General features: G+C 39.1%; 2 protein-coding genes across 2 annotated transcripts in view; one reads left to right on the forward strand and one right to left on the reverse strand.

Annotated features, from left to right (window-relative positions):
- Nucleotides 1-457: 457 nt before the first annotated feature.
- APPBP2 (amyloid beta precursor protein binding protein 2) lies at nt 458-53373 on the forward strand. The gene is made up of 13 exons (XM_039255991.1): nt 458-881; nt 21490-21578; nt 23999-24150; nt 26643-26766; nt 33125-33293; nt 38350-38439; nt 40655-40722; nt 40803-40908; nt 41649-41773; nt 44091-44176; nt 46435-46625; nt 47639-47804; nt 48842-53373. Exons 1-13 carry the CDS (start codon nt 744-746, stop codon nt 49093-49095), a joined length of 1758 nt encoding a protein of 585 aa, XP_039111922.1. The 5' UTR covers nt 458-743; the 3' UTR covers nt 49096-53373.
- Nucleotides 53374-63065: 9692 nt separating this feature from the next.
- CUNH17orf64 (chromosome unknown C17orf64 homolog) overlaps nt 63066-72089 on the reverse strand; it is a 12192-nt gene continuing 3168 nt past the window's right edge. The window contains exons 5-7 of the mRNA XM_039255990.1: nt 71740-71839; nt 67128-67323; nt 63066-63331 (exon numbers count right to left, since the gene is read on the reverse strand). Of these exons, the coding sequence (XP_039111921.1) occupies nt 63255-63331; nt 67128-67323; nt 71740-71839 (373 nt within the window). The 3' untranslated portion in view covers nt 63066-63254. The remainder of the gene's footprint in view (nt 63332-67127; nt 67324-71739; nt 71840-72089) is intronic.

Genomic DNA, 72089 nt, shown 5'->3' on the forward strand with positions numbered 1-72089 from the left:
TCTGGTAAAAAGTTCAAAAATGCAAGTAGTTAGTTATACAGTGACCTATGCCGACTCTTAGTTCCTGGACCAAAGGTTCGTAACTTGGCTTAAGGACCCGAGTCTAAGGAAGGGTGTTGAGACCCATGTAAATTCCCTGAGTGCATAATTCTCAACGTACTGATATTGTGCATTTTTGTGCAGGATCCAAACTTCTCCTGAGCCGCGATACGGTCCATGCGTAAGAACTCCCGAGGCAGGACTGACGCGCCCGCAACTGGGAACGCTACAGAGTTGCTTGTCCTGGTGTGAAAAGTCCACCCCCACCCACCCAATTCTGGCCGCTTCGGAAAGGACATTCTCTGCAAAAAGAATCACCGCTCTTTCTTCCCAAGTTTTCCGCCTGCCGCATTCCTTCCCTCCGGCGCGTCGGCGTGCGCTGACGTCATGACGCCGTACACGCAGCCCCGCCCCTGCAGAGCTCGGTGCTGGGACGGAACCCGGGTTTCTCTCAAACCCGGAATGTGAGGCCTGGGCTTGGCTCTCTATGCCCCCGTGCCCCGCTGTTTACCCAGGCCTGCGTGCGCCGCTGCTGCCCTACGGCTCGCCCCGGAGGAGCAGGGTGGCCGTGCGCTTCTGCCGTGTGCCCGCGTGGCTGCCGCCGCCCGTCCGAATCCTCCGGGGCCGCAGAGGAGTTCGCTACGGAGGGAGGCGGGGGCCTTCGGGAGGAGGAGGCGGAGGAGGCGGAGGAGGAGGGAAGGAAGATGGCGGCCGTGGAACTAGAGTGGATCCCAGAGACTCTGTATAACACCGCCATCTCCGCTGTCGTGGACAACTACATCCGCTCCCGCCGAGACATCCGCTCCTTGCCCGAGAACATCCAGTTCGATGTTTACTACAAGGTACGGGCCGTGGGCCTGCTCTCCTCTCCCCTGCCGCAACCCCTGGGGCCGCACCCCCTTCCACGTCTGCGAACCCCTGCAGTTAACCCCTCACCCCTCGTAGCAGGATCGCCTCCCCAGACGTCTGGAAACGGTCTCGGGATTGCCAGGATAGGAATAATCTGTTTCCATATCCTCGGTCTCTCAAGCTCTTGGGCCTTGATTGGTATCTCTTCCTAATGAAGCTCTCTCCGTTTTTTGGTGTTCCCCCCTACATTGTGCCCCCCCCCCCCACCTTGGGTAGGCCTTTTGCTTGGACTTCCTCTGTTGCTCCCCTGTCCCACTCAGTCCTTTACTTCTAGCCTGTGTCTTCGGACATTTTCTCCTTTTCTCCCTTTCTTACCCAGATTCAGTGTCAGCATCAGCTGAACTTTTTGCTCTGTTCTTACACCCCTTCTTGCTTTCTCTTGCCGCCCCTCTTGCCAAGCATCTTTTTTTCTGCTTCGTTTTCTTCGTTCCTAATTGAGTGGGAGTTGAGGAATTAGTAGAAGTAGTTGCGTGCTTTATTGGCATATTTTTAAAACTTTGGTTTTTGTTTATATTTAGGGTTGAATTGGGATTTCGTTTATATGTGAGTCTTGATAAACTATTTGAAAAGAAAGGGGAAAATCTTTCTTGAAAGAAAAAAATACTTTAGAAATTAAGTTACGTTCATGTATTTGAAAGTTGCAATCTTGCAGCATTCCTAAATAGCTCCCCCTCAGATATCTGAACAAAAAGTCTCCCAAGTCACTTTTCCAAGGAGTTTCAGGGGCAAGTGTCTTAGACGTGGACAGTTTTTGCAGTGTTTACAGAGGGAGGAGATACTTTGTTGTCTCGGAGCCACCCTTTTCTTCTCCCCCTACATTTGAATGTGAACAGTGGGTTTATTCTTCACTCCTCATTGCCTTGGATCTGCGTAGGTAACTCCTACTCTCCAGTAGCCACCCGTGCAAATGTGACCAGAAGTGGAGTAGGACTTATTTTTTAGATCTTAAATACTTTCTTTTAATTAGTAAGTTGGCATGAACACAGTGTAAGTTGATATTTAACAGATGTGTATGTTCTTATATATGTATGGGGTTTTATGGTAGTTGTTCTATTGGGAAGATGGCCTACTTTCTCCACCCCAGAGTATTTTTTCAGAAAGGCACTGAATTGCTACATTCTCTTAAATCCAGCTGCTTTACAACAGTTCTAACAATTAAAATGGTTCCTCCCCCATAAATATTTGAAGAGGATTTATTTTGGTTATTCATTTTATTATTTGGCCCCCAAGGTAGAGAAAAATTCATTCAAATCCCTTTGATACATTGATTTGCTTTGTGTGTATCTAAGGAAACTTTGTATATTTGAGATCCATTCCTCCCAAGGATGGGTGAGTTTAGATTTGTCTTTCTCAACCTGAGAAACTACAGCTTTGTGTATATGCTTATTCTGTCCATTTTATTAAATTTTATGTAATCTTTTACACTTCTTAGAGGAGAACATTGCAAGTCAAGGAAAGTACATTTAATAGTTGAATTCTCACAAAATACTTGGACATCTTTTAGTAACTTGTGCTTCTAATGGAAGCTTTTCATTTGAAGATTATTATTTGTATACACAGATGGTGCTTTTGCCACATTTCCTATTTCAAATAGTTTACAAAGTTTTAATGTTGTTTCCTTTTGGTATACTTTTACTTGTAAATACTTTTATGTATCTTGGAGTGTGGCATTATGCTAAAGTGAAGGAAGGTATTTAACATGTGCCTGGAACTGTGCTAAGTGCTTTTACACGTTGTGTTTAATCCTCATAGTTAAACTGTAGAGTAAGGTATAACCCTGTATTAAAGGTGAGAAAGTTAAGTAATTTAATCAGGGTCTAATATTTAGTATCTAGTTCCTACCTTCCTTGCCTTCCTGCTTGAAAAGATTTTGCATTTTGAGGTAATAGATTATTTTGATGAAAGATGTTTATAGAACTAATTCCCTGGACTTGAATCTTTGATAGAAATATAAGGAACTTTTCTTGATTTCAAACACCATTTTGGTGCATAAATATAAAAATACGTTTTAAGCATTTTAATGCAAATAAATATAAGATACTCACCCCTTGCCTAATTTGTGAGCATTTAAAAAGAATGCTTATAGTTTCCAATTATCCAATTTAGAGCCAGGGAGAAATTCATAATCAGATTCCTTCAGCAGTCCCAACTTCCATCAATAGGCATAGTCATAGACAAAATTATAGTATTTGTGGAACCAAAAAAAATACCCAGTACCACTTGATTGTTGTAGTCCAGTGTCCTGTGTTAATTTTTGTGAGTAGCTTCAGGCGAAGTCACAGTCGTAAAGTCACAGTCATAAAGTGTTAGGAGATGGGGTTATGGAATGAATGGAAGGTGAAGTAAGCATACTGACTGCTCCCTAAGTAAGGAAGGGAAAGGAGAAAGGTGTTGATAGGTAGAAAGGGCAAAGGGATTTTTTTTTAATTACTTATTTTTGAGAGAGAGAGAGAGAGACAATATGAGCAGGGAAGAGGCAGAGAGAGAGAGGGAGACAGTCTGAAGCAGGCTCCAGGCTCTGAGCTGTCAGCACAGAGCCCAGTGCCAGGCTCGAACTCATAAACCCTGAGATCATGAGCTGAAGTCGGAAGCCGAACTGACTGAGCCACCCAAGCGCCCTAGGGTTTTTGTTTTTTTTTTTTCAAGCGAGGACGACATTAGAATATATTGGCTGAATGGCAGAAACCAAAATGGAATGAGAGTTTAATTGTCTAAGTTAGGAGAGAAATGAATTATGGAGCGGAGTCTTGGAACTGGAGAATTAATTAATGAGTCTTGCCTCTTCCTTCACCATGTGTAAATTAAAGTGTTGGTCTTACATTGTAGTTGGGGAAAGAGTACTTGTGTCTCTAAGATCAAATGGAACAAGTTAGGGACTTAAAGTATCAGCATAGCTAAGTTTGCAAAGAATGGTTGTCCTGAATAAGGAGGTAAGATCATCTGCTGAGAGGGATGGGAGTGGTGGTTTCTATGTAGGGAAGTTAAACTGAAGTTAGAAATGCTGTTGATGTATACAGGAAGGGAAGTTTATTAAAAATTTGTTTTAAAAAGTGACAGGTGGAGGGATGCCTGGGTGGCTCAGTCGGTTAAGCTTCCGACTTCAGCTCAGGTCATGATCTTGCAGTTTGTGAGTTTTGAGCCCCACATCAGGCTCTGTGCTGACAGCTTGGAACCTGGAGCTGCTTTGGATTCTGCGGCGCTCTCTCTCTCTCTCTCTCTCTCTCTCTCTGTGTCTCTCTCTGCCCCTTCCCCACTCATGCTCTTGTGCACGCTCTCTCTCTCTCTCTCTCAAAAATAAAAATAAAAATTTTTAAGTGACAGATGGAGAAAATAATAAAATTTTTAAAAACTTTAAAAAATCACAGGTGGTACAGATGGTTCAATAAAAATCCATACGCTACAAAATAATGTCTTTGAATCTCAATAGCTTTCAACCAGGAGTGCTCAACCATTTAAGTATGGGAATGGAAAGATAAATAGAATGAATTGTAAAGTTGTGTACCAAGTGAAAGCAAACATAGAGTGAAGAGCTGGGTTTTTAAAGGATGAAGTTTATGATCTTTTTAACTGCTGACTGGTCTGTTTCGTGTCCTGTTCCAATTACAAAATTGGCCATAGAGTTAAGTATTAGCTAGGTGAGGTGTTTCAGTAATGTGTTCTATTTATTTATTTTTAAATTTTCTTTTGTTTTTTAATTTGAGAGAGAGAGAGAGCCTGTTTGCGAGTGGGGTTGAAGTGAGGGGGGAGGGGGAAAAGAGAGAGGGAATGAGAGAGGGAGAAAAAGAGAGAGAGAGAAAATCTTAAGCAAGCTCTACACTGAGCATGAAGTCCTGACATGGGGCTCAATCCCATGACCCTGGGATCATGACCTGAGCTGAAATTGAGAGTCTCATGCTCATCTGGCTGAGACACCCAGGCGCCTCAGTGTGTTCTACTTATTATTTTTAGTCTTTTTTTTTTTTTAAGCTTGTATATTTTTTAGAGAGAGAGAGCATGAGCAAGGGAGAGGCTGAGGAGGTGGGAACAGAGGATCTGAAGCAGTCTCTGTGCTGGTAGCAGAGAGCCTGATGCAGGGCTTGAACTCACCAAAGGCCAAGATCACAACCTGAGCCAAAGTCAGATGCCTAACCAACTGAGCCACCCAGGCGCCTCAATTTATTTTTAAAAAAAAAATTTTTTTTTTCTGGGAGAGAGAGAGAGCGTGATCAGGGGAGGGTCAGAAAGAGAGGGAAGTACAGAATCTGAAGCAGACTCCAGGCTCTGAGCTAGCTGCTAGCCCAGAGCCCAGTGCAGGGCTTGAACCCACAAACTGTGAGATGATGACCTGAGCCGAAGTCAGATGCTTAACCAACGGAGCCACCCAGGCGCCCCATCAATTTATTATTTTTAGTCTTTACCTCAATGATTTTGGCTTTGTCTCATGCTAAAAATCATACAAATTAATGCCTGACTTGGTATTAGGGTTAATTTTTTCTTTTTCTATTATATATTTTTGTTGTATAGCTATATAAAGCTCAACTAACATTCTTGATAATCTTTTAAAAATGTCTGGTAACAAACTGAAAAAATAAATTCTTGCAACGTATTTGACAGCCAAAGAGTTAATAATCTTTTCATATAATGAGCTCTTGGGATTAATAAATTGAGAGCTAAAATTTTATGGAGGAAGGGATTAAAGAACATAAATAGCCCATCATACCGTGTATCTCTGGATTGTAAGGTAATATGTTATAATGTAAACTCATCTCAGTTTAAGCTCTGAATTTATCTGATATATGAATCAGATACTCAAAACTTTACTGGTATGGGAAAGTGATTAAATATGAAGTTCATCTGGAGAATTCTCTTACATGAGAATAAAGGAGTCAAAGAAGTTTTGAAGATGCACAATACTTAGGAGAGATGTGTATTATAATATAGTCAAGTATATTAGAAAGCTACATATTTTATTTATTGATTTTTGAGAGAGAAAGAGAGAGTGTGTGTGCACCACAGCAGAGGGAGGGAGAGGGAGAGAATCGTAAGCAGACCCCACACCCAGCACAGAGCCTGATGTGGGACTTCATCTTGATCCTGAAATGACCTGAGCAGAAATCGAAAGTCAGATGCTTAACCAACTGACTCACCCAGACGCCCTAGGAAGCTACATATTTTAAAACTATGTAGCATTGGCACAGGAACAGCAGAGAGATCAGCTGATTTATAGAACATAGTAGACGTCTAAATAGAAGTGAAAGCACATTTCAGAATTTGTTAAATGATATTGGGCACCTGGGTGGCTCAGTTAGTTAAGCAGCTAACTTCAGCTCAGGTCAGGCAGTTTGTGGGTTTGAGCCCCACATCGGGCTCTGATGACAGCTTGGAGCCTGGAGCCTGCCTCAGATGTTGTACATCCCTCGCTCTCTGTCCCTCCCTCACTCTTGCTCTGTCTCTCTCTCTCTCAAAATTAAAATAAGCATTAAAAATTTTTTGTCATTGTTAAATAATAAAGAGACAGTGCTATATTTTAATTTTTTTAAGGTTTGTTTATTTTGAGAGAAAGAGAGAGATTGTAGGGGAGGGATAGAGACAGGAGAGAGAGAGAATCCCAATCAGGCTACTTACTGTCAAAACAAAGCCCAACTCAGGGCTTGCACTCACAAACCATGAGATGATAACCCGAGCCAAAATCAGGAGGTGGACATTTAACTGACTGAACTACCCAGGCATCCCAGAGACAGTGCTGTATTTTAACATGTTATTGTTTTTGAGAGAGAGCGCCTGTAGCAAGCAGGGAGAGGGCAGAGAGCAAGGGAGACACAGAATCTGAAGCAAGCTCCAGGCTCTGAGCTGCACTTAACCAACTGAGCCACGCAGGTGCCCCAAGGATGCTGTATTTTAATAGGGGAAAATAAAGTACCTTGGACAACTGGTATTTGGGGGAATATATTCACATTATATTTTAAAATGACTTCCAGATGTATTAAAGATTTAAATATGGCAAATGAAATCATACAAGTTTCAGAGTAAGTTATTGGGTCAATATCTTGTAGTGGGAAATGACTGAAATTTCTTCTTTAAAGAAATTATTAAGGTGCTTTACAAATTTAAAGAATGTCAAACATTATATGGCACCTGGGTGGCTCAGTTAAACATTTGATTCCTGATTTCAGCTCAGGTCATGATCTTAAGGTTCCTGGGTTTGAGCCCCAAGTGATTCTCTCTCTCCCCCTCTTTCTACCCCTCACCTCACTCGTGTGTGCATGTGCATTTGCTTGCTCTCTCGCTCTCTGAAAATAAACATTAAAAAATTAAAAATAAATTTAAAATGTCAAACATAAAAATAACGTAAAAGATGAAGTCCTCCATTACTCATTTTGCAAACACTGTTATGCCATCTTGTTGTGGGAAAGACTTTTCTAAGCATGAAACCAGTACCTAGAAAGGAAAAGAAGAAATCAATACTTTTAAGTACATAAAAAAAGTAGGGGGAAAAGGTAAGTACTTTTTAAAAAAAACTATGGAAATTACAACATTTGACAGATGGGTTGTATTTTCTTTTTTTTCCAATATTTATTTATTTTTGAGAGAGCAAGAGATAGGTTAATCAGGGTAGGGGCAGAGAGAGAAAGAGAGAGAGACAGAGAATCCCAAGAGCTGTCAGTGCAGGGCCTGACACAGGGCTCAAACCCACAAATCGTGAGATCATGACCTGAACCAAAATCAAGAGTTTGGATGCCTAACTGACTGAGCCACCCAGGTACCGTGCCCCCTCCTTTTGTTTGTTTGTTTTTAATGTTTATAAGGGTCATATTTTCTAATTCAGAAAGATGTAATACTAATCAGTATGTGAAGAATAACCAACTCATTTTCAGAAGACCTGTACAGCCAGCTCACAGAAGAGGAAGATATGAATGGCCAGTAAACATCATAAGATGCTCAACTGAAATGCAGAATCAAGCCAAAGCAATCATGAGGAAGAAGAAAGAAAATCTGGAGGACTCACACTACCAAGAATCAAGCCATAGCAATTAAGATTAATATGGCATTGGCACATGGTTGGACAAATAGATTAATGGAATACAATAGTCCAGAAACAGATACCTATAACATCACCTGATTTATGATAAAAGTAACACAGTGGTACAGTGGGGAAAGGAAAGTCAAATAAATGGTGCTGGTCAATTATATATCCATATAGGAAGGAAAATACCATGATTTTGCCTTACACCATATGCAGTGATCATTTTTGGATGGTTTGCTGACCTAAATGTAGAAAACAGTTTTTTAGGAAAACAGTTCTCACTATGTCAACAAAGATTTATTTATGAAATGACCCAAACATCAAGATAATTTCATAAATTGGACGTTAAGATTAAGAACATCTAGCCATTAAAATATACCATTAAGATAGGGAAGAGCCAAGCACAGGGTGGGAAAAGTGGGAGAATATACTTGCAGGACGCATGTCTAATCAAAGTCTCATCCTGCATCTAAAGAACTAATACTAAGGAAATGAAAAATACCCCTCCTTTTTTTTTTTTTAATGGTGAAAGAACTTGAATAGGTACCTAAAAAGAAAATATTCAAAAGACCAATCAAATGTTTGGAAAGCAATCATGATTGCATGAAAGGGGTTCAACTTCGTTTTGTCCTCAAGGAAATTGCTGTCTTAGTGTGCATTCTTCAGAATGACTACATGAAACAAAACAAAACAATGTTAGGCCATGGAGCAATCAGAACTCTCAAACATTGTTATTGGGAGTGTAAATTGATGATCTAATTTGGAAAACTAGCCTTGTCTGCTAAAACTGAGCATATACATACTCTGGAACACAGCAGTTCCACTTCAAAAAATGTACACTTAAGAACATTCAAAATGAACAAAGAAAAAAGAGACTTTTGAATATAGAAAACAAACTGATGATTACCAGAGGGGAGATGGGTGTGTGGTGGTAGTTAAAATAGGTGAAGGGAATCAAGAGTACATGCATTGTGATGAGCACTGAGTAATATATAGAATTGTTGAATCACCGTATTGTACACTGAAACTAATATAACACTGGATGTTAACTGGAATTTAAATTTTCTAAAGTCATACACACAAAAGAGTGGTCACAGCAGTACTAATCATAAAAACCAAAAAGTGGAAACTGTCTAAATGCCCATCAGTAGAATTAGTGAATACTGGAATAGTCACCTAATGGAATATTATGCAGTGAAAATTAACAAATTGCAACTGTTTGACACAGTATCACCTGGCTTACAAGTGATACTATAAGAAACCAATGACAAGAATATACACCAGAGGCTCCCAGACTTTTCTGCCTTCTCAGCACTTGGTTCATGGCATTCATAGGCCAAAAGAAATGCCTAACAGTTCTGTTGATTAAGTAGTAGATACGAAGAACTTAGAAATATTTATGTCCCAACAAGTTAAGAGCCATTAAAATAATGCACAAAAATTGGGAAAAAAATGGTATTTTTACTTCATTGGTAAATAACCACAATTAGTAATGGGATATATACTTTGAGCATTGTACAACTTCTCAAATCTTGGTATCAGATTGGACACCCACCACCCTCATTTTCTAGCCACTGAAAATGGCAGCTTATTAACAAAGATAAGACATTACTGAAAAGAATATAGCAGCCTAGTAGTTGGCATGGTGTAATACAGATACTGAATATTGTTTCTCTCAAATTTAAAATACCTTGCAGTCCCCAGGCACCCATTTATTTAACGTTCAAAAACAAGCAAATTTAATCAAAAGTGTTGAAAGTCAAGAGAGGATTTTTTTTTTCTTATCCTTGGAGGATATTGATTACACAAGGGCACAAAGGGATGTGCCTGGAATTCTGATAATACTCTGTGATCTAGATGTTGGTTTATATGAGTGTTCACTTTGTGAAAATCTGTTGAGTGTTACATTTAAATATGAGTTGTACACTCTATGTTATGCTTCAGTAGAAAGGTTTAAAAAAAAATAACATCCATCTTTACTTACCAGACTGTCGAAGTTTAAAGGTTGAAATCATTCATACCCTTTAACCACAGTACCATTTATAGAGTTTACTCCTACAGGATTGCTTGTGAGTGTGGAGAACATTCTGTTTAGGGATGTTCACTACAATATTGTTTATGATGGCAATAATTGGAAACAAATTGTATACTAATTAAACACGAGTAGAATATCATACTGCAGTTATAAAGAATGAGAATGCTGTATATGCTGAGGTAGGGATGCCAGAACGTATCAAGTGGGGAGAATAAAAAGCTGCTTACAAAGGTATGAATAACATAGTCCTGTTGGTGTGATTTTTTTTTTTAAATGCTTATTTATTTATTTTGAGAGGGGGAAGGGCAGAGAGAGAGGAGGAGAGAGAATCCCATGCAGGCTCTGTGCTTTCAGCGAAGAACCTGATGTGGGGCTTATCCCACAAACTGTGAACTCATGACCTGAGCTGAAACCAAGAGTCAAATACTTAACCAACTGTGTGTGTGTATTTTAAAGTAGGGGAATATATGTATCTGTGTCTATGGGCCTTGAAAAGAAGAATCTAGGGGTGCCTGGGTGGCTTGGTTAAGTGTCCGACTTTCGCTTAGGTCATGATCTCGCGGTTCGTGGGTTCGAGCCCCGCGTCGGGCTCTGGGCTGACTGCCAGCTCAGAGCCTGGAGCCTGTTTCAGTCTGTGACGCCCTCTCTCTCTGACCCTCCCCTGCTCATGCTGTCTCTCTCTCTCTCTCTCTCTTAGAAATAAATAAAACATTAAAAAAAATTTTTTAAAAAAAAGAAAAGAATCTAGAGGAACACAAAATTTTAATGGTGTTTATTCAAGGGATAGGATTGCAGTTGCTTTTTACTTTGCACATGTATCCTTTCTGTTTTATTTTAATACTTGGATTTTTATGACCATGTATTGTTTTGATACATAAAATAAGTAAAATTTAATTTTTTAAAGTTTTATTTATTTTGAGAGGGAGAGAGTATGTGTATACACAAGCAGGAACGGGCAGAGGGAGCAGGAGAATGGGGCTTGAACTCTCTTCCTCTCCCTTCCCCCCCAAAAAAGCAAAACAAAACAGGTCAGCATAACACTGATACCTAAACCTAAAGTAGCAACAAAAAGGAAATCTCTAGAAAACCTCACTTGTGAATCATTAGGCAGAATTTCTACATAAAATAATAAATATAAACCAGTATTGATTTAATAGAATTAAATAATCCACAACATTAATTAGTGCTAATCAACATAATATGATTAATTGAATTCACCATATTAATAGGACAGGGAAACTATCATCATAATATAAAAACCTAACATCTCTCCCTTTAAACTTTTTTTTTTTAATATTTTTTATTTATTTCTAGGAGAGAGAGAGACATCGTGAGCAGGGGAGGGTCAGAGAGAGAGGGAGTGACAGACTGAAACAGGCTCCAGGCTCCGAGCTGGCAGTCAGCACAGAGCCCGACGCGGGGCTCGAACCCACGAACCGCGAGATCATGACCTAAGCGAAAGTCGGACGCTTAACCGACTAAGCCACCCAGACGCCCCTCTCCCTTTAAACTTTTAATAAGAAATACAGATTGACATTATAAACATATTTAATCAAAAGGTAATAGGGGCACCTGAGTGGCTCAGTTGGTTAAGCCTCTGACTTCGGCTCAGGTCATGTATGGTTCATAGGTTCGAGCCCCACCTCGGGCTCTGTGCTGAGAGCTCAGAGCCTGGAGCCCTTTGAATTCTGTGTCTCCCTCTCCCTGCGCCTCCCCTGCTCATACTCTGTCTCTTTCAAAAATAAATAAGTATTTTTTTTTTAAAGGTGATACACACACACACACACACACACATATATATATATATATAAACAAGACTACTTAGTGGTGAAATACTTAAAGCATTCTGATTAAAATCAGGACTATAGTAAGATATCTTCTATTATCAGTATCATTGTTGTCATTGTTGTTTCTTTTGGCCACTGAAGCCAGACTGATTTTTTCTTCTTCTTCTTCTTCTTTTTATTTTATTTTATTTTATTTTATTTTATTTTATTTAAGTAATCTCTATACCCAATGTGGGGCTTGAACTTAAAACCCCAAGATCAAGATTTTGCATGCTCTGTGAACCAAGCCAGCCAGGCACTCCAGACTGATTTTTTTCTTAAATGAAATATAGTTGAGTATCATTCAGGTTTTTTGTTTTTATTTTTTTAGTTTATTTATTTTGAGAGAGAGTACGTGCACTCGAGCAGGGAAGGGGCACATGGAGGGTGAGAAAGAGAATACCAGGCAGGCTCCACACTGTCAGTGCAGAGCCTGACATGGGGCTTGGACCCACTGACTGCGTGATCATGACCTAAGCCGAAAGCAAGAGTTGGATGCTTAATGAACTAAGCCACTCAGACACCCCTAGATTTTTTTTTTTCTTAATATTAAGACTTTTCAGACTTCTTTCTGGAACTGTATACTGCATATTCAAAATTCCTCAGGTGCTAATTAGTGCAGTTAGAACAAAGAAATTTAAGGAGCGCCTGGGTGCTTAGTCCAGTTGAGCATCTGATTCTTGATTTCAGTTCAGGTCATGATCCCAGGATGGTGGAATTGAGTCCCATATTGGGCTCCACGCTGACAGCATGGAGCCTACATGGGATTCTCTCTCTCCCTCTCTCTGTCCCTCCTCTGCATGCATGTTCTCTCTCTTAAATATAAATTTTTAAAAATGTGAAATGGAAAAAGGTTTTAATTCACATAATGGAGTATTAAAGTTTATGAAACATACTCAAGGCACCTGCAAATCAGTATGAAAAAGAGGGCTGAAAAGAAATGTGCTTTATGTCATTATGATGACAATGATTTTCTCTAGATGGTAAAATTGAGTGAATGTTTTTCTTTTTTATAGATTATTTTCCATATTTTCTAATTTTTCTAAAAACATGTAATTCTTATGAAATCAGAGGAAACAAATTGTTTAAAGTTGGTTAAGCAAAATGAGTTTCCTAATAAAGTCAGAATGTATTTCTTAGAACTGTACTACTGTCTTTCTACTGCCTCATGGATAGACCTAATTTTCACCACAGATTGGTAATGAAGCTTTGAGAAGCTGAGAAACTTCTTACCCAAGTATAGACATCATGGACGTGTATTGAGTTACATATGGCTGGTTATCATTGTTATCATTGTTAGTTATTACTACTAACCAAATTTTTTAATCATTTATATCATGGTAGCCTCTTCCACTATTAACATAATCATGTAAGTTACACAATTGACCTATCAAGTGAAAGATAGAGTTAGAGAATCTGGATGCTAGACTTAATTTCATCCTCAATGACTGGGAAAAACCCTTTGTTTCTTGTTTAATGTGGATCTAATAGCATTTTCATATGTGGACAGCATATTTAAACTTTAGTAAAGGGTTGCCCTCTAATTTGAGTGTTAACTGTTTCTTGTGCTTTTTAATAATATGAGCATATTAACCTCTTGGCTTACTTGCTAATAAGCAAAGCATTTGCCCTGCAAGATAAGAATAATCATTTGTTGATCAGTTGTATTAAATAAAAAGAAAAGTATGGCATGTATGACATAGTACCAATGAGTTTAGAACAGCTGAGAAATTAAATGTTAATAAGAACCAAGACATTTAAGTGTTGACTTACCTTCAAAAGAAAGCACTTACCTTTTAGTTCTGTTAAGAATTTATAATCTGAGACCCCAGTGTAATCAGTTACAGGACTTACATAAGACCGAAGGAAATGAATATTAAGTTATATTACAATGTGATTTTTTTCAGAGCTACATTCAGATGAATTTTGAGATTAGAGAATTTTTAGAGTAAATATATCTTGTAAGTGAAAATAGTACATGTGTATTAAATAAAACAATATTGCTACTTTCATTTATTTTAGAGGTAAAGGATATGTTTGTTTAGAGATAAAGGACACATTCTTTTTTAAAAACCTTTCATTAAAAAATTTAAACACAAAAGTAGATAGAATAATGGACTTCTGTGTGTCCATTGTCCAGCTTTAGCAGTTACCAATTTTTGGCCAGTCTTGGTAAATCTATTCTAACCACATCCCCCTTTCCTTTAGTATTTGGAAGCAAATCTGGGCATCATATGATTTCATCTTTTAATGTTTTAGTAGCCATCTTACACTTAAAACCCCTAAAAATTTTAATAGTAATTTCTTACTGTTACTGAATATCCAGTTATTCGATTTTCAGTTTCAGATGTGAAATTTGTATGTATTTTTACAGTTTGCTTATGTGGGTCAGGATCCAGATAAATTCTACAAGCTGGCTGTTGGTTGATCTCTCTCTTAAGTCTTTTTTGATCTATAGGTTCCCTTTCTGTCTGTTTTCTTATCTTTGCAGTTTATAAGACAATTCTTGGGGCGCCTGGGTGGCTTAGTCGGTTAAGCCTCCGACTTTTCGCTTAGGTCATGATCTCACGGTTCATGGGTTCGAGCTGCCAGCTCAGAGCCTGGAGCCTATTTCAGAGTCTGTATCTCCCTCTCTCTCTCTGACCCTCCCCTGCTCACGCTGTCTCTCTCTCTCTCTCTCTCTCTCTCCTAGAAATAAATAAAAATATTTTTAAAAAAAAGACATAATTCTTTGTCTTATAGACACTACAGAGTTTTCCTGCAGCCTAGATTTCACTAATCATGATACAAAACATTTTCATCATCCCTCCTATAGGTTTTATAGTCTTTGTCTCTATGGGGACTTCATGGGTTTCACTCATTTCAGACCAGCTTTTAATAATACTAGGTTCTGAGTTGGGGGTCTGTAAATCATTTAGGTAATATGAATTGGGGTTGCATAGACCTATGATGTGTCTTAGGTTTGAGGTTTCAGTTTTTCACAGCAGACTTTTAAGGCTGTGGATGTTCTTGACTTTTTCATTCGTGGTTTAGGTAGGTCGTTCAGCTCCAAGTCCCTTTGCTTACAAGGATCTGCTGTCTGGACTCCTTCCTATCTGGTGTTTGTACTCTACTCACAACCATTCAGAGGTATAAACTATTCTGTTTTTCTTTCTTCCCAGCTGTTTTTGAGTTTTGACAGCTGTGAAGTTTTTGCTCTTGGTTTCAAACTCAGCTATTTATTCAAAAGTTATTTTCTAATACTTTATTCAGCAGTTCCTTTTGTTTGGAAAGGAGCTGGAAGGTTTTCATATGTGTTGCTGTTATCTGCCCCTATTGCCAGAAGCTTTACTCCTGTTCCTCTTCAAAACTTAGCTGAAATTCTTCTTAGAGTAGTTATTTCATTTGTGATGCTAAAACACTTTGCTTACCTCCGTTGTATAATCTATGAGCCTTATTTTTCTGCTCTGACAGATTCTAATTTTGGTTTCAGTTCAGAGAACAGCTCTTATTTTGTATTCCTGTGATGACCATAGTCACAGTGTCTTCCACAAATGTTCTGATATTTATTAATAAAAAATAAGTAGAATATTCGTAGCTGTAGTTTTCTTGCCTTTGATGTGAAAAATGACAAAGATAAAACAGGTTTGGTAAGCCATAAGTTTCATGTACTAAAAACGCCAGGGTACGTGGTAAAAGATCAGATCAGATGTTAAATGAAAGCAGCTATTTTTGTCTGTAAGTTTAAGCAACTATTACTTAGAATTTGTTCTTAACTTTTCCATTTAGGTGCTGGTAATTTATATTCTTCATCACTAGCGTACATTTGTGTATGAAGTTTGCATTGAAATTTGTTCTCAGAGTTTATTGCATGAGCACTATTCTATGCAGAGTACTATAGAGAAAGGACATAAGATTATGCCTGATCAGTATTTCTCTTTAAGGTGCTCACAATGTGGTTGGGAGACAAGAAGTAACTATGTATGAAGCTGGGGTTTTTCCCAAAATGTCAAATTCTTCAGATAAATTTGGGCAGTCTCAATAAATAATGATAGAATAACAATACTAAATACTTGATTCTCTAACTATAAACTTCAGAATAGAGACTGTGTCTTGAATTTTGTTTGTTTGTTTCTTCTGAGGTTGAGTTCCATCCAAAGTAGATCACTACCATTTGGATTATGGATTCAGAAAGCATTGAATGTATATCTATCTAATACTCAGCAGTGTGCTAGGTATTGGGGATGTAGTGGTAACAGTAGTTACCTCATAGAGTGTAGAATGTAATGGAGTGACAGGTTTAAACAAGGTTAGTGAATGTGCGCGTGCAAGGCTTAATGCTAATATGGAGGAAAAATACAGTGTGTCATGAGAAAGTATCACAGGGAACAGAATTTAGATTGGGAAGTAAAGAGCAGGTCTCTGTGAGAAAGTGACAAATTAGTTGAGACCATTAGAAAGAGTTACAGATTAACTAGGCAAAGAATCATGGTACTCCTGCTTCATGTGGAGACAATAGCATATGTGTGCAAAACTCATATGAGGTGAGATAGAACTAAAAGAAAGCTAATGTGGCAGGAATGTAGGAGACAGGGAGAAAGAATGGTAAAAAATGAGGTTTGAAAAATAGGCAGGAGTCAGATAACTTTTGGAGACTTGTAGGCCATATTAAAGATTTTGAATTATGTTCACATTCAGGCTGCCATTGAAAAGTTTTAAACAAGGAATGACATGAAATAATTAACATTTTAAAAAGATCATTCTGGGGGTGCCTGGGTGGCTCGTTGGTTAAGTGTCCGACTTCGGCCTAGGTCATGGTCTCGTGGTTCGTGGGTTCGAGCCCCGCGTCAGGCTCTGTGCTGACAGCTAGCTCAGAGCCTGGAGCCTGTTTCAGATTCTCTATCTCCCTCTCTGAACCTCCCCTGCTCATGCCATCTCTCCCTCCCTCCCTCCCTCTCTCTCTCTCAGAAATAAATAAAACATTTAAAAAAATAAAAGATCAGTCTGGCTGCTTTGTGGCCAGTTAATTAGAAGAGGACAAAAGTGATAATGGAGAAGCCAGTTCTACCTAACCTTTTCAGTAATCCAGATGAAAGATTTGAAATATAAACCCTGTCTCACAGATGTACAGCTTATTGAATATTGTCCAGCTTTTGAAAAAATATACACATATGTAATGGTAGATAAACAATTTAAAAACAAAAGTGGGCGTATATTACTCAAACTTTTCTAAAATTTGTTCATTTTATGTGTCATGGTAATTTTTCCTTGATAACAAATGCTTTCATTTCTGACAATTTTTGCTCTTTAATGACTCATAAAGAGGGGATAACAGTTTCAAACATGAGTGAGGTACATGAGTTTCATAGATTGTGTCTTTCATAGATTAACCATAGTTTGAACTCACTTTCTTTTATACTTTTTTCTAAACCTTTCCTAGTTTCTATTGTCGGGAATTAGCCTAGATTATTCTGTATGCTAATCTGATGTCAAAACTAAGCTGTTCAGTCTTAGCCTGTGGTGATTTTGAATTGGCTGGGAAAGCAGCCAGTTAAAAATCCCTCTGGTTAAGGAAGACTTTCATCCCCATCTTTATCTCCCAAAGAGTTTTCTGGGTTTGGGGGTGGCTTGCATTGCCCTTGAAGTAGTTTTTCCTTCAGTATGTTATAAGATTTTTACTTTAGTTTGTTCTAAAACATCACCAAGAATTTAATCCCTTTGTGTCTTTTTTTTTTTTTTTTAATGTTTTATTTATTTCCAGGAGAGAGAGAAAGAGACAGCGTGAGCAGGGGAGGGTCAGAGAGAGAGGGAGTCACAGACTCTGAAACAGGCTCCAGGCTCTGAGCTGGCAGTCAGCACAGAGCCCGACGCGGGGCTTGAAACCATGAACCGCGAGATCATGACCTAAGCAAAAGTCGGACGCTTAACTGACTAAGCCACCCAGGCGCCCCAATCGCTTTGTGTCTTAAAGATGTTAATTCTTATATATGTGTGTTACTAATATTTTACTCAGTTTTGTTGCATTTAAAATTTTTGTTTATAATATTTTATATTCATGGGCATTTTAGGGTTTTATGTAATCCCTAATCTCTTTATGATTTTTGCTTGTGATAATGTTTGAAAGGCACTGTTTACCAGGTAGCTTTTAATACTGCTGTGATTTGTTTAAGTCTGGAATTTATTTTTGCTGTATTTTATCAGGAGACTTCTAACTTTGTTTTTCCATTTTTTTCTTTTTTTTAAGTGTTTGTTTATTTTTGAGAGACAGCATGCATACAACCCCAGGGAGGGACAGAAAGGGGACAGAGGGATCTCACTAATCCCTGAGATCATGACCTGAGCCAAAGCCTGATGCTTAACCTGCTGAGCCACCCAGGTGCCCCTCCCCCCCTCCCTTTTTTTTTTTTTTTTAAAGTTTTGAGAGAGAGCACACACTCGTCTACCCACAGGAAGGGTGGAGAGAGAAAATCTTGAGCAGGCTCCACATGGGGCCTGTCCCTGGAACCTGAGATCATGACCTTATCTAGAGTCAGATGCCCAACATACTGAGCTGTCCAGGCACCCCTCTTTATGAACTCTTTGTTAGCTCCTTCTTCAGTGATCAAAAAATATTTTTCTTCATCATATGTTAATTTTGTATGCATACTAAGGTCTGCTTTTGAACTTTGCATTTTTTCCATAGATTTGTTTGTCTTCATACCTTTCCAGTATTATATTGTCTGTTTTTCTATCTCTTGGGAGGTAATTTACCTACTTCTAAGAATAAACTATTTTTCCTTATTTTCCTTAAAGAACCAAAAGCTAAAAGTGGTTGATAGAGTTCTTAAATAGCCTCATTATTCATTGGGTACAGAATATAATATGAAACACTTAATAATGAACTGAAATAAGTCAAATTAAAATACATTTTTTTAATGTTTGTTTATTTTTGAGAGAGAGAGACAGAGTACGAGTAGGGGAGGGGCAGAGAGAGGGAGACACAGAATCTGAAGCAGGCTCCAGGCTGTGAGCTGTTAGCACAGAGCTCATTGCAGGGTTCGAACTCATTAACTGTGAGATCATGAACCTTAACTGACTGAGCCACCCAGGCACCCTGGAAATAAGTCAGATTTATTATTTTTTTTAAATTTACATCCAAGTTAGCATACAATGCAACAATGATTTCAGGATTAGATTCCTTAATGCCCCTTACCCTTTTACCCCATCTCCCCCACTAAAATTACCCTTTTTATGTATACTTTTCCTTCTTCATAGATTATCTGCAAGAGGCAGTGTATTGTACGTTATTAAGAACGTGGATATAAGGACAGACTGCCTGGGACAAGATTTGTGCTTTACCATTTTTTAATTGTGTGATTTTGACCAGGTTATTTAACTTTATATGCTCAATTTCCTTATCTGTGAAAGAACATAATGAGTTACTTATGAAAAGCACTTAGAACAGTGCCTGGCACGTATTAGATCTTTTTAAGCACTAAATGCTATTTTTATTCTGGATCAATATCCACAAATCCTGTTCACAGAATGTCTAAGTTTGTACTTTTTCTATAAACCTGGTAAGGATAATTTGAAACAATAAGGTTATTACCCTCTTCCCAGAATTTAAATGGGAACCCATTTTTAGCTAGAAAAATTGAACAGCTGAGTAAAAGAGGGAGGGGCTTGTGTTAAAAAGGCCATGTTTACATTGTAACTAAGGAAGCAACTTTTCTGAATTTTAATTTCAAATCCTACTTAGTAAGAAAGGCATACAATGAGTTGTAGAACATACAAAGCTTAATTGTCTTTATTTGACTGGTGAATACAAAAAGACTGTATAACTTGTTTTCATTTCTCCTATCTTAAATTCTAAGCCTTAAGTTTGCTAATGATGAGTTATTTTGGTAAGAAGTGAAGATTTTTTTTGTACTGTGCCATTTTTGGAGTATGTATATATGTTTATTTTGATAAATACATTTATTTTTCTGCCCTAGGTAAAAACTGACCACATTGTTAAGCTCCCAAATAGGGAGTAGGTCATAAATTACCAACTTTATTTTCCAAGTTATTCTCTGTTGGTTAATAGTCAAAGTAAATATGACAGTGATTAATAATAGTGAATTTTACTGTGTACATTCCCAGAAGCAGAAAACATAATCATCTCTAATATTACCAAATCTTTCCTTATGAAAGTTTACTGTTAATATAAGTATTCAACCAGTGTTAACTTTATGTGAAAATAACATTTCTGCTTCCCCTTCCTAGGCATGTGGTGGTTCCTTAGGTAGTTGTTACAGATTTTTCACAGCAGTCCTTACTGATTTGCATTAATATACTTATATAATTTGATCTGGCTTCCATTGTGACTAGTGATTTATGCCCAAGAACTAGTTGACTGAGTTTGTAGTATATTTTCCCAGCACAAAGTAAACTGGCCCATTTGGCATATGAACTCTACATCTTGTCGTCTTTTTGAAACCCATATTCTATAAACTGAGCTAAAAGTTAAATGTAATATAAAGTAACTTAACAAAATAAAATTCCAGCCTTCTAAGGCACTGTATTTACATAGCATATATAAGTTCAAAGCATTTGGTGAAGCTGGAGTGGGAGAAAGAGGGACAGTAGTATTTGTCTCTTTTTAACCATTTAATACATGTGCATGTATTATTGGAACACAGTTAAAATTTTTTTTTGTTAAAAAATTTTTTTAAATGTTTAAAAAAATTTATTCTTAAGAGAAAGACAGAGCACTAGCAGGGAAGGGGCAGAGAGAGAGGGAGACACAGAATGTGAAGTAGGCTCCAGGCTCTGCGCTGTCAGCACAGAGCCGACTCAGGGCTTGAACTCAAGAGCCGTGAGATCATGACCTGAGCTGAAGTCAGATGCTTAACCAACTGAGTCACGCAGGAGTCCCCTAAAATGTTACTTTTAAAAGAAGTTCTAAAAAGTCTGGCAAAGTGAATAAGTGATTGTGACATGATTAGAAATCCTGCCATCTTGGATTATTTTATTATAAAAATGATTTATTTTTTTCATCCTGGATTATTTCATTATTATTTCTTAAATATTTTATTTTTAAGCAGTTTTTCTACCCAATATGGGGCCTGAACTCACAACTCTGAAATCAAAAGTTGCATGCTCTACTGACTGAGCCAGCCAGGCACCCCCTTCCCCCCCCCATTCCTGGATTACTTGAGACATGATCTGTTAATTTTAAAGTTTCTTTTTTTTTTTTTAATTTATTTCTAGGAGAGAGAGTGAGAGACAGCGCTAGCAGGGGAGGGTCAGAGAGAGAGAGGGAGTCACAGACCGAAACAGGCTCCAGGCTCTGAGCTGGCAGCACAGAGCCCCACGCGGGGCTCGAACCCACGAACTGCGAGATCATGACCTAAGCGAAAGTCGGACGCTTAACCGACTAAGCCACCCAGGCGCTAAAGTTTCTTGAATATAACTTAAGTATATAGTACTTTGTAGTATTTAACATGTATCAGATATTAATTTGTAAATGTTAATTTTTAACTTTATATACAACTATTAAAATGTATGAATTGTAGAAATTTGTTAATTTAGTATTGCTGTGGAATTGTACTGACTTTGAGTATTACCCATTAAATTCATTAAATATTAAGTCCATCAAATTATATCTAGAAGTATAATTAAAGTAAAAGTAAAATTAAATTAAAAATTTTAATTACCTTTTTCATTTTTCATTTCAGCTTTACCAACAGGGACGCTTATGTCAACTGGGCAGTGAATTTTGTGAATTGGAAGTTTTTGCTAAAGTATTGAGAGCTTTGGATAAAAGGTAAATTCCCTTTTTAAAAATTGTAGTGAACTATAAATAACCTAAATTGTATCATTGTAACTTTTTAAGTGTACAATTCAGTGACATTAAGTACCTACCCATTATTATTATTATTGTGAAACTATCAATAACACCTTGCTTTTTGTGTTCAAGAAAAGGAGTTTGAATTCGTCTTACCCATTGTGGCTGTTACATGTAATGGAGCCACATACAAGTGTAGACGACACAGCCTTTGATTATCTTTGCTATTCGCTTTGGTGTTCATGAAATTTGCTTTAAATACTATTTCTTTTTCCTAGCCCACACTTCCAGGAAAATGAGAATATAGTTTTATAAAATACTGCTAATTTCTAATATGAATATTGCCAAATTGTTTCATTTGTTTAATAAATTAATTAAGTATATACTTGTTCAATGCCCAGTATGTATCAGGTACTATTCAAGATGCTGATGCTGTGAATAAGTTCTACAACATCTCTTCCTCATGGCCTTTATATTTTAGAGAAGAATGATAAAATAATAAACAACAAATAAACAATAAATTACATAATTTCACTGTTACAGGTAACTTTGAAATGTGGCCTGTGTGCTTTAGAGAAACTTTTTAGTTAGTTGAATAATTAAAATTAATCTGTAAAATAAACGAGAACTTCATTTTGGTAAAAGAAGGCTATAGCAAAACTTTTGAAAAGCAATCTTTAAGAAAAGGTTAGCTTTCTAGGATTTGAATTTCTCTATACAATTCTAAATGTAGCCATTGTAAAGATTTAGCGGAATACCTCTCTTTCATCTCTCAGGTTATCATTCACCAAGTCAAAATCTCTTGGTAAGTGTTTAATATATTTGTGAAACTAAAAGCATGTAGTTTGACTTTTTTCCCCTTTATCCAAAGCAGTGATTCTGTTATTTACAATTTTGTTATTTAAAAGTTTTTTATTAAGATATAATTCACATACCACCACATTCACCATTTTAAATTGTATAATTAATTCAGTGTCTTTTAGTATATTCACAAGGTTTTGCAACCATCACCACCATCTAATTCTAGAACATTTTCATCACCCCAAAAAGAAATCCCGTATCCATTAACAATCACTTCCTGTTTCCTCTTACCCCCCAGCCTACCATTAATCAACTTTCTGTCTCTGAATTTACCTATTTTAGAAAAGAGAATCATATGATACATGGTCTTTTGTGACTGGCTTCTTTTACTTATAATGTTTTGAAGGTTTATTCATGTTGTTGCTTGTATCAGTACTTTCCTTTTATGGCTGAATAATTTTCTATTGTATGAATATACTATGTTTTATTTATCTGGTCATCTGTTGGTGAACATTTTGGCTGTTTGGTTATTATGATAATGCTGCTGTGAACGTTTATGGACAAGATTTTGTGTGGGCATATGTTTTCAATTGTATATATAATATGGGTGTATACATATGATAATCCTATGTTTGACTTTTTTAGTAACCTCTTAACTATTTTCCGTAGTAGGTATATAATTTTATGTTCCTACCATCAATGTGTGAGAGTTCCAATTTTTACATATTTTTGCCATCACTTTTTTAGAGTAATGATTACATCCTAGTGGGTGTGAAGTGGTATCTCACTGTGATTTTGGTTTGCATGTCCCTAATGACTAATGATGTTGAAGCATCTTTTCTTGTACTTCTTGGTCATTTGTATATTTTCTTTGGAGAAATCTCTATTCAAATCCATTTCCCATTTTTAAATTGGGTTATTGTTGAATTAGAAGATTATTTGGTTTTTTAAAGTTAGTTTTAAGGGCACCTGGCTCAGTTGGTTGAGCATCTGACTCTTGATTTCAGCTCAGGTCGTGATCTCAGGGTTGTGTGATCGAGTTCCCATCAGGCTCCATGCTGAGTATGGAGCCTGCTTAGAATTCTGTTTCTCTCCCCTGCTCCTGTTCTTTCTCTCTCTCAAATAATTTTTAAAAAAGAAAAAGTTACTATTATTCTTTATTGCCATTTGTTAACACACACAGGATCACTCTGTTATCTACTAAATAAAAATATTGAGCTAAATTGTGGATTATTATGGACTCCTAATTCATAAGGCAGAAAGTTTTTTTTTAATCTTATTCCATCTTGGAAAATAATGGTACTGTTATTTTTTAAAAAGCAAGCTAATGGACACCTGGGTGGCTCAGTCAGTTAAGTGTACAATTCTTGATTTTGGCTTAGGTCATGATTGCACAGTTCGCGAGTTCAAGCCTGCTTGGGATTCTTTCTCTGCCCCTCCCATGCTTGCTTGCACATACATGTGCACACCCATGTACATGCATTCTCTCTCTTTCTCCCTCAAATAAACTTTAAAAAAATATATAAAAGGCAAGCCAGCACTTTCCAAAACTGTAAAATATGTTAATCTTTATAAAATAATATTTTTTTCTCTTCCAGACATTTGCTTCATCATTGTTTCCAGGCTTTGATGGATCATGGTGTGAAAGTTGCTTCAGTCTTGGCCTACTCATTCAGTAGGCGGTGCTCTTACATAGCAGAATCAGATGCTGCAGTAAAAGAAAAGGCCATTCAGGTTGGCTTTGTTTTAGGTAAGTAATAGTAAAATAGAAGTGTTTCATCTTAGGACATAACTCATTAAACCTACTAATGATAAAGGATTCCACCAGAACATTCCCAAAGTCTACATAAGAAGGATATGAGAAAAACATCAGAAAAATTACATGTGATTTACTGAATGTTAACTTTGTGCCAAACACTAACGTAGGAATTTAAATGTTACCTTTTACAAATCCTCATAACATTCCAGTGATGTGATGGTATTAATGGCACTTTACAAATGAAGAAAGGTTCAGAAAAGTTAAGTAACTTGCTCAAGTCACATAGCTGGTAGCGTACTAAAAGTCTAGAATCCTGCATCTATAGATTCCTTACCACATATTTTGCTAACATGTCCTGCTGCCACCAGCCTCTTTCACCAGCTTACCCTCTGCTGTAACATGAGACTTAATCCTTTTGGGGCCTCAGTTTTTCAGTCTCTAAAATGAGGGTAATCCTGTATTTCCTGATGGGATGTTATGAGAATACTGAAACATACAGGGGGAAGGAGTCTGGGGAGGTTTTGTGTGTTATATGTAGAGAAAAATATTGTTTTTGTGTAACATTTTAAAAAAATGTTTATTTGGGGGTGCCTGGGTGGCTCAGTCAGTTAAGCAGCCAACTTTGGCTCAAGTCATGGTATCACATTTGTGAGTTTGAGCCCCGCTTTGCTGACAGCTCGGACCCTGGAGCCTGCTTTGGATTCTGTGTTCCCCTCTTTCTCTGCCTCTCCCACTTGTGCTCTCTTTCTCTCTCTCTCAAAAGTAATTAATAAACAATAAATATTAAAAAGAATTTTTTTTTAATGTTTGTTTTGAGAAACGCAGAAAATGTGAATGGGGGCAGGGCAGAAAGAGATGAAGAGAAAGAATCCCAAGCAGGCTCTGTTCTGTCAGCACAGAGCCTGACATGGGGCTTGAGCCCATGAACCGTGAGATCATAACCTGAGCTGAATCAAGAGGTGGATGCTTAAATGACTGAGCCACCCAGGCGACCCTGCTTAACATTTTATATGTTTTTTACAAATCTACAGACATAAGTATGTTTCAGGCAACTACTTATTAAAATTGTTGCTTACCCTTCTTTTCACTTTTTAAAAATTTTTTAAATAATTATAGATTCTCAGACAGTATCAAAACTGGGAATTAACTATTTTTGGGGGGGGGTGCTATTACATACACACGCGCGCATACACACACACACACACACACACACACACACACACACACACGGTTGAGTGGGGGAGGGGCAGAGAGAGGGAGACACAGAATCTGAAGCAGGCTCTAGCACAGAGCCTGATGTAGGGCTCGAACTCACGAACGGTGAAATCATGACCTGAGCCGAAGTCAGACGCTTAACCAGCTGAGCTGCCCAGGCACCCCCAAGTTTAATACTGTTGACTAGGCTACAGACCTTATTGGATATTTAAGTTTTTACATGTACTCCTGTGTGTGTTTCTATGCAGTTGATTCTGTGTAAAGGCTCATAGAACTGTCATTACCATCAAGATACATGACTGTTCCATCAACACAGACTACCTTTCATTTTTAACTTCCAACAGTAATGTGTGCACATGCATATTTTAGCTCTCTTACACATGCACATACACTTTCTTTGCCAGCAAATTTTCATGATTGTTTCTTTTAATCTTAGAATAATTCTTTGCAGTGGTCATTGACTGTTTGCTGGAAGAACTTCAGAACATTTTTCCTGAAAAGAAATTTATCCTTGGGTAGTCCCGTGGAATATAAACTGCAACTAAGAATCGTCACCAAGGAATGTCACTAACAAAAGAGTATCTATGATCTTGATGAATGTTAAGGTTGACATCCCTTTGGTCCAAGATGATTATGTAAAAATATGTAGGAGAACAATCTCAGTATCAACAAAAGTGAAAGGCAGAAAGCTTTTAGCGTTCATTGAGGTCCTCTGTCAACTCCACAAACATTTATACCAATGTCTGGCTACTATAATGAGCCAGATTGAAGGAATATCTTGGAGGTAGAACTCATAGTTATTGGTCTTGATCCTAAAATTACCACAACAGTGGAAAAACTTCATACCAAAAGTATATACTGATGGAGACAATTGTTTTTAATAATAGCTTTATTGAGATGTTCTTTGAGATTGGGTATAAAGAGACTGAGAATGTTAGGATCATTGAACTATATGGCTAATTAACTGGAAAATGTCAATTCTTAGGCTATGGAGTATTTTTAGAGAGTTAAAACTCTTAACTCCTTATTCAAGATCTCAACTTTGATCTAGTTCCCCTAGTTTGAAAGTTTTTGTTTTGTTTTGTTTTTTGCTTCACAGTGTCTTTGTTTTGGGCTAAACACAGGACTTTAATATTATGGGTATTTTTGTTTTAGATAATACTAATTGTAAGCATGTCATTTTAGCTTTCAAGTGATTTATAAAATTTTTTTAAAAAGTATTAAATTATCTAAAATTATTTAAAGTTACTGGTTTTCTTGTTCTTTAGGTGGCTTTCTTTCAGATGCAGGCTGGTACAGTGATGCTGAGAAAGTTTTTCTGTCCTGCCTTCAGTTGTGTACTCTACATGATGAGATGCTTCATTGGTTTCGTGCAGTAGAATGTTGTGTGAGGTAAGTTGGAGCAGATCCTACTGTAATGGTCCTTAGTGGCTTTTATAGTTTTAGCTTGTATAAGTATACTTCCAACAGCTGAATAAACCTCGGAGGTGATATTTATATGTCATAGTTTCGTTAGTCTGGCTTCCTATCTCTGGTCACCAAAATACAGTTAACTTGCTATAGGCATCTTAGTTTAAATTTGAATATTATGAACCAGACTGTATATTTTATGTATATAAGTATTTTTATGTTTGTTTTTAAGAAAGAGAGCATGAGAGTGGGGAAAGGCAGAGAGAAGGGGAGACAGAGGATCTGAAGCAGGCTCTGTGCTGACAGTAGAGAGCTCAATTCAGCTCAAACTCAAAACCATGAGATGATGACCTGAGCCAAAGTCAGACACTTAACTGACTGAGCCACCCATGTGCCCCTGTTATATGTATGTTTTTGCTATGTCACAGAGCCTGTGCATTCATTCACTCAACATTTATTTATTGAATGCCTCAGCGTACCCAGAATTGTGCTAGGCACTGGATGCTGGGAAAATAAAAACATGTTTCTCTTGGGTGTTTATTTTTTTACTCCTATTTGCATTTCTAGAATTGTGTAATAAGATTAGTATTTTATATATAAATTTTCTTAAACGTACATTTTTTTAAACAGATGTACTTAAAGGAAAGGCAGGCTAGTCTAGAAGTAACTGTTCTTTTTTACTCTTTGTTTTTCTATGTAACATTTAGTTATAGCTATTTTCATGTAAGTTTTCTTTCCCCAGATTTGATTTGACATTTTTTTATGTTTATTTATTTTTGAGAGAGCTAGAGCCCATGCATATGGGAGCAGGGGAGGAGCAGAGAGAGAGGGAGATAGGATCTGAAGTGGGCTCTGTGCTGATACAGAGAGCCCCATATGGGGCTTGAACTCAGGAACCATGAGATCATATGAGCCAAAATCAAGAGTCAGGCACTCAACTGAGCCACCCAGGTGCCCCATCTTGCTCAGTCTTAAAGTGAATATATTCATAAGCTAATAACTTCTAAACTTACATATTTTCCTTTCAAACAGTGAATAGGTTAATCAGTTAAATAGTAATTGCTTTTGACAATAGCTGTTGAACAAGTAGATGCAAATGTATTTTCTCATAAAAATAACATACTATGGGAGGGGTGCCTGAGTGGCTCAGTCAGTTGAGTGTCTGACTTCAGCTTAGGTCATGACCTCACAGTTCATGAATTTGAACCCTGCTTCGGCCTCGCTGCTATCAGTGCAAAGCCTGTTTCTGATCTTCTGTCCCTCTGTCTCTGCCCCTCCCCTGCTGGTGCACCCTCTCTCAAAAACAAAACATTAAAAAAGAATAACATACTATGGGAAAGAGGGTATATGAGAAATCTGTACCTTCTCAGTTTTACTGTGAACCTAAAACTGGCCTTAAAAATAAAATATTTTTTTAAATGATTAAATAAAATTCAATACTTACATTCTAGAACCACATTTGGAGAACCTTGAAAACCTGCCTTTTCATTAGACTGAGTATATTGAGGCAAAATTAGATCCTCAGTTGGATCTATAAGTTTCTTGGATCCTTCATCCTGCTCTGTCAGCCCAGATGGACATACAAGACCCTGAAGAGTCTCCATATGTTTAATTTGTACTTTTGTTTCAATAGGCACCCAGCAGGAACTGGAGAAAATATCAAGCTGTGCATTTCTGGCTTAAAATATTTAGTTTGCTATCCCATCATATGCCAATTATTAAATAATTTCTTTTTTTTTTTTAATTTTTTTAAATGTTTTGTTTATTTCTGAGAGAGAGACAGTATGAGCAGAGGAGGTTCAGAGAGAGAGGGAGATACAGAATCTGAAACAGACTCGCTCCAGGCTCTGAGCTAGCTGTCAGCACAGAGCCCGACGCGGGGCTCGAACCCACAAACTGGGAGATCATGACCTGAGCCAAAGTCAGACGCTTAACTGACTGAGCCACCCAGGTACCCCTATTAAATAATTTCTAGAAATTTATTTTTAGGGGGAATGTCTACAGTGAATCTTGTTGGAAATGCAATTTTTAGTATTGTAGACATGAGAGGTGAATACTGTTCATTCTGTAAATTTACAGTCTATGCTGAGTTTAACCTTTTCCTCATTGAACCATTTGGATAACTGTCAACTCTGTATCTCTAATACCTGTCCTTTTTTCTCAAGGTCTTTTTTTTTTTTAATAGTTTATTGTGAAGTTGGTTTCCATATAACACCCAGTGCTCATCCCCACAAGTGCCCTTCCCCATGCCCATCACCCCCCTTCCCCGTCCCCACCCTCATCAGTCCTCAGTTTGTTCTCAGCATTCAAGAGTCTCTCATGGTTTGCCTCCCTCCATCTCCCCCACTATTTTTCAAGGTCTTTTTGGTGGGGGGAGGAGGGGCGGACTGTTGTAATACCTTCTGTCCTGGTTGTCTTGCTTTCGCTCTTGGCTTTATTATAATCCATCTTGCACACTGTAGCCAGAGCAGTCTTTCTAGAGTTGCACTATCCAGTATGGAGTCATTAACCATATATGACTTGTTTAAATTAATTAAAGTTTAAAATCAGTCCTCAGTCACATTAGGCACATTTCAGATACTCAGTAGACACTTGTGGCTGGTGGCTACCAGATTGAGCAGAACAGATATAGAACATTTCAGGAGATTCTATTAGCATTATTCTAGAGCATAAATCAAATCTCACTATTACAGCCAAAACTCCTTACCCTGACCTAGCAAGGCCCTATTAAATCTTTCTTATCTCTGCTTTCTCATTTCTCTTTTTTTTCTTTTAATTTTTAATGTTTTATTTATTTTAGAAAGAGAGAGAGAGCATGAGCAGGGAGGAGCAGAGAGAGATGGAAACACAGAATCCAAAGCAGGCTCCCGGGTCCGATCTGTCAGCACAGACCTTGACTTGGGGCTCAAACCCATGGACCATGAAATCATGACTTGAGCCGAAGTCGGACATTCAATCAACTGAGCCACCCAGACGCCTCTCTCTCTCTTTTTTTGCTTGTTTATTTTGAAAGGATGGAAGAGAGAAGGGAGGGAGGGGCAGAGAGAAAGGGAGAGAGAGAATCCCAAGCAGCCTCCACACTGTCAGCACAGAGTCCCACTCAGGGCTTGATCTCCCAAACTGAGATCATGACCTGAGGTGAGATTGAGTTGGATTCTTAACCAACTGAGCCACCCAGACACCCCTGTTTTCTCATCTCTTTTTACATAATCCTTTATTCGTAATACCTCAGACATGTTGGTCTTCTGTCTGTTCTTTGATTATGCCAGATTTTTTTTCCCTTTCGCAGGGCTTTTGCACTTGTTATTCCTTCTGTGTGAAACATGCTTCCTCGCAGACCTTCACATGATTGTTTCTTCTACATTTAGGTTATCAACTCAAATGTTAACCTTCTCAAGAGAATCCTTCCCTGTCTAGCCTGAGAACCTCCTTTAAGAAGTTTCTGATCATGGGGCACCTGGCTGGCTCAGTCAGTAGAGCATGACTCTTGATCTTAGGGTTGCGAGTTGGAGCCCCACATTGGATATAGAGATTTCTTGTTTTGTTTTTAATGTTTATTTATCTTGAGAGAGAGTGTGTGTGTGAGCAGGGGAGTGGCAGAGATATGAGGAGAGAGAATTCCAAGCAGGCTTCTTGCTGTCAGCGCAGAGCCCAACACAGGGCTCAAACTCATGAACTGCGAGATCATGACCTGAGCTGAAATCAGATCCCCAACCAACTGAGCCACCCAGGCACCTAGATTCAGAGATTCCTTAAAATATATATATTTTTTAATATATATATATTTTTTTTAATTTGAGAGAGAGTAAGAGTGAGTGGAAGAGAGGTGTCGGGGTGGAGATTGAGAGAGAATCTCAAGCAGACTCCACGCTGAGTGTAGGCTCAATCACATGGCCCTGGAATCATGATCTGAGATGAAATCAGGAGTTGGATACTTAACTGATTGAGCCACCCAGGTGCCCCAAAAATAAATCTTTAAAAAAAAAAAAAAAGAAGAAGAAGCAGCTCCTGAACATATTGCCTTATTTTTATAAGATTGATAGCATTTATATTTTTTTAAGTTTATTTGTTTATTTTGAGGGAGAAACGCATAGAGAGGGAGGGAGAGAATCCCAAGCAGAGAGCCTGATGCAAGACTTGAGCTCTCAGAACCATGAGATCATGACTTGCGCTGAAATCAAGAATTGAATGCTTACCTGACTGAGCCACCCAGGCACCCTGCATTTATTTTTAAATAAAAGCCTTACTTTTTGGTATGTTTGCCTACCTATCCTATACTCCTTTCCCCTAGAGTAAAGCTTCTTAGAGTCTCATTTACCACTATATCCCTTTCACTTAGAAAAATGACTGGCACATGGGGCGCCTGGGTGGCATAGTCGGTTAAGCGTCCGACTTTCGCTTAGGTCATGATCTCGCGGTTCGTGGGTTCGAGCCCTGCGTCGGGCTCTGTGCTGACTGCCAGCCCAGAGCCTGGAGCCTGTTTCAGAGTCTGTGATTCCCTCTCTCTCTGACCCTCCCCTGCTCATGCTGTCTCTCTCTCTCTCTCTCTCCTAGAAATAAATAAAAAAAAAAAAACATTAAAAAAAAAAAATGACTGGCACATATTAGGTGTTCAGTCAATAATTGACTGTAAGAGTCTCTCAAAACTTTATCATCTGAACTACTGTATTTCTTTTTCCAGTAATTCTTTACTAGATTTCAGTTCTGTTTTCCTGTGTGTGGTTTCCATTGTGACAGAGATCATTGCACACGACTTGGCCATTAGATCAGCAATTTGGCAGTCAAGTGACGTTGTCTCTTTGTTCTATATCAGTACACTAACTTTCACTTTAAAAATTTTCTGTATACCAGGGTGGCTGGGTGACTCAGTCAGTTAAGTGTCTGACTTCGGCTTGGATCATGATCTTACAGTCCGTGGGTTTGAGCCCTGCGTTGGGAGCTCTGCTGTCAGCACAGAGCCTGGAGCTCTTCAGATTCTCTGTCCTTCCTCTTTGTCCCTTCCCCACTCATGCTCTCGCTCTCTCTCAAAAATAAAACATTGAAAAATTTTTTTTATTTGAAATGTATACAAAAACATGCATTTTTATACTTTTACACTTCTGCTTAAAAATATAAATCCATTCAATTCACCATTCTAGAAAAGCCTGAAAATTACTACACTTTAAGTTGAAATTTGGTGTTATAAAAAATTTAGAATTTTTAGTTAACCTTAGTTTATTATTTTGCTTGAGGGTTTTAGTCTTTTCTAAAAGCAGATAGCTGTATGGAGAATGTCAGAAGGATGCACACTGGCATTGTATGTTTGCTACCTTATTGAGTTATTTTTGTTAATTTGAAATTATTCCATCTGTTTTCCCTGGCTGTACAAAGAAATGATAGAGATTAGAAAATTGTTAGACAGCTCTCATCCTGGGTCATTGATCTTTCTTTCACTTTTGGTGTAGATTGAAAAAATACATTTTAAATATCTGGTTTTTATATTTCTGAAGAATTCTTGCCAGATTTTCCATACTTAGTTTCTTTTAAATGATTTTTACACCCTGCTCCCTCTCAGGGCTGAGCAATTTCAGAAGATTGTAGTGGCATGATACATGCACATAAAGTTCTAGCCAGCATTATAATATATACATAAATATATGTCAGGTCCTCACTGTTCTGTCTTGCATAGTCTATACAGGTGTATATAGTCTGTTGGTATCACAGTCTGACTGGACGCATTTTGCTACTCTTACATATCATTAGATACTGTACGTGGTTTTACAGTTGCTTTGTGTAAAGAACTCTCTATTTTTCCACCATAGAAGATAAAGGTTATGAGAGAAATAGGTGACAATACCACTGTTTTCAGTCAACTTACCTTACTGGAAAGATAATAAAAATGAACATTTATGAAGCAACATGAGATAAAGTAAGTTACTGATCAAATGTTGCACAAATGGACTAGAAAAAAAAGAAAGTAATGGTAGGTAATAGTATTTCATGTTGGTCTTATTTTTTCATTGTTTTCTGATTTTTTTATAATGAGACTGCATTACTTTTGGATTTGGAACAAAAAAAGTTAAAGGTTAGGTGTAGCACATACTGAGTACACAAAATATACAAAATAAAGAAGAAAAAGAATCAGAGTTGGGTGAGATTAACCATGGGTAGTATTCTGGGAAGAGACAACACTTTATGTGCTTTAGTCAGTCCTGGTTTGGGCCAGACAGTTATTTTCCAGTGCTGCTGTACTTCTTGCATCTAGTTTCCTTAACTCATTTGAGTAGTATTAAGTAGTGATCTGTGAGAGGACCATGCTAGAAATATCAAAAATAGAGGAATGTTATTTCTGCTTTTGCAGGTTGCTTCACGTGCGAAATGGAAACTGCAAGTATCACTTGGGTGAAGAAACGTTTAAGTTAGCTCAGACATATATGGATAAACTCTCAAAACATGGCCAGCAAGCAAACAAAGCTGCACTGTATGGAGAACTGTGTGCACTACTGTTTGCAAAAAGTCACTATGATGAGGTGAGTATTTTGAAGTGCATTTCATTGTGATCAGCAAATGGCTATAAACAGGATAAAATCAAAACAAACAGAGAAACAAAAAAAGAAAGAACAAACTAGTAGTTATGGGGTGGGGGTATGGGCAAAATAGGTGAGGGATATTAAGAGATACAGAACATCCAGTTACAAAATAAATAAGTCATGGGACTGTAGTCAGTGATATTGTAATGTATGGTGACAGATGGAACTATACTTACTATGGTGAACATAGCATAATTTATAAAATTGTCAAATTATTGCATTGTATCCTGAATCTACTATAATGTTGCATGTCAACTGTACTTCAAAGTAAAAAAAAAGATGGGGGTGCCTGGCTGCCTCAGTTGGTAGAGCTTGTGACTCTTGATCTCAGGGTTTGTAAGGTTGAGCCCCACATTGGGTGTAGAGATTACTTAAAAAAATAAAATTTATTTAAAACATAAAAATAAATAATAAAATAAATAAATTTTAAAGGATAAATCATAAGTCTTGTATTTGTTTTAATAGATCATATTTTTACATATCGGATTTACTTAAAGCAGTACACATTTGCAATGGAGTATTTAAAATGAGACGAAAAGTACTCTGTGAGATGTAATTTAAACATACACATGTATGATTTATGGCCTATTTTTGTTTTTAATTTGACCAAATGTATTGCTATCTAAATTATTTTGATGGGCATGCTCTGTCAAATGAACCTGTAATAGATATGCAGCTCTGAATTCTCATAACTTGAAGACATTCATTTTAATGGAAGCTAGATTTTATTTATTACGCTTTATTGCATTGTTTTTCTCCTTCTTCTGCCTTATAAGAAAGGTAACTTCTCTCCTGTCTTTATACTATTAAATTAATGCTTCAGTGCTAATGAATATGTAGTTGAGAAGCGATCTGTCTTTTTAACTCCTTTACTTAGTTGCTTTATTTATGGAAGGATTTCATAACTATGTTATGCTGCCACATAACTGTCATTTAGCTTTCATGTTTTGTAATTCTCCCTATCTTGATTTTTGCCTCATTAAATATTCCATATTTTTCATGAAGGAAAATTACAATTGGAGATAAAGCTAGAAAACTCTAGAATGATTATACAGTTGTATGCAACCCTGATGCTAGGGTCATCCTGCTATTCATATCCATGTAAGAAGACATCAAACCCACCTGTAAAAATCTAAAACCTTTATCAACATGCCTGCAAATTTCTTAGGGGGGCTTATGGATGTTTTTCTGGTTACATTTGATGATGAATCCTGGGTCTGCTGAATTGGTTCTGTTGATGGATTGTTTTGCTGCCCCTTCTATGCAATGATTGTTCCGTAGCTTCTCAACCCAAATATAGAATTTGGCCTCTTTCTTACATTTCACACACCAAGAACAAAAAACCCCATTCACGGAAGCCCTTTGTGTAGATAGCTGACTTTACTGGAAATGAGAGAGAGATCTCTAACAACAGTTTGAGTATTAGAAATGCCTACCTTAAGGGGCACCTGGGTGGCTCATTCAGTTAGTCATCCAACTCGTGATCTCAGCTCAGGTCTTTTTTTTTTCCCCAAGTTTATTTATTTTGAGAGATTGTGCACACATGCTCCCACAAGTGGAGGAGGGGGAGAGAAGGAGAAAGAGAATCCCAAGAAGGCTCCAGCACAGAGCCCAACGCGAGGCTCCATCTCACCAACCCTGAGATCATAACCTCAGCCAAAATCAAGTCTGATATTTAACCAGCTGAGCCACCCAGGCACCCCTCAGCTCAGGTCTTGATCTCAGGGACACGAATGCAAGCCTGGGATTGTGTTACAAGCTGGGTGTGAAGCCTACTTAACAAAAAAGAGGGGCATCTGGGTAGTTCAGTTGGTTAAGCGTCTGACATCAGCTCAAGTCATGATTTCATGGTTCATGAGTTCAAGCCACATGTCAGGCTCCATGCTGATAGCTCAGAGCCTAGAGCCTGCTTCAGGTTCTGTCTGCCTCTCTTTCTGCCTTTCTCTCTCTGCCTTTCTCACTTTCCCACTCTCCTCCTCTCAAAAAATGAATAAACATTTTTTAAAAATAAAAAAAAGGTGGGGACGCCTGAATGCCTAAGTCAGTAAGCGTCCGACTTCGGCTCAGGTCATGATCTCACAGTTTGTGGGTTCGAGCCCCACGTCGGGCTCTGTGCTGACAGCCAGCTCAGAGCCTGGAGCCTGTTTCAGATTCTGTGTCTCCCTCTCTCTCTGACCCTCCCCTGCTCATGCTGTCTCATGTTTTATTTATTTCTGAGAAAGAGACAGCATGAGCAGGGGAGGGTCAGAGAGAGAGGGAGACACAGAATCTGAAACAGGCTCCAGGCTCTGAGCTGGCTGTCAGCACAGAGCCCGACGTGGGGCTCGAACCCACAAACTGTGAGATCATGACCTGAGCCGAAGTCGGATGCTTATCCGACTGAGCCACTCAGGTGCCCCAAGAGGTACCTACTCTTAAAGTTCTTCAGGTGCCCCACCAGCTTTTTATATCTCTGCATCGGAACTCATCTTAGCCACCTCTGATTCCTCTTTTCATTCCTGTTGTTCATACTGCCCCCGGGAACTCTGCAGTCTTCTTTCTGTTACATAGAGTGATTCATATCTTGCCATTCTTTGCTTCATACCCAGTTCCACCGATATCTTAACATGTCCAGACCCACCAGTGTATTCAGTGGAACAAAAATGCCTTTTATTTACCAGTTTCCACTTTTCTTTACTAGGCAGTTACTATTTAATTGACAGTTATTTTCTGTCTCTGTTTAGATTAGGTTATACTGTTTTTTATTCATGGTCTTTGCAGTGCTCATCACATTCATGAGGAATGTTTAAGGCTATAGATGTTTCTTGAAGAATTTTGATAGTTTTTTTTAAAGTAAGCTCTATGCCCAGTGTGGGGCTTGAACTCACCACCCCAAAATCAAGAGTCACATGCTCTATCAACTGAGCCAGTCAGGTACCCCAGATAGCTTATTCTTTTAAGTATAGATCAGTTTGTCATTGATAACTACAGAAAAGTATGCAAATATTGAGGGTATAGTTTAATGAATTGTCATCATATTTTGATATTAGCATGGCCTCAACTATGTTGAGGTAATATAAGCCCCAAAATAGCAGTGACATGGAAAAATAAGTTTTTCTTGCTCATGCTACATCCTGTCTTGGGATGCCTACGGCTCTGCTTAATATTCTGTTTACATTTTGATCAAAACCATGTGGTGAGCATCCTCTATCTAGAACATTACCAGCCTTAGAGCAGAGGCAAGAACATCATGAGGAAGTATTACTTGGTCTTAGAGCTTTTCCCCAGAAATCATACTTATCATTTTTTAATTAGTTTTTCAGTTGGCCAGAGGAAATCATATGACCATGGATATCTTTTTTTTTTCCTCGATGAAATTAGGTTTATTAAACAGGAAAGAGCTGAAGGAAGGAATGACAAGCAATCAACAGGGCCAGCCACACTGCTAAATAGGGCTTGTTTGATGTCGTCATGTCTGTAGACTAAGATCAGAAATATATTGCATGGGTAGAAATATCCTGTACCCATAATAGATATCATTAATCAATAATGGTGTGACTGTTTAATGAGTCACATATTCAACATCACATGTTAATTTGGAGTTGGAGCAAGAATAATGACTCCACCCCACCACCTTTTGGTCTTAAATTGCCAACATGATGCCCGACCATGCTCATCTTTAATGTAGAAAGGAAGTATATCCTTTCCCAAATAGGAGCAGTAAATATTTTAATTTGTTAATAAGTTTTTATAAGTTTATTATTAATAAGTTTAATAATTAATGTAATAAGATTTTTTTAATTTAAGAGACAGAGCAGATGGGCGGCAGAGAGAGACATTCCCAAGCAGGCTCCAGGCTGTCAGTGCAGAGCACAAGCTCATGAACCGTGAGATGACCTGAGCTGAAGCCAAGAGTCAGATGCTTAAGTGACTAAGCCACCCAGGCGCCCCAGGAGCAGTAAATATTTTAAAGCAGTATTGCAGTCCACTACAGTTTGAAGGATTTTAACTTATTACTCTGGAACAACATCTGCTTGTTTAGTGTCTTAACAAAACAAGTTATTTTGACCTAAATCACATACATTTCACTTTTATATAAAAATTGCTTCTGAATCTTTTAGGTGGAATGGAAGAGAAGAAAGCTTACAAAGGAAATCTATTCTTCCACTAAGCACTGGGAAAGGAAGGACATACTGTGTTTTTTTTTCCCAATAGATACCTAGGGGTTAGCACATTGCCTGGCACTAAACCTCTCTGCACCTCATTTTCCCATAATGTTTTGCATCTCATAGGGCTGTTGTGTCAGTTAAATGTGTTAATGTGCGTAAAGTGCTTAGAACAGTAGCTCTTACGAAGTAAACACTCCATTAAACAGGTAATTAAAATATAAAATAATAAGCATTTCCTTAGGAGAAGAAAGTACAAGGAAACCTAATCCGCAGCTTGAAAGACAAGTTAAATGGGTTTAACTTAACTAACTTGGTTAACTTAACTTGGATAGGAGTTCAGGAAAGGGACACCTGGGTGGCTCAGTCAGTTAAGGTCTGACTTCAACTCAGGTCATGATCTCATGGTCCTTGAGTTCGAGCCCTGCATCAGGCTCTGTGCCGACAGCTCAGAGCCAGGAGCCTGCTTCAGATTCTGTGTCTCCCTCTCTCTCTCTGCCCCTCCCTTGCTCATGCGCTGTCTCTCTCTCTCAAAAATTAAATTAAAAAAAATTTTTTTACCATAAAAAAAGTCCAGGAAAGAGGAATGTATACAGATAGAGGGAACAGTATCTGCAAAGGCTTATGGACAAGAAAGAACATGCCCCTGGTTTTTTCTGTGTCACTTTTTCAAAGAAAAACATAACAAACTTACACTTTGAAGAAAACTTAGTCTCTGAAAATTTAAAGTGTAAATAGTTTGTGTTCTTATTCAGGTACTTGAAAGCTTGGGAGAGGGATATATAACCATTTCATTAAATACTGTCAATTTGATTAATCAGTTAATTTGTAATTCTGTAAATATTTTTTAGGCTTACAAATGGTGCATTGAGGCAATGAAAGAAATCACAGTGGGCTTACCAGTCAAAGTTGTGGTGGATGTTTTAAGACAAGCTTCTAAGGTGAGTATAATGTTAAAATTATTAATGAATTACAGGATTTAGCAAGCTTTAAATTTGTTTTGATTAACTTGTTACTGAACAAGTTAGATATTAACTAACGTACTTCATGGACCAGCAAGGTCTATTTTCTAAGTTTCTGTGCTCACTTTTAGAAATCTGGTTTCTAAAACTATCCTTTGTATAGAATTGAGCTAATTTCCCTATATCCAGGAAACCCATGAACAAATTCATTTTGATAATACAACTCACTAAAGTACAGATTAAAACATTATTTTGGTGCTATTCTAACTTGAGTCTGATTTTCTTTTTCTTTTACATTTATTTATTTTTGAGAGAGAGAGAGAACATGAGGGGGGAGCAGAGGGGAGGGGCAAAGAGTCTTAAACTGGCTTTGTGCTGCCAGTGCTGAGCTGAACATGGGGCTCAAACTCAGAAACCATGAGATATGACTTAAGCTGAAGTCACATGCTTAACTGACAGCCACCCAGGGTCCCAAGTTTGCTTTTTTGTTTTGTTTTGTTTTTCTTACCCTTTCCAGCAACCTGAATTCCTTATGCCACAATTGTAGGGACTTTGGTCATTTTTCTTCTCAAGGCTAGCCTAGGAGTAAACCTTTGAGTGGTAGTATTGCAGCCTCACAGTGTCACAGCTTTCCATACTTGACCTGCTTGGTAGTACTTACTTGATTTTTTCCTTCAGTTTCTTCTTAATCTAAAAATAAATGCATTAACTCTTTTTTTTTTTTTATGTTTTATTTATTTCTAGGAGAGAGAGAGAGAGAGAGAGCGTGAGCAGGGGAGGGTCAGAGAGAGAGGGAGTCACAGACTGAAACAGGCTCCAGGCTCTGAACTGGCAGTCAGCACAGAGCCCGACGTGGGGCTCGAACCCACGAACCGCGAGATCATGACCTAAGCGAAAGTCGGACACTTAACCGACTAAGCCACCCAGGCGCCCAATGCATTAACTCTTTGAAGGCATTTATTAATATTTTTAAATTGCTGTTTTGATGCACTTAAGTTTTAAAGCATTGATATACTTTTCAAATATATTCTTTCTACCCAAAGGTTTTTCAATTTTTTTTTGGTTGGTTTTAATTATGGAAATTTCAGTTAGAAGAAAGATTCTGAAATTATAATGTAGAAAAGTCTAAGACTTCTGTGAAACTTCTTAAATAAGTCATTTTAGACAAGTAAGTGGCATAACTTTATTCAGATTATCAGATCTAGAAGAGGGATATTACTATATTTTTAATTAATTTAAAACATTGGATATACATTTAATATTAAGACAGGTTTGGTTTTTTTAAATTTTATTTTACATTTATTTATTTTTGAGAGATGGAGACAGAGCATGAGCGGCGAGGGGCAGAGAAAAGGAGACACAGAATCTGAAGCAGGCTCCAGGCTCTGAGCAAGTGTTCAGCACAGAGCCCAACATGGGGCTCGAACCCACAAACTGTGAGATCATGACCTGAGCCAAAGAAGTCGGACACTCAACCGACTGGACCATTCAGGCGCCCCAAGACAGTTTAGTATGTGCAAGATTTAGGAGTGCTTAGTTGGCTCATTTGATTAAGTATCCAACTCTTGGTTTCAGTTTAGGTTCATGAGTTCGAGCCCGCAGTGGGCTCTGCACTGGCATCGCGGAACCTGCTTGGGATTCTCTCTCTCTCTCTCTCTCTCTCTCTCTCTTTCTTTCACAAAATAAATAAGTATACTTCATATATGTGCAAGATTTATATTTCTATATCCAGATAATATTTAGAGTTTGAAAACTATTGGCTATTTTCATGAATCAGAGTATTTTAAGAATAAGTAAACTTGAAATTCTATGCATTTTAAAATGAACAGATGAAAACTACAAGATATTTAAGACACTCTAGAACTGAGATATAAATAAGCAACTTAGAAAATACTATATTGAACCTTCCCTCGACTTACTTATTATGTAATCTGGAAGAATGGGAGTATACCAGCTTTGTAAGGTAACTTTGTTATAATAGGTTTGTACTGGGCATTTCCCAGAATATGTACAGATCTGTTTATAATAGAATTTTCAAGTACTTGGAAGGGAAGAAATTACAAATAGAACACTTGTTTATGTTTGAAGATGCTTTTTTTCTTTTGACTGTTACAGTCTGACTGTATAATATGTACTTATTTTAGCACACTAATTAGCTGTTTGAGAGTTATTTAATCTTTCACTTTATCCTTAGGCTTGTGTTGTAAAACGTGAATTTAAGAAGGCAGAACAGCTAATTAAACATGCAGTATATTTGGCACGGTAGGTGATTGTTAATAAAAATACCATTTCAAATTGTCTCTTTCTGCTTTATATCCTAATAGTTTTATATCTTTTTATAGGGATCATTTTGGATCCAAACATCCAAAATACTCTGATACACTGCTAGATTATGGGTTCTACTTACTCAATGTAGATAATATCTGTCAGTCTGTTGCAATTTATCAGGTATGTTAATAGTTACACTTTTTTCTTTAAACCGGAATTGACTTGCTGACCTGTATTTGTTTGTGGTGTATAATCCACTTTCTAGAAACAACTCTTTCTGAGCCCCTCCTCAAATATGGCACATTATTTTACTAAACAATGTCTAGAAGGATTAAAAGTAAATGTTTTGGGAGTTAAAGAAAACTATCCAGAAAAAGAATTCTTGGCTTGTGGGTTCATATTTAAGAGTACTTTTCCATTTTTCCTGTGTGATTGACTTGTCTTCGTTGTTGATTTCATATGAGTCATTATAGTTGTCTTTGTATTGTGACAGCAATGAGAGTTGATAACAATTCTTTTAGGTCTTATATTAGTCATTCTCAGGTAAATGTGTTATGCCATCACTCTGGGCAAGGCATTCTTGACTTTATAGTTCACTTTTGAAGAAGGACGTAAAGAAAAACACTGATGTGATTCCTGGACATATGAATGGTTTTTATTATGAAGCCATTGCCTTTTAAGCTAGATTCAGTCTTCAGAAAATCAGGCCTTATAAGTGATTTTTATGTTCTCTTATGATTTAAATACAGCAGGACTTGTGCTTTAAAACTGATGGGATTGTATATAGAATATATTCTTAAATTCCTAGAGTGCTTAATATTACTGAGTAGTGTTTTCTAAGGATTAAATTCCTAGAGTGCTTAATATCACTGAGTAGTGTTTTCTAAGGATTTATAGTGTTATTTTCATCACTGTTTCAGGCAGCCCTTGACATTCGGCAGTCAGTGTTTGGTGGCAAAAATATCCATGTAGCAACAGCTCATGAAGACTTGGCTTATTCTTCTTATGTTCACCAGTATAGCTCTGGGAAATTTGACAATGCACTGTAAGTTCCATCTTCCTTTTCACTGAGAGATTAAATGCTGTTGCTGCTGTTTTGTTTTTTCTCATCCTTTATGGATTAAATTTGTCTTCCTGGAGTCTTAACAAGATGCCTAAAATGTTCTTGAAGTCATCCAAAATTGTACCAATTTATAAGACATTCACTTAGATTTTATTGTGGTTTAATATTGGGACTTGTATATCTTCATGCAGAATATGGCTTGTCTTTTGAATGCTTTTAATAATTTTTCTCTGAGTAAACAGTAGCTTCTGTCTAAATGACAGACTTAGAAACATTTTGCTCAAAACATGCAGAAATACTGAATAAAATATAACGATCATCTTTTTAAATGTTTAACTGAAGAGGAAATCCCCAAGGGCCAGTCATGGACTAAAATCCAATAGGGTAGACATGAACTGTTGTATAACTGCCCTGGGGTGATTAGAAAGCTTAGAAGTTTCTGTACCCGTAGTTTGACAACAGTTCTGGATTCAAGAGGCATTTAGCCCACAGGAAGCTATGAGTTAGAACTGAAACTCTCGTATGAGGCCAGGATCAAGGTTGCACCCTCAGAGGAAAAAAATTTCCTGTTTGCAAGAAAGAGGACAAGGAATTACAAATTACAAATTCTGCCATGCATTCAGGAACCCCGAAACTGAGGAAAACATTTAAAAAGCACTTTAGGACTGCTCATTCTCCTGAAATGCCTTTTGGGAGAAAATGCAAAACTCTTAGAAATGATTAATGCTCAACCAAAATCATACAGATTTTCCATAGATCCAGCTCTCCTAAGATGAACTTACCATAAAAATATTTCAAAATAGGGGTGCCTGGGTGGTTCAGTCAGTTAAGTGTCGGACTCTTGATTTCGGCTCAGTTCATGATCTCACGGTTTGTGAGTTTGAGCCCTGCATCAGGCTCCGTGCTTGACATCATGGAGCTTGCTTGGGATTCTCTGTCACTCTCTCAAAATAAATAAACTTAAAAATATATATTTCAAACTAGGGAAACATTTCTTCTATTAGTGGGAATTAGCAACTATAATGAACAAGACTAAAACCCAGACAATATCAGCTAACAACACTTTTTGGTTGATACTGTAAGTATTCGTAAATGATTAAATATATAAAATGAGTTAGCAAACTATGGCCTATGGGGAAAATAAAGTTTTATTGGAATATAGCAATACTCATTCACTCTTGTATTGTCTGTGGGTTTCATGTTACATCAGGAGAATTTGAGTAGTTGGGACAGAGCATATGGCCTCACACAACCTAAAATACTTATTATCTGGCCCTTTACAGAATAAATTTGCTGACCCTGATGTAAAAGAAGGAATCAGTAATATTTTGGAGGGCACATGAAAGGTGAAAAAAGGGCAGATTTTAAAATAAAACAACTGATGGATGCTACAACCTGGATGAACCTTGAAAACATTCTGCTAATTGAAAAGTCAGTCACAAAGGACCACATATTGTATGATTCCATTTCTATGAAATGTCCAGAATAGGCAAATCTGGAGATAGAAAGTAAATTGGTGGTTGCCTAGGGCTGACAGGGTTCGAAGAAAGTCAAGAGAGACTTTTTTGTTTTTGTTTTTTTAATGTTTATTTATTTTGAGAGAATGCACATGTGCCACACGTGAGTGGGGGAGGGACACAGAGGGAGGGGGAGAGAGAATCCCAATCAGCCTTCATGCTGTCAGTGCATGGTCCTACGCAGGGTTCGATCTCATGAATCATAAGATCATGACCTGAGCTGAAGTCAGGAGTCAGATGCTTAACCAACTGAGCCACATACATGCTATGTGAAGAAAGATAAAATAAACTAAGAGTAAAGAGCTATGGTAATTTTTTTAGGGACTTTTGTATAGGCTTGTCTGGAAAGGCTTTTCATTGAAGAGTGAGCCATGGATGGATATTCAGGGACAGAATATTCCGGAGAGGCAGTAAAGCAAGTGCAAGAGTCCTAGGTGAGAGTATGCTTTTGCATGTTCAGAAAACTGCGATACCTATGTGTTTGGAGGGCAAGGAGAGAGCTGTTTCTGAGAATGGTAGATGAGGTGGGAGAAGCAGCCCCAGTGAAAGATCATGTTGAGACTTGTAGGCTATAATTACAGTTTCACAGTTTATTCTGTGGGAGATAGAAATCAATTGGATAAAAGTTCAGTCCATAACAGACTGGAAATTTAAACAAAAGCCAGTATCCTTTACCACAGATAGTTTTAGAAATTCCATCAGTATTATAAACTGTGATTTAAAAAAAATGTTTTAATTATTTATAACTAAAAAATGACAGAATATATCTGTCTGTATTGCAGATTTCATGCAGAAAGAGCTATTGGTATCATTACCCACATTCTACCTGAAGATCATCTTCTTTTGGCTTCTTCAAAGAGGGTGAAAGGTACCCTTTGCAATTAGTCTCCAATATATGTGTGTATATATATTTTTTAGATTTCTTTTGCTGTGAATTGTAATAGATGTCTAGTCTCATATTTTTTAATGACATATGGTATAAAGTAAGGCTATTTGTCTATTTCCGTGGGTAGTAGCATAGGATTGGATTATATCTGCATATTACTAAGGTAGCCTGGTTTAATGTATCTGCCTACAGCTGTACCTAAGAATTTCCAGTGGTTCATAATAAAAAGGTTAACTTCTCTCATATAGTATTGTTAATAAGCCAGAATATCTTTTGTCTCTTTTTTCTTTCTTCCTCCCTCCCTTCCCCCTCTTTTTCCTCTCTGTCATGCCTTTATGTCATTCATTTCTTTTGAGAGGAGGATGAAAGAATAGCACATGATTATTGCATACTAACATGGATAGTAGACTGAAGATGAGTTTTTTACATACCTTCCATTTTATAGGGCAGGATTTTGAAACTCAGCTTTAATCAGGTTACCTTTAATGTTGCAGGACTCTTATTCAATATCACTTTTTTTTTTTTAATTTTTTTAATGTTGGTTTATTTTTGAGGTTGTAGGGGGAAGAGAGAGAAGGAGACAGATTCCAAAGCAGGCTCTAGACTCTGAGCTGTCAGCACAAACCCCAGCACGGGGCTTGAAGTCACTAGCCATGAGATCATGACCCAAGCAGAAGTTGAATGCTTATCCTATTGAGCCACCCAGGCACCCTTTCTTCTCTTCTTATTTTCACTTTTCTTCTAATCACTAACAAATCCCTTTCATTTAAAGCATTTATTTTGCCAGCATGATTAGGTCACTCATGTAATGCCATGTATATTAGAGAAGTTTTACCTTAATTCTGGAACTGGTTCTTTTTTCTCTCTGGGTTTGCATTTTTAAGTAATACCAGTAAACATATTTGATGTAAAAATTAAAAGTTAGAAAAAGGAAAAAATAATAAATTAAGTCACTTGAAATCCCACCAATCCAGATTCAGCATTTTGGTGAATATTTTTTACACTATTTTTCTCCAAATAATGAATGAACTTTTTAAGTTATATTTTGCTTTTTCACTTTATACATTGTGAACATGTTTTCATTGCAGTACATGCAGATATATATCCTTTTCTATTGTTTTTAACCTCACCTCTATTATTTGGCCTTTATATTGTTTTTAACCTATATTGTTCTTTAAAAATGCTACAATGGTGGTGCCTGGGTGGCTCAGTCAACTAAGCATCCGACTTTAGCTTGGTCATGATCTCACAGTTCATGAGTTCAAGCCCCACTTTGGGTTCTGTGCTGACAACTCAGAGCCTGGAGCCTGCTTCAAATTCTGTGTCTCTGTCCCCTGCTCATGCACTTTGTGTCTGTCTGTCTGTCTCTCAAAAATAAACATTAAAAAAAAAAATTAATGATACAATGAACTAAACTTCTTTTACTTTTGTGCATGTGGACAAATTTCCTAGAAATAAAATTACCTTGTAAAAGAATATATATTTTTAAGACTTTAAATGGAATTTAAAAGTCTTATACGTGACTTTGAAATGGCACTGTCTTGGGGCGCCTGGGTGGCTCAGTCAGTTAAGTGTCTGGCTTCGGCTCAGGTCATGATCTCGCGGTTTGTGGGTTCGAACCCCACGTCGGGCTCTGTGCTGACAGCTCAGAGCCTGGAGCCTGTTTCAGATTCTGTGTCTCCCTCTCTCTCTGACCTTCCCCTGCTCACGCTGTCTCTCTCTTTCTCTCTCAGAAATAAATAAAACATTAAAAAAAATTAAAAAAAAAGAAATGGCATTTTCTTCTTGCCTGATTTAGTTGGTCAAGTGGGTAGAAGGAAACCAGTTCTTTCATTTGTATTTGGTTAAAGGTTATATCGAAGTTTGGTTTCAGAATGTTTAATAGTACTTAGGTTCTCCTTGATACAGTTTCATAACTTTAATAATTTTGACTTTTCCTTCTTTTCTTAGATTGCTTTACATAAGAAATTTACATCAGCAAAATATAACACTCTAGTAAAGCAGAAATTAATTCTGCAAAATAGTTGATGTGTACCATTGTTTTTCTTAAATTTGAAGTTCATTATACTCTGCAAAATAGAATGACCCCCCAAAGTATATTTTTCATTAAAGTGGAATATTTTCATCTTTCCTCATTCTAAACCATAACCACAGACATTTATCAAATTTAATTTTAAATCATATGCTCTGATTAGCTTTGATAGATGGATTTATGCTAATTTTATTGCTTTCTTAATCAGCTCTTATTTTAGAGGAGATTGCAATTGACTGTCATAATAAAGAAACTGAACAGAGGCTGCTTCAAGAAGCTCATGATTTGCACCTGTCTTCACTCCAACTAGCTAAAAAAGCTTTTGGGGAATTTAATGTACAGACTGCAAAACACTATGGAAACCTTGGAAGACTTTACCAGTCAATGAGAAAATTTAAGGTAGAAGCCTGTGTTACTGTATTTTTCTCTTACTAAATAATTTTAGGTAATAAAGTCCAATCTTAAATAACAAATCTTAAATAATACATCTTCAGTAATCTTAACTATTAAAGTGTACATTTATTGGGGCGCCTGGGTGGCTCAGTCAGTTAGGCATCCAACTTTGGCTCAGGTCATGTTCTCAAGGCTCATGAGTTCGAGCCCTGTGTCAGGCTCTGTGCTGACAGTTTGGAGCCTAGAGCCTGCTTCGTATTCTGTCTCCCTCTCTGGCTCACCCTCTCCCGCTCACACTCTGTCTCTCTCTGTCTCTCAAAAATAAATAAACATTAAAAGCTTTTTTTAAATAACCAAGTGTATGTTTATTTTACTCCTACCTTGTTCCATGAGAGAATTGAGAAAATAGCTAGTATAAAACAACAGAGTCCAAATGCAAATAAAATTCAAAATCTAGACTATGGAAAAATAAGAAATATATCAAAAACCACAAAGGCTATAATGGTTATTATAGTTAGACTTAATTAGCAGGGCATCAGGCTGGTATACAAGAACTAACAGATACTACAGGTATTATTTATAATGATAAAAATTTACTGAATTAGTTCTCTTTTAATTTTGGATTATAAATTCTTAATCATGTGTATTTCTATGTAAATGACTGTACTATAGCATGGGGTTTCTTAACAAGGTTCAGTTAAATTTGGGAACATGCTAACAAATAATTTTCATTTAAAAAAATTTTAATGGTAATTTCTTCTAACAAGTTTTTATTACCAGGACAAATTTTCTCATCGTTTTTGACATAGGACACTATTACTATCATCAACTATGCATAACTTCCCAAACCACTAATTTTTCACATAGGCAACTTTTGGATTAACATAGTATGTTCTCTGATCTGATTATCTTATGCCATCCATGTCTTTGGCATTTAGAATAATCTTGATCATTGGGTAAGAATTGTTAACATAAGAAAGAATATAATCTTACGACTAATACAGCTTCATTATTTTCAGGAAGCTGAAGAAATGCACATCAAAGCAATTCAGATTAAAGAGCAACTTCTTGGTCAAGAAGATTATGAAGTAGCCCTTTCAGTGGGACATCTGGCTTCTTTATACAATTATGACATGAATCAGTATGAAAATGCTGAGAAACTTTATTTGCGATCTATAGCGATTGGTATGTTACTTTAAAATTTTATTAGTCAACTGATTAGAAATCATGTCAGCATGTCTTAGATGTTCTGTAGGGAAGTGTAATTACTAAGACTTCAATGAGTTTAGAGCCGCTAAGGATATCCAGAAGCCACTCAAAAATCATCTGAAACATTTTGCTAAAGGTGATTTTACTGATGTTGAAACCAGTAGTAAGAAGTATGACAATTAAGCAGAATGTCAAGGATAGGCAAAAGCAGTTATTCTAAACTATTTGTGTAATTACTGCTCCCTCCACCTCCCTTATCCTGACTTTAACATCATAGATCAGGTTTACCTGTTTTTGATACAATAGAATCATACAATATGTATTTTTATATGTCTGGCTTCTTTTGGTGAACATGAATTGAGAAATACTTCTGCATTCCATATCACTGTTGCTAATTGATTTCCAGTGCTATATAATATTTTATTGGATTAGTATATCATTTATCCATTCTGCCATTAATGGAGATTCAGAACATTGGATTGTTTCCATTTCAGGCCTATTACAAAACAAGATACTATGGTCATCATCTAAAGTGCCTGTTAAAATTGTTCCGTGTTTTTGAGGTGCTTTGCTGGTTCAGTCGGTAGAGCATGTAACTCTTGATCTCAGGGTCATGAGTTTGAGCCCCACATTGGGGGTAGAGGTTACTTTAAAAGATTCTTTCCTATTTTTATATTAAATTGTCTGTCATTCCTTATTCGTTTATAGAAGATTTTTATATACTATGGATGCAGCAAGCCCTTTGTTGTTAGATGTGTTGCAGGTAGATAACTCTCAATCTGTTGCTTATTTCTAAATGGTGCCTTTCAAAGAATAGAAGTTCTTAATTCTAATGTAACTGAATATATTTACTTTGTGGGTACCCAATCTCATTAGTTTCTCATTTATCCTGAGGAATAAAACCAAGCCACCTTATTTAAAGAATTGAACTTGTGTTTTAAGAACCTTTTGTTGCTTCATTATTTAAATTGTGTGTGTGTGTGTGTGTGTGTGTGTGTGTGTGTTACTTTCAGGGAAGAAACTGTTTGGTGAAGGCTACAGTGGACTAGAATATGACTACCGAGGTCTCATTAAACTTTACAACTCCATTGGAAATTATGAGAAAGTCTTTGAATATCACAACGTTCTGTCTAACTGGAACCGATTGCGAGATCGTCAGTATTCGGTGACCGATGCTCTTGAAGACGTCAACACCAGCCCCCAGTCCACTGAAGAAGTGGTACAGTCCTTCTTGATTTCTCAGAATGTGGAAGGACCAAGCTGCTGAGGGAGTACCTCAGTTAACTAATTTACCTTTTCCCAGATTCTGGGGAATTCATACTGTGAAATCAAAACCATGTTGTTTTTTGGGGCTGGAATTTGCATTGAAACACTGGTCCAGTCCATTGACCCTATTTGGGTGACCCCTATCTTGCAGAGTGTCCGTAGGAATAAGCATATATTCAGTTATATTCAGCATGTACCGCATGTATAAGTAGTCTGGCCCATATTTTCAACCTAGTAGAACAAACAACAGGAAATTTTTTTTTTTTTCATTTAAAAAAATTCATTTTCCAGAAAGCCTGAAAAGACCCCTAAATAAAACTATTTAAGAGTTTAAAAGAGTTGCATTCTTATTACGTAAGGATGATTTTAACAACTTTTTAACATATAATTCTTCCTTGTGGAGGTATTCAATACTGTATTGTAAAGAAATTTTATGGGGAAAATCTTTATATGCAGTATGGAAAAGTTAACACAGTGCTGATAGAAGAGGGACATCCTGACTTAGGTTTGGCCACCTTACCCAGAGAAGTGGATACAACCACTCCAGAGCTCTTACAAGGGAAGGACTGTCAGATTCATCTGAACTGGACCAGTGTTGATCTGTAAGTCATAGAAAAGCTGACGGACCAGCACTTTTACTAACCCTTGGGTTGTTTGGGGGTTTTTTGGTACAACAATGCAAGATGCTCTATAGCATTTGCTGACAGGACCAGGAGGACCTACAAAGGACCAGCCTGATGTAGAAAGGGGTTATTTGGACCAGAGTCTTTAGGTTATTATTTTAGCCCCTGCATATGCTTTTATCAGTAGTCTGTTTCATTTAGATATATAATGAAAACTAATAATGCAAAACTTCTATTCATGTAATTTGACACCAAACTTGGGAAATTTGGCAATTTTAGTGGCATATCTTTAGTCAGTGTGCACAGATGGCAGTGCCATAAGCAAGTTTATAAATATCTGCCGCAACCAACCCCCTCATTTAAAATGTTACCCTAATAATCAGTGCAATTAACAAGTATATTGGCTAAGAGTCATGAAATAATAGCTCATGTCTGGGTGGGAGTTTTAGGTTACTGTATGGTTTGTGGGGATTCATGGAAAAATGGATGCCCAAAAGAAGCAATTCTTCTGAGATCCTTTTTTATGGTAATAATAATACAAGTTGATCATTTTATTTGAAATTCAAGAGTCCAATGCAAAGATCTCTTAATTATATATCTATTTCACTAACTTGTCTTCCTGTTTATTGGGTTTTGATTTTTAAAATGTTAACCCAGTCAGGTTATTTAATGTTGAGGTAATTAATATTCAAATTTGGGAAGTTGTGACATGTAGCAATTCAAGAAATAAAAGGTCCTTTGTTGTTACCTCAGTTCTTATTATAGTGGTCTATTGGGTGCCTCTATAGTTAAGAATCAGGGTTTTCCCCCCTATTTTCAGGGGTTCATGACTTGGCTGTTAGAGATGTTGCTCTTGGCTAATGCTTGGAGTAGTCCATGGGTGAATGAATGTGTGTTGAATTTTGGTTTTCTTTTAATATGCACGTTGGGGTTGGAGGGGGGAAGAAATCTAAACTGTCTGCCACATTGAATACGGAAAAATTAATTGGAGATTTCAGATAAATTTGATTTTAAACACTTTTTTGAACTTCCCAAATCTAATCTTGTTTAAAACTATTATTTACAGTCTTGTTAGTTATGAGCCAGTGTTTTTAAGTCCCCAGGAGGGGATTGACTGGGGGAGGTACCTAAAGAGATGAAACAAGCCCGGACCCTAGGATTATAACTATGATTTCAAAACCAGGATTTATTCCTCAAATTGAATTATTTTCTTTTTAATTTTAAAAGGAGTACATTGGCACACCTGCATCCCCTCCCAGCTCATTGCAGTCTAATGCCAAGAGGCACCTCTTTGTTAATTACCAAATAGTCTGTGACCAAGGACTAACATTTTTTAAGTTACTCAGCTCTATCCTCATGGGCCTGTATATTTAATACCTCCAAAGATATTTTCAGGATAGGCTTTGTATGCTTTTGTTGGTTATTTAGAGTCCTGTGGTATGTTTGTGGTATAGGAATGTCATGGTAAATTGTTTTTCAATAAATATTTTGAAACTTACGTTTCCATATGAAGTTTTTTTTTAATCTGTATTTTTTGGTTTTGTGCACATACAGCATTTCCTATGATAAAATCAAGCAAATGCCTCATCCTCTCTTAATTCAGTTTGAGATCAGCTTAGCTCATATTCAGTGATAAAGCAACATGATATTTAGAAGCCTAAGATCACAGGGTGATAATGTTAAGTGGCAGCCAGTTTTTCTAAAAAACATTGGTAGTTTCCCTTTATTACCACTGCTTTAATATAGTTTTCTTTAAATCTGTCTGACTTAATGCGAACACTGTAGGTTGAGAAGAGAGATTGTCAATTTCTGTTAATTATCTAACAATGTGTTTTTAATTCTGTTTCTAACAAAGAATAATACCCTAATGATTTTAAGTGTGGGATTTATCCTTTTCCTAGGGGTGTTGAGGGTAAGTTAGAGAGGTCAATGTCACCATGATTTATGGGGTTAAAAAGAATCTCAAAGAAAGAAAAGAATAAAATTTACCTCACAATAACCAATAACTTGCACAAGCTGTCCACATAGGGTAGGGTTGGGTGTAAGGAAGCCTAGCCCAACTTAAAGATTTTTCTCAAAGTTCAGCAAAATAATCAAGGGCCTTTGGTCTCATTTTTTCTGACTTCATTTCTTATCTCTTACCCAGTCTTTTTCCTAAAGTTTGGTGCTATTCAAGTTGGGTGCATCAGGGGGCTCTAAAAATACTCGTGTGCTGCAGATGGTCAGTCACTCCAGCATCCAGTGTAACAGAACTGATTGGGTTTTTTTAGAACACCGTGTTTAAGGGTTCCCAAAGCTGACTTTGCCCAAAGCTTTAGGACCTCTGTTGTCATCAAAGCTCTGTGTCTGCTTGGTTAAAAACAAACTCACCATTGCTCTCTAGTAATCCTTGTGTGGTATGCTCATTTGTGAAAATAAAGGATTCGACAAAGGCCTTTGTTCCCAACCTGTTTGGGAAGAGTTCATGATGTTGTGAAAATTAAGTACAGAGGCTCAATCTTATAAATAAATGGGAGTGCCATTTGGCAGCTCCTTACGTGTAAGCAGAATGCTGAACAGTAAACACACCTAAAACACGATTGAAGCTTTTGGCCGTACTTTACAAATTTAAACAGTGGTTTGCTTAATAGCAGGCATTCTTCACTGCCACTTGGTTTTATTTTTTTCCCCAGAATTTGTAGCCTTGTTGCTTGTAAACTGTTCCTTTTCTGGATGGCGAAGTTACTACTGGAAAAATACTTATTTATATAAGTATAGACTTTTTTAAGAGTTTTATTTTTGCTTTAAAAATTAATGTATATATTCCACCTCTTGGCTTTGGAGGACCTCAGTTCTTGCTAGGAAAAAGAAAATTTTTTAATCTGACATTTGGATTACTATCCAGCTTGAACACTAGTAGTTGTATTGTCCACAAATCTCAGGAACGTGTTAGGCAGAAAACTGGTTTTACCCTGTTGGTGATCTGAAGGAATGTGCTTTAGGATTTATTAAATAATACTATTCTTTAATTGCAATCCTAGGTATCTATAGCATGAGTGGCCTTAGTGAGTTTGTTGAAGTGCACATTTTTTTCAAAAGTAAAATTTAAGATTAAAAATATATGCTATATATAGATATCTAGAAAACCTGGTTTGTGGTGCACAAGTTAAGTGTTGGATCACTAAATAACTGTTGCAGGTACCATTTGTGTAACATTACTCATTTCTGTATATTCCTTTTATGGAAAGATGTTGCCATGGTAACTAAAACTTTTCTTCAATTTAGTTCTACTTTTATGATGTGAATGAATGCTACATTTTATTAAATATTACCAAGTCAGTACTATTTTTATACTTTATTAAGCAACAGGGGATTTTAGTTTAGTAGACTCAGAAGCTCTTAATGAAACAAATTACTAACAATTCTTTACATGAAAATCCCCACAAATAGTGCCACAGTAATTTCTATAGAAATATCTAGGGTCATTGATAGATTTTTTAAGGCGATTCTTCATTGTGTCAGAATGACCTTTCATATCATCCTTACACAGACTTGTAGTGCCCACCATTATTTGTAACCATTGAACCATACTAAGTATGTTTGTAACCAGCATTGTGATATATTCTGTACTTGTATTGCTAAAAATTATTGACCTAATAAATAATAGTGTTCCTGCATTCAGAGTGTATCTGTTTCTAATTTAGTTGTGATCACTTTTGGCCGGGACTTGGGATTATTACTACAGCCTATTTTTATTAGAGAACAGTATGAGAGAAGCTGTTGGAACGAGAACAAAAGTGCTCTTGTTCAAGAAAAATAAGATGTGTGGCAGAGAAGACACCTGGTAGCAGCCATCTGGAGATGGTGCTCGCAAAGGTACTTAAGACAAAGTAGTACATTATGCAGGAGGCTTAGTCTTTACAAAAGTAACTACTCCATTGTCCCTAGTCGCGTATCTCTGAAGCTGAAGGCGGGTAAGGAGAACTGGTGAAATTCTACTGGCAATAGTGGAGAAAACCCTGGATTTGGGTTTCATTTCCAGCTCTGCCTCTGAGCAGGAAGAATCTGAGATATGTCATTATGAGCCTCTTTGTGTTTCATTTCTTCATATGAATGGCGCAGAGGGGGGCGGGCAAAGTAGGTCTTTTAAAAAAAATCTACTGTTAAACAATATGAATCTTCAGCACTCAGAACAGCTAGTACAGGAAATGACACCAAATTTTAAATTACTATTAAGAAAATTAACATTTAGACAAAATTCCACCTTTACTTGCAATAGCATTGCATTGGGTTTATCTTGCCTGCCACCTTCAGTGATACTGACTTTAAAAAATGTTTCCTTTTACATTCCATGGTTTTGAATATGCTGTTCTCTCTTTTGTAAGGAATGCCATTTTCTGCCTAAACTTTTATTCATCTGTCAACCTCAAAGGACAAGGAAGCCTTCCCTGAAAGTTTGAGTTGCCTCTTATTGGTACTTAAGCAGCATTTTATTTAAAGCTTTGCTAAAGCTGGGGCGCCTGGGTGGCTTAGTCGGTTAAGCGTCTGACTTTCGCTTAGGTCATGATCTCGCGGTTTGTGGGTTCGAGCCCCGCATCGGGCTCTGTGCTGACTGCCAGCTCAGAGCCTGGAGCCTGTTTCAGTCTGTGACTCCCTCTCTCTCTGACCCTCCCCTGCTCACGTTGTCTCTCTCTCTCTCCTAGAAATAAATACAACATTAAAAATAAATAAGTAAATAAAGCTTTGCCAAAGCCATTATCATATGATTGTGTAACTCAAGAATTAAAATTTACCAGCTTATAAATATTGTTGATTTGTGCATTTAACAAATTTAACATAGAGTTTACTCCTTAACAGATACTCTTTTCTTTTAGAGATTTTTGTTTTTTGTTTTTTGTTTTTAAGAGAGGGCACAAGTGAGTGAGGGGCAGAGAGAAAGAGAATATCTTAAGCAGGAGCTTAAGATCAACATGGATTTCAATCCCACAACCCTGGGATCATGACCTGAGCCGAAATCAAGGGTCAGACACTCAACTGACTGAGCCATCCAGGCACCCCTGACGTATTATTCTAAGTGTGTTAGCAAACCACACCCACTTACCTTACAGACATTTATTTCTGTAGTTTGAAAATTCAAGGCAAACTCAAACTCATTAGTGTATATATATCCAAAAAATATAAAGAACTTATACAACTCAGTACTAAAAAGCAATCCAATTAAAAAATGGGTAGAAGACAAACACATTTCTTCAAAGAAGACATACAGATGGCCAATAGACACCTGAAAAGATGCTCAACATTAACTCATCATCAGGGAAATGCAAGTCAAAACTACAATGAGATACCACGTCACACCTGTCAGAATGTGTGCCTGGGTGGCTTAGTCAGTTGAACGACTGACTCTTAATTTCAGCTCAGGTCATGATCCTGGGGTTGTGGGATCGAGTTCTGCATGGGGGCTCTGTGCTGAGCATGGAGCTGCATAAGATTCTCTCTCGCTCTGCCCCTTTCCCCTGGTCACACTCTTAATAACAAAACAAAAACAAGAAACAAGAGTTGGCGAGGATACAGAGTAAAAGGAACCCTCTTAGAACACCTGGGTGGCTCTGTTGGTTAGGCATCTAACTCTTGGTTTTGGCTTAGGTCATGGTCTCACAGTTCGAGTTAAAGCCCGGCATCAGGCCCTAACAATGTGGAGATTCTCTCGCTCCCTCTCTTTCTGCCTCTCCCCTGCTTGCATGTGCCCATGCACACACGTGATGTCTCTCAAAAACTGATTAATAAACTTTAAAAAAGGAACCTTCAGGGCACCTGGGTGGCTCAGTCGGTTAAGCCTCCGACTTTGGTTCAGGTCATGATCTCGTGGTTCGTGGGTTCGAGCCCCGCATTGGGCTCGGTGCTGACAGCCAGCTCAGAGCCTGGAGCCTGTTTCAGATTCTGTGTCTCCCTCTCTCTCAGACCCTCCCCTGCTCATGCTGTCTCTCTCTCTCTCAGAAGTAAATAAAAACATTTAAAAAAAAAAAAAAGTCTCCTGCTGGCAAACAATGCCCCCTATATCAGTTTTATGTGTACCAAGAGCATTTCCTTATTCCAGAACATCCTCCATGGCTCTGATACTCCTGTTGCAGTTCTCTGGAAACTTGTCAGCTATCTGGAGTTCATGACGTGATTTGGAGTCCAGTCTGCCCTTTTATTCCCACCTCGTTACAGAAAAACAATCCCAAGGGAGGGATATGTTTTGAAGCAAGCTTCTAGGCTTAACATCAAGGCTAAAGACTATCCTCTGTTGTAAATCAGGATCATAGCTCTTTTAGAAATAGGAGAGAGGCAATGATTAGCTAATCTTTTGAAACTTTTTACTTAAAAAAAGTGTCAAATATATGCAAAAGTAGATAGCCTGGGATAAGGAACTGCCTTGTACCTTTCATCCAGTTTATAACTCCATGGCCAGTCTTGTTAAGATTATTCCTTCAGCTGCTATGCACCCTGCCTGTGCCACTGGATTTTTTATTTATTTATTTAAGTTTATTTATTTTGAGAGGAAAGAGATGGGGGAGGGGGGCAGAGACAGAGGAAGAGAGAGAGAGAGAGAGAGAGAGAGAATCCCAAGCAGTCTCTGCACCATCAGCACAGAGCCTGATGAAGGACTTGAACTCATGAACCATGAGATCATGATGTGAGCCGAAATCAAGAGTCAGATGCTTAATGGGCTCAGGCACCCCTACCACTGAATTATTTTAAATCAAATCCCAGACATCATACTATCGTTTCCACAAATATTTCATTGTTTATCTCTAAAACTTTAAAAATGCATAACTCCAGGGGCACCTGGATGACTCAGTCCATTATGCATCTGACTTCGGCTCATCAGGTTATGATCTTGGGGTTCGTGAGTTCAAGCCCTGCATTGGGCTCTCTGCTGTCAGCAAAGACCTGCTTTGGATCCTCTGTCCCTGTCTCTCTCTTCCCCCCTCCCCTTCTTCCTCTGCTTGAGTTCTCTCTCTCAAAAATAAATATTTAAAAAAAAACACATAACTCCAGCAGAGAGCCTCTCCTGCCCACTGCTCCCTTGTTTTATTCAATAAACTATCTTCTTTTTGAAAAAGTACATAATTCCAAAATGTTATTACCATACTTAAAATATTAAGTTATACCTTTACGTCTTCAAGTAGTCAGTTTTGTGTTCAATTTCCCTGTTTCACAGATGTTTCTATGTCATGCTTATTTTGTTCTAATCAGTATGTAAACATGGTCTCCATTGGCCATATCTTTTCAGTCTCCCCTAATCTTTAGATTCCCTCTCCTCCCTCCCCACTTTTATTTATTAAAGTAACTGGTTCGGGGCGCCTGGGTGGCTTAGTCGGTTAAGCGTCCGACTTTCGCTTAGGTCATAATCTCACGGTTCGTGGGTTCGAGCCCCGCGTCGGGCTCTGTGCTGACTGCCAGCTCAGAGCCTGGAGCCTATTTCAGAGTCTGTATCTCCCTCTCTCTCTGACCCTCCCTTGCTCACGCTGTCTCTCTCTCTCTCTCTCTCTCTCCTAGAAATAAATAAAAATATTTAAAAAATAAATAAATAAATAAAGTAACTGGTTCATCTGTCCTGTAGATTTTCCCATAGTCCAGAAATGCCTATTCTGTCCCCATGGTGTCATTAAATATGCTCCTCAGTCCCTTGTTTTTCCCATGAACTGGAAATTTGATCAAATTCAGGTTCACATTTTTCTTTTTGCAAAAATATTGCTTAACTGGAGTCCAATAATGTCTGGTTATTTCTCTTTATGATATTCAGATTGATCCATGAATTCAGATATTCTCTACTATTTAACTTGACCATTAGGTTTTTACTATCAATGTTGATTTTTTGTTCCTAGAATCTGTCTACTCTTTTCCTATCATATAATGTTTTGCTTATTTTTTTTTAAAATAATCTCTACACGCAATGTGGGGCTTGAACTCACAACCCCAAGATCAAGAGTCATACATACGCTCTACCAACTTGGCCACCCAGGTACCCCTTATCATATACTGTTTTGTTATTGTCATATATATTTTTCTCCTTTTTCATTAAAACCCTACATGGACCGACAGATCAATGGACCAGAATAGAATGTTCAGAAATAGACACAAATAAATCAAAAGTTTTAAATAAGACTGACATTTCAAACAATTCACGAAAGATGGATTTTTTCCTCCTATATGGTATAACCTATAAATACACTCCCACATGTGCAAGAACACTGTTTAACCATCTGAAAAAAAATATGTTGGATTCCTATTATACAAGTTATACCAAAATAAATTTCACATAGACTAAAGACTTAAATGTAAAAATTTAAACACTAGTGCTAGAAGGAAAGATACAATTTTAAATATTCTCTGAGTGGGGAAAACCTTTCCAAGTCATAAAGAAGCCATTAAAGGAAGGACTGTGAATTTAACTACATAAAAATAGAAAATGTACAGGGTGCCTGGGTGGCTCAGTCAGTTGGGCACCCAACTCTGGATCTTGGCTCAGGTCAAGATCTCAGGATTCGTGAGATGGAGATGCGACATGCGACGTGGATCCCTGCATTGATTGGGCTCTGTGCTGAAAGCTTGCTTGGGTTTCTGTCTCTCCCTCTCTCTTCCCCTCCCCCACTCAAACCCTCTCCCTTTCTCTCTCTCAAAATAAACAAACTTTAAAAAATGTTTAAAAAGAAAAGAAAATGTCTGCATGCACAAAGGAAAAATCATAAAACAGGAGCACTGAGTGTGGAGTCGGAAGACCCAGAAAGTCAGAATTTCAGTTCAGCTGTGCGGACTTCTAAGCTGTGCTTAGCTGTTTTTTTCTTTGTAATGGGGAAGAGTCTCGCCCACAAGTTTGACATGAAGATCCAATGCGAATGCATATAGAACCTTTTGCCATCTGAGCTGAGTTATATGCATTTGTGGTAGTGTTTTAGGAAGAGGAGGCTTCCAGGTGACTCCTGTAACCTGGAATGGGAGTGGGTCAGCCAGTGATCAGTCAGTACCTCTGTGGTTAGGAGCCTCTTCCGTTTAAGACTTTAGGGAAGGTATCCATTATTCTCCAGGGGAGGAGCCCTCCTTGAGACCTGGCTGGTCTGGCTATCAGTGAGGCATTTTCCCTACAGTGAGACCACCCCTACAGCACCATAGGCCCCTTCACCTCCAAATAACTTTCCCCAACCACCTGCTTCTGGTGTCTCCAAGTCCAGCTTGGAGAGTCACACTTTATGTAGCGATATCTTAACTAAGAAAATACAAATTGTCCTTGAAGTAATACGTTAAGATGTTAGGTCTTGTGAGTTATTTGAGTGATACGAGCATTTTGGCCAAGAGCAAGTAGAGCATGTGTCATTGGTGTATGGGAGGTCTGCCGGTCTGTGTGTGTCAAGTCTGAATTCTAGTCCCAGTTCTGGCATTTGACTTCCTGTCCATACTTGGAGAAGCCAACCTTTCTTCTTGGGCCTCTTTTTTCCCCTCTGAACTAGCAAGTGGTTAGACTAAATGCTCTAGTTTGATTTGTTAGTTCATTCATTCATTTTACAAATGTGTGTTAAGTGTGTACTATGTGCTGGGTCCTTTTGTAATTGCTTGGGACGTGGCAGTAGACAAAATGGACAAAAGGCTCTGCTCTTGTGGAACTTACATGTTAGTGGGAGGGTACCATCAATAAATAAGAAATATAATCACTAACTAAATCATACAATATTGGATTATAAATATTTTATATATACATTATAAATGTCTTAGGAAAATAAAAATAGATGAAGGGATATTCAGAATGTGTGTAGTTGTTGGGATTTAAAAGGCTCCACTGAGAAGGTGACATTTGAACAGAGATTTGAAGGCAAAGGAAGAGTTAGCCAACTGGCTATCTTAGGAAAGAACATTCCAGATGGAGGAAACGACCAGTGAAAAGGCCCTGAGGCAGGAGTATGCTTGACAAGTATGAGAAACGCAATAATGAGAGCAGAGAGGTAACATCACGGACAGTAGGAATATATCATAGTAGGCCTTATAGGCCCTTGCAAAATCTTTGGATTTTAATCTGCATGAGATGAAGAGCTGTTGGAGGGTTTTATTCCTCTGTTTAAATATTTTATTTTTAGAGCAGTTTGAAAGTCCACAGCATATTTAAGCAGAAGATTGGGAGATTTCTCATATGCCACTGTTCCCCCACATGCATCGTCTCCCCCATTATTCACACCCCCCCCCAGCAGAGTGATACATCTGTTACAGTGACACATCCCCACCCAGAGTCTCTAGTTTACACTAGGGTTCACTCTTGATATTGCTCATTTTATGGTTTGGGGCACATATATAATGACATGTATCCACCATTCTAGTATCACACTCAGTATGTTCACTGGCCTAAAGATCCTCTGCACTGTTGGGAGGGTTTTGAGTGAAGCAACGTTGTGTGATGTTCATTTTTGGAATTCTGAGATCTTACTACATTTGAGGAAAGAGGGAACAGGGCTCAAAAACCAAGACTGTTGCCTATTCTGTCTTCAGGGATCCTGCTGGTCCCCAGGCTGGTGTAAAGGTCCCCCCGCTTTCTCCTGGTCTCTGCTTCTGCACACACCTTATCTTGGTTGGGAGACTAAGGCTATAGAATCCCATTATTCCTCTAGGGGGCGATGCTGCCTCACACACAGGACACCTCCCTGTTTTCACCCATTTCCAGAACCACAAACCCTTTCCCTGGGACCTTGTCGGTGAAATCACTCAGGAATAGAGAAAATTGGAGGCCCCCCCCCACCTTCCCATCATCAGGGGCACCCTCCAGCCTGCTCACCTTCTCTGGCAAATCCTCCCTGCTGTGTCAGGACTGTCAGGAAGCCCTGCAGTGAGGCTGGCCCACAGGCCTGTGCCTCAGTACTCTCATCTTGCCATTTCTGGGAGGCGATGAGTGTGAAGAACAAAGAACTGGGGCCTTCTTTCATTCGTTATGCTTCTCTGTACTTGTCCTTCAAGTCTAGATTGATACTCATTTTAATCACTTAAGCATTTTGATGATGCTCACTCATGAGTACAAACTGAGGGCAGGGAGAAGAAAGGGTCACACACACGTTCGGGTCCTACCCCCTCCACGGCAGCACCAGGCATTGTCTGCTGCTGCCTCAGGCAGAGTCCCAGCTCTCCCGTGTTTTCGGAAAATGATGGCACCTGCCTCTCCTCCTGGAGTTGAACACCGTCTACAAAAAATGTACCATCTTCACTTCCTCTTCTTCCCTCCTTATCTCTCACATCTGTCACCTAAAACTGTCCATTTTATTTCACATAATGTTACAAATGCACTGGTCCCCCTTTTATGCACACCTTCACTGACGTTGTATATCTCCAAGGTAGCAAATATGAAAAGCCAGAAGAGTCAAATGGGTGATATAAGGGGCGCCTGGGTGGCTCATTCAGTTAAACGTCTGACTTTGGCTCAGGTCATGATCTCATGGTTTGTGGGTTCGAGCCCCGCGTCAGGCTCTGTACTGACAGCTAGTTCAGAGCCTGGAGCCTGCTTTGGATTCTGTATCTCCCTCTCTCTCTGACCCTTCCTTGCTCATGCTGTCTCTGTCTCTGTCTCTCTCTCTCAGAAATAAATAAAACATTAAAAAAAATTTTTTTAAATGGGTGATATAACTGGATGAAGAGGGCCAGTGTGTGAGGCAAGAGGGAGGCGTGGAGACTGTGATGAACTAGAAAGAATATTAGTGAAACCTGAGTAACTGTTTCTGAGCTCCAGTCCAGTGCAGTCACATACAAAGGCAATTCCAAGTGGTACAAGTTTTGAAAAGCCAGAAATCTGTTGCTGCTTTTGTTGTTTGCAGAAAGGAGAGAGCGCAAGTAGGGGAGGGGCAGAAAGAGAGGGAGACACAAAATCTGAAGGAGGCTCCAGGCTCTGAGCCGTCTTCACAGAGTCTAACGTGGGGCTCGAACCCACAAATGGGGAGACCATGACCTGAGCCGAAGTCAGATGCTTAACCAACTGGGCCACCCCAGTGCCCCTGTTTGTTGTTTTTAAGGTGAAATCTACCAAGTTAATATTGGCAACAAATTTTTTTAAAATTTTTTAAATGTTTTATTTATTCTTGAGAGAGAGAGATAGAGACAGCATGAGCAGGGGAGGGTCAGAGAGAGGGAGACACAGAATCTGAAGCAGGCTCCAGGCTCTGAGCTAGCTGTCAGCACAGAGCCCGACACGGGGCTCGAACCCACGAACCGTAAGATCATGACCTGAGCTGAAGTTGGACGCTTAACTGACTGAGCCACCCAGGCGCTCCTATAGAAGAATTATTTTTTTAAAAAATTAGTGTAAAAAAGGGGAAAAAAAACCCCACTATTGTCAACAAAAACTTCCTGGATTAAACAACACGTGGGACATAGCTGAGAACAGAATATGTTAGCTGGAAGCTAATTTGAGCAAACAAACTAGAATGCAGTTTGGAGAAATACAGAGATGGNGAGATCATGACCTGAGCCGAAATCGGATGCCTAACCGACTGAGCTACCCAGGTGCCCCTAATGTTTTTTTTTTTGTTTTTTTTTTTAAGTTTAAAACAGTAAGTAAACCACCACAAGGGGCAAACAGTTAACACATCAGTGGTCTGAATTCAGCATGCAGCGGCCGAGTTGTGACCACTGGTTTGAACCATCATCCCAGCTAAGGCTATTGATACGATTTCTTCTTTGGTCTCTGGCCTCCAGTCTCTCTCTCTTCCATGCACCGTGCTCACAGCATCTGGAGCACCCCCCCACCCCCACCCCGTCACCAGGTCACACTGGCTCATTCCACCGCCTGCCTCCCTTAGGTCTGTCCCCCCAGGTTATCCAGGACACTAAGTCCAGACAACTGAGGACGACTGCCAGACTTCTCCCTTTCCGCTACCAGGACCTCTCCACTCTCCACCGTGCTCTCCCCTGGCACACATCACTCCTTTGTCACCTGCCAAGGCTTCCCCGTTCACCTCTATTCAGCCCCTTGCGATTTCTATTCATGCGTGTCTCCTGCACTAGATTATGATGGTGACCACCTCTTACCCATCTGTGCTATTCGTCTGTGTTATTCATACCTGCGATCAGAAGGTAGCTGGCAAATTTTTTTTTAAATGTTTTTATTTATTTCTAGGAGAGAGAGAGAGAGAGACAGCGTGAGCAGGGGAGGGTCAGAGAGAGAGGGAGTCACAGACTGAAACAGGCTCCAGGCTCTGAGCTGGCAGTCAGCACAGAGCCCAACGCGGGGCTTGAACCCATGAACCGTGAGATCATGACCTAAGCGAAAGACGCTTAACCGACTAAGCCACCCAGGCGCCCCACTGGCAAATTTTTTTAATAAATTAAAAAGACGAATGAATGATGACTGTTAGCCAAGTAAGGTAGAACTGTCTTAAGGTTATTTATTTCCCACCCCATTTACACATAACTAAGAGCCGAGCATCCTCTTAATAAAGACAGTTTTCTTCTTTCCTCTCATTGGTCCCAGCCCCCAGGGTGCAGAGGTGTTGAAGACCAGCGCTCTGGGGCCCGGGGTGAGCCGGCCCTCTGTCCTCGCCTGATGTTCTTATGGGCAGGTCCCTGGGGCTTCCTTAATCCTCTTTCTCTTGAGTTTTGTTTTGTGCGGAGGTTTCCTTAGAGGATCTGAAAAGGGAAGGTCAAACACAGTCCTGATAACACCACAAAGAGTAAGAGAATCTCAGTCTGTAACATTTGGGTGATATGGTAAGAACAGAAAGGAAGAAAAACACAATCTTATCTTAACTTGCAACCTATGTCCCTCTTTTTTCACAGAACCCTGCAGGCCATAGGAAGATGCTATGATTGACCTGATTTACAGATGAAGGATCTCACCCGCCTCTGAGTAAGGAAATAGCCCACCCAAAGCCCAAGGCAAGTTAGGGGCACAGTCAGGACTAGACCACGGGTCTTGACTCAGATTCTTCCCTGCACCCTCTCCGGTTTCATGCCCCAGGTCCTAGGACTTTGCCGCCAGACTGTTTGCAAACACCACTGCCATCTGTTTTCTTAAAAACAGACTTAGGAACATAGAGCCAAAGAAACGCCACACCGGATACATTCAAAATCACGAATGGACTCCGTGATTGAGCTTAGCCCATTCCTGGCGGGTCCACCAAATAGTGTGTGTTTTGTCGTATTACCACAATGTGAAGAACACGACCTCATCTCTAATGTATCCCGGCCAGACAAATGTTTAACAAGAATTTATCAAGGCTTTTTATCTAAAGAGGAACAAGCTTCAAGAATGCCAAAAGGAAGCAACCAGACTCAAAAGTGGAGCATTCCGCAGAACAGTGGTCTGATCTTCTCAACAAGTCAGGGTGTAAAACAGAGGACATTGTTAGGTTAAAGGAGATGGAGAGACATAACCCGGTGCAATGCATGCTTGAGAAAAAAGTGCAAAAACTACCTTTGACTACTGGGAAAATTAGAATATGGAGCATTTACTCCAACAATGAGAAGTAATGAAAACGTTGACATGGAAAGTTGAATTAATTAACTGAAAAAAGCAACTTCCAGTCAAAATCCTATGCACAGTGAGGTCTCATTTGGCTACAATACATGTATTTATATGCATAAAAAAACACCTGGAAAGTGTTAGCAGTAATGATAACAATGTGGTGTTTATATGTACTTATTTTTGTTTATCAGTATTACCTAATTTTCTATGCTATGCTTATGTTTATAGGAATAAAATGTTATTTTAAGAATTATATTTAGGGGCGCCTGGGTGGCTCACTCAGTTAAGCGTCCGACTTCGGCTCAGGTCATGTTCACACGGTTCATGGGTTCGAGCCCTGTGTCGGGCTCTCTGCTGACGGCTCAGAGCCTGGAGCCTGTTTCATATTCTGTATCTCCCTCTCTCTGCTCCCCTCCCCACCCCCCATCACGGTGTCTCTCTCTCTCAGAAATAAAAATAAATAAATAAATAATAAATTTTAAAAATCATTAAAATAAAAGAATTACATTTTTAAAAATTACATGAAAGCCAAAGTTCTTAACCCACCATTCAAGGCTTTTTCCTATTACCCCTGTCCGGCACTTCTCCAACCTGCTCTTCCATTCACCTCCAGGCCCCAGACTGTCAGCTCATTGTCCCTCACCTCTGCGTACACCTTTCTTCTCCCCTCCTACTCTCCCTTTCCCCCTCTTCTCCTTTTCCCTTTCTTTAAAGGCTGTCACAGAGTGACTTCTCCCAGTCAGCTTGTCCCACTCTTTGCCCTATGGCTTTGGATTGCTCATTTGTGAAAGGGGAATAATAACACCCCCTTCATGATAAAGGGTTAATATCCAGAATCTATAAGGAACTCACCAAACTCCACGCCCGAAAAACAAACAACCCAGTGAAGAAATGGGCAGAAGATATGAAAAGACACTTCTCCAAAGAGGACATCCAGATGGCCAACAGACACATGAAACGATGCTCAGCATCCCTCCTCATCAGGGAAATACAAATCAAAGCCACACTGAGATACCACCTCACGCCAGTCAGAGTGGCTAAAATGAGCCAATCAGAGAACTCTAGATGCTGGCGAGGATGTGGAGAAACGGGCACCCTCCTACACTGTTGGTGGGAATGTAAACTGGTACAGCCCCTCTGGAAAACAGTGTGGAGGTTCCTCAGGAAACTAACAATAGAACTCCCTTATGACCCAGCAATAGCACTGCTAGGAATTTACCCAAGGGATACAGAAATGCTGAGGCATAGGAGCACATGTACCCCAATGTTCATAGCAGCACTCTCCACAATAGCTAAAACATGGAAAGAGCCTAAGTGTCCATCAACAGATGAATGGATCAAGAAGATGTGGTTTATCTATACCATGGAATACTACATGGCAATGAGAAACAATGAAATCTGGCCATGTGTAGCAACATGGATGGACCTTGAGGGTGTTATGCTGAGCGAAATAAGTCAGGCAGAGAAGGACAAATATCATATGTTTGCACGTATAGGAGGATTAGGAGGAACTTGACGGAGGAACAAGGGGGAGAAGAAGGGCGGAAATGGTGGGGGAAAGGGAGAGAGGCAAACCATGAGAGACTCTTGAATGCTGACAAAAACTGAGGACTGATGGATGTGGGGGGGAGGGGGGGATGGGCATGGAGGAGGGCACTTGTGGGGATGAGCACTGGGTGTTATGTGGAAACTAATTTGACAATAAACTATTTGTAAAAAAAAAATAATAATAATAATAATAATACCCCCTTCATGAAGATGCTGCGGAGGTTAAGTGAAACGAAGAAACACAGAGCACCTGGTACGGGGAGAGCCTGGCCCGAAAGCCCGGACCTCACTTTCCTTATCTGACTCGTGAACTGTTTGGCTACATCATCTGAATGATGTTCTGGCCTTCGTCCCATTGTATGTTTTGCTTCAATTTAAACTATAGGCACCAGGGCCAAGGACCCTCACAGAGCCCAGACAGGGTCTTAGGTCTTAGGAATTGCCTAACTCGTGACCACTGCCCCTTCCCTGTTCTCACCCCTGCTCTCCCACTCGGTGCAGGGGTGACTGGTGGAAGAGGCTGAAAGAGCTGCTGGCCTGCATCAGCCCCAGGCAGCCCGACCCTCAGAGGAACACCTGGGTCCAATTTAGGACCACACTTTGAGGTCCTAGGCCACCCTGTTTGCGTTCACTTTCTCCCCCAATAGCTGAGCAGAAGCAGCTAACTGGGGTCCCCGGAGCCAGATCTGGAAATCTGAGGGGTAAGCGGCTCCCACATCTCTTTGCACCTCAGTGCACAGGATGGGCCCTCATAGGTTCCGACCTTGGCTGGAACCCCTCATTGGAGAGTCTCTGTCCCCAAATCCCACAGCCTCCGTCCAGAGGCCAAGCGGTGCAGTCACTGCAGAGGCCAGAGCTGCTGGGAAGGCCATCCCCAGTCCACCTGACTCGACTTTCTCCCCACAACGGCAATGAACCACTCCCTTAGCCCGAAGCCACCCGAAACCCGGGAGTAGGCAGCCCGCCCCGTTTGGAGTTCCTACTCTTGGCTGCTAGAAACTGTCTTTGTTTCTAGTCTTACGGGAAAGAGCCTTCATTTAAACTGTTAACCGAAAAATGCAGGAACCAAAACTGTATGTATCACAAGACCTCCGGAGGGAAATCATACAGCACACACCCAAATGTTAACTGTCATGGCTTCCGGGTGATGAGTGATTTCCCCCTCTTCTGTTTTATACTTATCGGTACATTTCAAACTTTCTATGATAAGCATACCTGCAGGGAGGGGGACAAAAAAGGAGGGGGAAAAAAGGGGCAGAAGAGAAAAGAAAATGGACAGAAAGAGAAACGGAGGGCTAGAGGGAAGATGGGAAGAGAAATGTGTCAGCTGCTCAGGGGGTGGGGGGTGGGCATGTGGCCCTGCGGGTGAGGCCCCTCCTCCAAGCAGGCTTCCACATGGAAGGGCGTTACCTTTCATGACCTGGGCCTGGGATCTGGGCTCCCCCAGCAGGGAGGCCTCCAGGCCCGGGGCCTGCATCTTGGACAGCCTCTCCTTCATGCCGCTGATGTTGCCATGCAGCCCCCAGGCACTGCAGAGCTTGGGCAGACAGTCTTCCTGGTGGGCCAGCAAGGAGCTCTCGGGGGCGTCCCGGGGGCGGAAGGCCACCTGCAACAGGCCCATAATGTTGAGAGTGTGAAGAAGCCAGGGCCCCACATTCCTGAGCCCCAGCCCTGCCCTTGTTAGGAAATGAGTGCGGTCTGGGTGTACCTCACACCTGCCTAGTCAGCAGGAGGAAAGGGTCACAGACATGGGAGAGAAGTAAGGACACAGAGGCTAGGCTGCCAGCTGTCTCTTCTTGGGTGGTTCCTTACTTTGATATATGTCCTCCAACTCTTTTTATCATTATAGTCGCTTTTTCTGTTTGTTTCAAGCTTTATTTAAATTCTAGCTAGTCGGGTCTCCTGGATGGCTGGCTCAGTTTAAGTGTCTGACTTCGGCTCGGGTTATGATCTCACGGTTTGTGAGTCTGAGCCCTGCACTGGGCTCTTTGCTGTCAGCACAGAGCCTGCTTTGAATCCTCTCTCCCCCCATCTCTCTGCTTCCCCCTACCATAAATAAACATTAAAAAAATTTTTTAATAAATACATAAATTCTATTTAGTTAACATATAGTGTAGTATTAGTTTCAGGAGTAGAATTCAGTGATTCGTCACTTACATGTAAGACCCAGTACTCATCACAATAAAAGCCCTACTTATTGCCCATCCCCCATCTAGCCTGTCTCCCCACCCACCTCCCCTCCAACAACCCTCAATTTGTTCTCTATAGTTACGAACCTTAGGTTTGCCTCTCTCTCTCTCTCTTTTTTTTCTTTCCCACATGTCCATCTGTTTTTATTTTTTTAATGTTTGTTTATTTTTTAGAGAGAGAGAGAGAGACAGAGCATGAATGGGGGGAAGGGCAGAGGGAGAGGGAGACACAGAATCCCAAGCAGGCTCCAGGCTCTGAGCTGTCAGTACAGAGCCCGACTCAGGGCTTGAACTCACGAATCGGGAGATCATGACCTGAGCCGAAGCTGGACATTTAACTGACTGAGCCACCCAGGCTTCCCTCAACTGTTTTGTTTCTTAAATTCCACAAGTGAGGGGCACCTGGGTGGCTCAGTAGGTTGGGCATCCAACTTCGCCTCAGGTCATGATCTCCCAGCTCCTGAGTTCAAGCCTCGAGTCAGGCTCTGTGCTGACAGCTCAGAGCCTGGAGCCTGCTTCGGATTCTGTGTCTCCCTCTCTCTCTGCTCCTCCCTCACTATGTTCTATCTCACTCTCCTTCAAAAATAAATAAACATTATCATTTTTTAAGTTTACGTATTTATTTTGAGAGAGAGAGAAAGCATGAGCAGGGGAGGGACAAAGAAAGAGAGCGAGAGAGAGAATCCCAAGCAGGCCCTGCACTGTCAGCACAGAACCCAACACGGGGCTTGATCTAACAAACCGTGAGATCATGACCTGAGCCGAAATGAAGAGTCACATACTTAACTGACTGAGCCACCCAAGATGCCCCCCAAAGTAAATAACCATTAAAAAAATTCCACGAGTGAAATCAGATGGTATTTGTCTTTCTCTGATTGCCTTATTTCCCTTAGCATAATACAGTCTAGCTCCATCCATGTCATCACAAATGCAAGATTTTGTTCTTTTTTATGACTCAGTAATGTTCCATTGTATATATGTACCACATCTCCTTTATCCATTCATTAGTCACTGGACATTTGGACTTTTTACACAGTTTGGCTATTGTTGACAATGCTGCTATAAACATCGGGGTGCATGTGCCCCTTCAAATCTGTATTTTTTATTCTTTGGGAAAATACCTAGTAGTGCAATTCCTGGAACTTATGGCAATTCTATTTTTAACTTTTTGAGGAATCTTCACACTGTTTTCCTGAGTGGCTGCACCAGTTTGCATTCCCACCAGCAACGTAAGAGAGACCCTCTTTCTCTGCATCCTCACCAACATCTGTTGTTTCCTGTGTTGTTAATTTTAGCCATTCCTACCGGTGTGAGCTGATACCTCATTGTAGGTTTGATTTGTATTTCCCTGATGAATAGTGATGTGGAGCATCTTTTCAAGTGTCTGTTAGCCTAGAATTACAGCATCTCATGCATTTCTTTGTAATGAAGCAACGGTACTTATTTTAAAGTCCTTGACAAAATTAAAATTGAGAACCTGAAAACATCTTTTGAGATTTTCCTGGCCAGTGAAATCCAGGAATCACTGACATGGCAACTCTCTGTATTCAGAGGAGGAATCACTGAAACGACTGACCCGTTCATGTTTAGGGAAAGGAACAGAGACCCAAAAGGGGAAAGGATTTGGTTAAAGCTGCCCAGCAAGGGTGAGGTGCCATAGTTAGAGCAGGGCTTCCTCTGAACCAGATGTTTGAACCTGGATCTTCCCTCTACTTGCTGTGTGGTCTGGGTCAAGCTACTCCAACCCTCTGCACTTGGCATCTTCATTTACACACTGTGAACACTATGTCTAATTACCATGTAGGGTTACTTTTGAGAATCACAGGAGGGAACATAAAGTGCTGGAGCATAGAAGCTGTTACCTATGATCATTATTTTGAACAAAAGATCCTCAAAGTGTGCTCTGTGAACCCCTGGGGGGCCCTGAAATATTTTGATCTCACTGACCCCCTGAAAAGTGAAGTCTACCCAAAGTGCAAGAGATAAACCTACGGAATCTAATGTAACCCAGTGTGAAAAAGTCATTGATACAAATCTGAAAAGGCTACATGCTGTGTGATTCTAACCGTCTGACATTCTGGAAAAAAGTGAAACCATTGAGACAGTATAAAAGATCAGTGGTTGCCAGGAGTTTGGAGGGAAAGAGTGAAGGGATGAATACGTGCAGCACAGGGGATTGTAAGACAGCGAAACCATCAGGTATGCTCTGTATTGGTGGATACATGTCATTATGCAGTTGTCAAAACCTATAGAATATACAACACAATGAGTGGGCCCTCATGTAAACTAAACTAAACAGACATTGTTTAGTTAATAATGTGTCCATACTGGCTCACCGATGGTAACAAATATACCTCACTAATGCAAGATACTAATAATAAGGGAAACAAGAGGAGGTAGTATATGGGAAATATCTGAACTTTCTACCCAACTTTTTTGTAAACCTAAAACTGCTAAAAAAGAAAAAAAAGAAATATTTTATAACATTCATTGATATGGTGTCAGATTCCACACTGCTATTAAGTAACTGACATTTGTTGAGTTTTGGTGTGGTATCAAAGAAAAATATCCAGGGTTACCTGGGTGGCTCAGTCAGTTAAACGTCCAACTCTCGATATCAGTTCAGGTGGCAATCTCACTGTCATGAGATCGAGCCCCATGTTGGGCTCCTCACTGAGTGTGGAGTCTGCTTTCTCTGTCTCCCTCTGCTCCTCTACCTTGCTCACTCTCTCTCTCAAAATAAATAAAGTTTTGAAAATATCCACAACTATCTGAAGATGCTAATAAAATACTCCCCTCTTCTCTAACCCTACATCTGTGCAAGTCTGGGGTTTTCATCATGTACTTCAGCCAACTCACATACCATCAGAGATTGCAGAAGCAGATATGAGAACCCAGCTGAACTGTCTTCTATTAAGCCAGACACTAAAGACATTTGCAAAAATGTAAAACAATGCTACTCTTCTCACTAATTTTTTTTGTTTTGGAAAATATAAATATTTCTCATAAATATTATTTATGTTAAAATGTAGTGGGCTCTTGCTTTTATTTTTTTTTTAATGTTTTATTTATTTCTGAGAGAGAGAAAGAGACACACAGTGTGAGCAGGGGAGGGTCAGAGAGAGAGGGAGACACAGAATCCGAAGCAGGCTCCAGGCTCTGAGCTGGCTGTCAGCAAAGAGCCTGACGCGGGGCTCACACCCACGAACCATGAGATCATGGCCTGAGCCGAAGTCAGACGCTTAACTGACTGAGCCACCCAGGTGCCCCTCCTTGCTTTTATTTTTAATTGGATCAGAAAGTACTTATTTTGATTTTTTTCTTTAGTTGTAATTTCGAATGGGGCAAATTGCAACAGATATAACCTACATAAATGCTTGGTGGACTTTCCAACGGTTTTTAGAGGATGAACATGACCTGAGACCAAAATGTTCGAGAGTCACTGTTTTCAGCCAAAGCCAGGCCAGGCTCTGTCGATAGTCCTTGGAGCCTTCCCCAGGCTGGCTGTGCCTTTCTGCCTGGCGTCAACCGTCGCCACCCATATATGGGTCCTCAGGAAGGTCCCTGCCCTTGTTAACATCTGGGTGTCAGTGTGGAGAGTGAATGAGTATCGAGAACCTGAAGCTGAGCCTCTGTCCTCCTCGGCCCCACTTTGCCTCCTGCAGGGCAGATAGGGGCGATGGGGGCTTCCTGAGGCGGCGAGTGTGGAACATGGCTGGGAGGATGCTGGGGACATCAGAGGGACCCTCAGCCCTACGCCTCCCCCCACAATCCGAGAATACACCAGCCAAGCCTCAGCGGGGCCTGGAGAGGAGCTTCCCTGAGTGTCTCACCAGGAACTTGGCCGTCTGGTTGCTCTTGGTGTACTTGTAGAGCCTGCAAAGCTGTTTCGCCTCCAGTTCTGAGAAGAGAGAGACAAATCGCCAGAGCATCCTGCAGGGGAGAAAGCAAGGCTGGGGGAGGCAGCACACAGCCCTTCTCCCTTCCGCATTTGTCTTGTGTCCAGGACCCACCTGGGGAGAAATGGACCACATGCTGCCCCCTTGCACTTGGTTGGGGATGTGGAGAGGTGGAAATTTGCTAGACCTTGAATACCCCATCCTGGTGATGGGCACCCGCACCACACAGCAGCTGTTCAATCAGCCGTCATTCTCCACAGAGCCAGGAGAGTCCTTTGTCCACT

The sequence above is a fragment of the Hyaena hyaena genome, unplaced genomic scaffold (assembly GCF_003009895.1).
Source record: "Hyaena hyaena isolate Hyena2069 unplaced genomic scaffold, ASM300989v1 scaffold_553, whole genome shotgun sequence".
Lineage (NCBI taxonomy): Eukaryota > Metazoa > Chordata > Mammalia > Carnivora > Hyaenidae > Hyaena > Hyaena hyaena.

Coding starts and splice junctions, on each gene's coding strand:
- APPBP2 (XM_039255991.1), top strand. CDS start 744: ATGGCGGCCGTGGAACTAGAGTGGATCCCAGAGACTCTGTATAACACC. Junction 882..21,489: donor AGTTCGATGTTTACTACAAG/GTACGGGCCGTG, acceptor TTTTCATTTCAG/CTTTACCAACAGGGACGCTT. Junction 40,909..41,648: donor AGTCTGTTGCAATTTATCAG/GTATGTTAATAG, acceptor TCACTGTTTCAG/GCAGCCCTTGACATTCGGCA.